We start from the raw sequence: 72089 nt of genomic DNA on the forward strand, positions 1-72089 counted from the left end.
TTTTCTTCTATGCTACGGGCGTAGTTTGAAGCGAACATATATCGATCATGATTAGCCTCAACTTCTTGAGCCAATGCCAAAGCAGAGGGTAGATCTTTTGGTCTTGCCGAGAATAGAACATCACTTAAAGTCTTCTTGGTTCCTGAGATGAACACTCGTAGAGCGTCCGCTCTGTATTTCTCATTCAATGAAGAAGCTACAGTGGTTTCGTTAGTCATAATTGTTTTGTTTATAAGGAGGGTCAGTTTCTTTTCTACTTCGTCATAGTACTGTAATAATGTCAAATTTCCCTGCCGGAGCGTTGACATCTCTTGTTCAATTAAGTATATTGGTCGTTTGTCTGCGTACGTAAAGTCTAGTCGATCTATAATGGCTTTAAAATTAAGGGGAGTGTCGAAAGAAGAGAGTACCATATCAGCTGAGTTCTTAACTTTGTTTCTCAGTATTCCTAAAGCTTGATAATGTTTTGAGCTACCGTCAAATTTCTCATAAACTTTGTATGCGGTATGCGCAGCCTTCCTCCATGAGACATAGGTTTCATTCTTTCCCTCAAAGTCGGGCAGGGATTTCATAATATCAAGAGTCTCATTACACACAACGTCTGTTCTTATCTCTGCATCCTTGTACGCCACCACTTGAGGAGCGTTAATTTGTACACTATTTAAGCTCTCCTGAATACCCTGTAGTTTTGAAGTGAAGCTCTGTTCCTGTACGGCTAGTGCGCTTGAAACCGCGGCCTCTATCATGAGTCTGAGCTGCTCGTTTGATATATTCATTTCTAAATTTATGTTCTCTATTACGTCTTCCTGATAATTTGTTCCTTTTAGTTTCTGAAATTCTTTTACCAAATCTTGTACTTCCTTATCACTCATAACCTAAACAAAAAATGCACCTGTTTTTATTTATTTCACTATCAATCAACTTGCAAGACTAAATTGTGTTTTATGTGGGGTTTTTTTTTTTTTTTTTTAATGAACACTCTACTCACATGTTCTTTGTCATAAACTATGTTAGTATAGCTGCTTCTTGATGTCTTCTTGTTGGTAGGTGTATGGTGGTGTATGGTGTACGGTTTATGGTGTATAGTGTACAATTTATGGTGTATGGTAGTATGGTGTCTTCTTTGTCTTCCAGATGCTGCTGGATTTATACTATGTTAGTATAGCTGCTTCTTGATGTCTTCTTGTTAGTAGGTGTATGGTGGTGTATGGTGTACGGTTTATGGTGTATGGTGTACAATTTATGGTGTATGGCAGTATGGTGTCTTCTTTGTCTTCCAGATGCTGCTGGATCTGTTTTTTTTTTTTATGTTCAATTGCGTGTATTGGTTTTTAATTTTTGCCGCTGGTTCAGGTTTTGCCGTGGGTTCGAATTAGTTGGGCGCCAATTTTAATTTTATTTCTTTCAATTTTTATTTTATTTTATTCGGTTTGAGATAGGCGTGGCGACGGCCGACGCGGTTGATTTCTCCCCCCGAACTCCTCTACTGCTTACAAGTAAGTTCCCAGCACTCCCGACGCTCACTGCTCGTTCTGCAACATTGTTGCGTACCCAAAACTCTGGTGTCGCTGGGCAACATCCCCTGTATAACGGCTGATCTTGTTTTTATATATTTTTTCGATCGATTGTGTTAACTTATATATATATTGTTCATGTAGTTATTGGGTATTCGCGCGGTATGTCGACAGGTTGAAGCGGGGGTGAAAACATAACTAACTAACTCTATGCCTTCTGATGCTTTTGCTGTCGTGAGCGCCGAGTGGATCGTGGATTGTGGATCCGAGCGCGCGAGAGCGAGTTGGGACCGGGGCGCACGGAGTTGGCACAGTGCGCGGAAATTGTTTACTGCTGGCCTGAACATCTATTAACATATCTATCTTCTGTGGCTTGAAGAAATATAAGTCTGCAAGTGGTAAGTTCTTCGGGATTTTCCAGTCACTCAAGTTAAGTGTTTGATTAGGGTGATACCCCGAAATGGACCTTAAAATCCAGAAATCGACCGAAAACTCACTACCAGTAATTCGCGACTTCACCACCGTATGTATCTTTTTCTTGACTTGTGAATTGGATTCACCAATACCAAGCAAGTTGATACACGACTCCTCCCTACGGATCTGTAAGCGCTGTGCTAAGTCCTCAGTTATAAAATTGGTTTGAGACCCCGAGTCAAGCAGAGCTCGGGCCAAAACATGTTCACCATTATTTGTTCGGACGCTTACGATCGACGTAGCCAGAATAACTCTATCCATAGCTGTCGCATGGAGAGCATGCGAAGTGGAAGGTTGATTCTGATTGGGAGGAGGAGAAGAATTCTCTGGCGGTGATGGTAACGCCAGACTTTTATTCGCCACTGTGTACCTATGCAATATGGTATGGTGTGAGCAGCCACACACTCGACACTTAGCTTTGCATTGTACTACAGAGTGGCCTTGTTGCAGACAATTGATGCACAGGGATGCAGTTTTTTCGAATTCGAACCTTTGCATTACTGCCAGCCGACCAAATGGACTGCAATCTGTCAACAAATGGCCTTTCGCATTGCAGTAGCTGCATTGTTGGTTTTTGGTATTCGCGGTGGAACACGCGAATGAGCTCCGATTATGCGGCTTGCTTGGCACAGCTTTCTGCTCATGCTTTGGTTTGTCCGAATTTTCGGCGGAAAGATGCTGATGTCTGCGATTAAGCAACTTTTCACAGTCAGCCCAAAGTGGCAGCTTCTCATAATCGAGCTGTTCTTCCCATTTCTCTTTTTGGACACCGGATCGACTCTGCTCTAGACGAGATGAATAATCATCGCATTCGAGATCTTTTTATCATCGCCTATCGACAACAATGAACCATATATGGATGAGGCGGTATCGATAAGGTTCCTTAAGGACGATGCTGATTGCTGGGTAATTTTGGGAAGATTAAAATGGGCATCAATGTGATTTTTAAAGATCAGACAATCATTATCGTAGACCCGTTTTAAACTAGCCATTGCTTTCTCATAGTTGGTCTCGGTTACTTGGAAAGCCCTAACTGTTCCCAACGCTTCACCAGAGAGACACGAAAGCAAATGGTTGAACTTTTCGATAATTGGAATGCTTTCGTCATTGTGAACCAGAGTCTCAAATAAACCTTTGTAGTTTGTAAAGTCCGAAAAGTTGCCGCTGAACTGCGGCAGTGCTAACTTCGGTAGGCGAGCACGAGTTGGGCCACCATAAGCTGGTACTGCAGGTTTTGTCTCATCAGCTGTCTTCAAGGCGCAAATGAGAGACATTAATTTTGCCTTTGTGACAATTGAGAGTTCCTCCAACTCGACTCCAAATTCATCGTCAGTGGCTATATCTTCAATCTTCTCTTGAAGTTCGCGTGCCGTGTCAATGCTACGCATCAGCGTTTCGAGTCTGCACTCGAGCTCCGTCAATACCAGCGGAATATCCCCGCTTCTAAACGGTCCGCTAATAAACGAATGCCTTTGACACGGCAACTGCGCTTTTTCTTCAGCTCTTCAAGGGCGATATTATTGGCTTTTGAGGTCATATTGATTCTCAATACAAGCAACTGAAGGCGAAAGATCGTTTCTAATAATCGTATTTAATGCCGAGGCACTCAATGAAATAATGGGTAATTGTACCCAAACGAGGTGAAAAACCAATATACCCGACAAATTTAGGGTAGAGCGTCGCTTGGCTGGCGCGTACACGAAAACCACACAAGAATAGCAACGAACAGCAATGGTGACAAGCGAAAACGAAAAATTTCACCGCTGTAGTTCTGAAGAATGGATGTTGTGTATACGTATGCACCGACGACGATCGACGCTAAATTGATTTGCGAAGCACGACTTTGTCTTAATTGATAGTTGGATCCTACTGACACCAAACGAATATACCCTACGAAAACAGGGTAGCGCGTCACTTGGTGTTTGGTTTGGATCAAGCGCGCCAAACAAAAGAACAGCAATCAGCAACGGTGATGAGCGAAAGCGAAACGAAAAACTCACCGCTGCAGTTGCGTATTGATATGCGTGCTTGGCCAACGACCCAACTATAAATATGTATATTTGACACAACGAAAACGAGAAAGGGGGAAGGCGTGACAGCGATTGCAGTTAAATGAGTTACATATGTATATGTGTTGCGTCCAAGATGGTTGGGGTATGTACATATATGTATTGATATATGTACATATATGTATGCTCAACTCTAACTACAGCATGCAAATCTAGCTCTACTATGTCATACGTATGTGCCAAGAATTGAAAGCGAGGTGCAATTGTTTCAGCACAAGACAATAATTGCGAGTTTTTTAATCTTTGCATCTTCACTCGAGCTTTCAATTTTTGGCACAAATACATCTTGATAAGATTGGAAATTCCAGGTGCTGTACTCTCCTCTTCTGATGCTGGATGCTCCACTTGGATCTCCTTTGGTAGATGGTATATAAGTTAACACAATCGATCGAAAAAATATATAAAAACAAGATCAGCCGTTATACAGGGGATGTTGCCCAGCGACACCAGAGTTTTGGGTACGCAACAATGTTGCAGAACGAGCAGTGAGCGTCGGGAGTGCTGGGAACTTACTTGTAAGCAGTAGAGGAGTTCGGGGGGAGAAATCAACCGCGTCGGCCGTCGCCACGCCTATCTCAAACCGAATAAAATAAAATAAAAATTGAAAGAAATAAAATTAAAATTGGCGCCCAACTAATTCGAACCCACGGCAAAACCTGAACCAGCGGCAAAAATTAAAAACCAATACACGCAATTGAACATAAAAAAAAAAAACAGATCCAGCAGCATCTGGAAGACAAAGAAGACACCATACTGCCATACACCATAAATTGAACATGTGAACATAAAATCATGATCGATATATGTTCGCTTCAAACTACGCCCATACACCATAAACCGTACACCATACACCACCATACACCTACCAACAAGAAGACATCAAGAAGCAGCTATACTAACATAGTATAAATCCAGCAGCATCTGGAAGACAAAGAAGACACCATACTACCATACACCATAAATTGTACACTATACACCATAAACCGTACACCATACACCACCATACACCTACCAACAAGAAGACATCAAGAAGCAGCTATACTAACATAGTTTATGACAAAGAACATGTGAGTAGAGTGTTCATTAAAAAAAAAAAAAAAAAACCCCACATAAAACACAATTTAGTCTTGCAAGTTGATTGATAGTGAAATAAATAAAAACAGGTGCATTTTTTGTTTAGGTTATGAGTGATAAGGAAGTACAAGATTTGGTAAAAGAATTTCAGAAACTAAAAGGAACAAATTATCAGGAAGACGTAATAGAGAACATAAATTTAGAAATGAATATATCAAACGAGCAGCTCAGACTCATGATAGAGGCCGCGGTTTCAAGCGCACTAGCCGTACAGGAACAGAGCTTCACTTCAAAACTACAGGGTATTCAGGAGAGCTTAAATAGTGTACAAATTAACGCTCCTCAAGTGGTGGCGTACAAGGATGCAGAGATAAGAACAGACGTTGTGTGTAATGAGACTCTTGATATTATGAAATCCCTGCCCGACTTTGAGGGAAAGAATGAAACCTATGTCTCATGGAGGAAGGCTGCGCATACCGCATACAAAGTTTATGAGAAATTTGACGGTAGCTCAAAACATTATCAAGCTTTAGGAATACTGAGAAACAAAGTTAAGAACTCAGCTGATATGGTACTCTCTTCTTTCGACACTCCCCTTAATTTTAAAGCCATTATAGATCGACTAGACTTTACGTACGCAGACAAACGACCAATATACTTAATTGAACAAGAGATGTCAACGAAGTAGAAAAGAAACTGACCCTCCTTATAAACAAAACAATTATGACTAACGAATCCACTGTAGCTTCTTCATTGAATGAGAAATACAGAGCGGACGCTCTACGAGTGTTCATCTCAGGAACCAAGAAGACTTTAAGTGATGTTCTATTCTCGGCAAGACCAAAAGATCTACCCTCTGCTTTGGCATTGGCTCAAGAAGTTGAGGCTAATCATGATCGATATATGTTCGCTTCAAACTACGCCCGTAGCATAGAAGAAAAAGCTCAGAGAACTGAACAAAGACAGCATGGCAGAGAGAATTTAATGACGGACACAAGGCAAAGACAACTAGGGAAACTCCCACAGTATAGGAAACAAGAATTTTTACCAAAATCAGAACAGGTCCAACCAATGGACGTGGACACATCCTCACGTTTTAGGCAGACTACTCAGTATAAACAAAATAGCGCGCCTCAGAGACAAAACCAGTGGCAAAGTCAGCAACAAAACAACCAATCGGACTACAACAACCAGGGACAAACAAACAAGCGACCGAACAATAGTAGCGCACGTTTTACGGGACCGAAACAACGTGGTTAATACGTAGAAGCAGAAGATACCCTACTCGATCAGGAAGAACAGGATTACCAAACTATAGCAAACGCCGAAGTTGATGGCATAGAAAACGACCTTTCAGATTATGACCAGATTAATTTTTTAGACATAACTCCTTGCTTCCGTTCATAGAAAGGACAGTAGCAGGGAGAACAATCAAATTACTCATAGATACAGGAGCTTCCAAAAACTACATAAAACCATTAAAAGAACTAAAACATATTACCCTAGTAAATAAACCCTTCCGAGTGAAGTCAATCCATGGCTATAGTGGCATAGACAAAAAATGTATAATGCACCTTTTCAATACCAACTCAACATTTTTTTTACTACCAAACCTCACGAAATTTGACGGTATAATTGGACTTGACCTATTAAAACAGAGTGACGTTCTACTGGACTTAAAGAATAAGAAATTAATAACAAACTTCGGTTCCGAAACAATCCAATTTTTAAAATGTGCAAACATAAATTTCACAAATGTCGAGGAAATACAGGTCCCTGAGACTATATCCCAAAAGTTTCAGCTGATGTTAGGAAACCGAACAGGGGTTTTCGCAGACCCAAATGAAGCACTCCCATATAATACAAATATCATTGGCACTATCCGAACAGAAAATGAAGATCCCATATATTCAAAATTGTACCCATATCCAATGGGCGTTTCAGAATTCGTAAATGCAGAAACTCAAGACTTGTTGAAAGGTGGTATAATACGACCGTCTCGGTCACCATACAACAACCCCGTTTGGGTTGTAGACAAAAAAGCTACCGATGAACAGGGAAATAAAAAAAAACGTTTGGTCATAGATTTCAGGAAACTAAATTTAAAAACAACAGATGACAAATATCCCATTCCCAATATAGTTTCTATATTATCCAACTTGGGTACAGCTAAATACTTTACAACCCTAGATCTTAAATCTGGATTCCATCAGATTTTACTTGCAGAAAAAGATAGAGAAAAAACAGCTTTCTCCGTAGCAAATGGGAAGTATGAGTTTTGTAGACTCCCCTTTGGCTTGAAAAATGCACCTAGTATTTTTCAGAGGGCCATTGACGACGTGCTCAGAGAGCAAATTGGGAAAACTTGCTATGTTTATGTCGATGATGTAATCATTTTTTCCGAAAACATGGAAAGCCATGTCAAGCATATCGCATGGGTCTTAGACAAACTGTACGATGCCAATATGAGAGTTTCGCGCGAAAAATCGCACTTTTTCAAGGAGAATGTCGAATACTTAGGATTTGTCGTCTCAAGTAATGGTATAAAAACATGCCCCAATAAAGTGGAAGCGATTCGTAACTACGAACAACCAACCACTTTGTTCAACGTCAGATCATTCCTTGGACTTGCAAGTTACTATAGATGTTTTATTAAAGACTTTGCATCCATAGCTAAACCCATAAGTGACATCCTTAAGGGCGAAAATGGCAAGGTAAGCGCCGGACAGTCAAAGAAAATACCAGTCAAATTAGACGAAAGTCAGTGCGCGGCATTCAATAAACTAAAAGAGATTCTGGCATCCGAAAGCGTAATGTTACTCTATCCTGAATATAAGAAAGCATTTGACCTAACAACAGATGCTTCGTCCTTCGGTCTGGGAGCCGTCTTATCACAAGACGGGAAGCCAATTACCATGATATCAAGGACACTAAATGATAGGGAACTTAACTTTGCAACAAACGAAAGAGAGCTGCTCGCTATAGTTTGGGCTTTGAAAAACCTCAGAAACTATCTATACGGAGTAAAAAATTTAAATATTTTTACAGACCATCAGCCTCTAACGTTTGCAGTTTCTGATCGCAACCCAAACGCAAAAATAAGACGTTGGAAAGCTCTCATAGACGAGTACAATGCAAATATCTTCTACAAGCCAGGAAAAGAAAACTTCGTCGCTGACGCACTATCACGACACAACATCCATACCTTAGAAGATGATGCACAGTCAGACAGGGCCACAATACTCAGCGAAATATCACTTACATACACTATAGAATCAACAGACAAACCAATCAACTGTTTTCGAAACCAAATTATAATAGAGGAACATGAAGTAGCTTCAAATCGCACAACCATTTTGTTCGGTGAAAAGATCCGACATACAATATATTTCTCAAGTAGGGACTCGTTAATTAAAAAAATAAGTGACGCTGTCAAAAAAGATGTCGTAAATGCAATCCACTGCGAATTACCCATATTAGCATTCATTCAACATAAATTAATAGAAACATTTCCAACAACAATATTCCGATACACAAAACATATAGTAAATGACATTTTGGACAAGAACGAACAAAAAGAAATAGTTATTACAGAACACAATAGAGCCCATAGGGCGGCACAGGAGAATGTAAAACAAATTTTACAAGACTATTTTTTCCCGAAAATGACCAAATTAGCAGTCGAGGTTGTTGCAAATTGCAAAATTTGTCAAACGGCCAAGTACAACCGACACCCACAAAAACAAATACTTGGGGAAACACCCATACCCTCGTATGTGGGCGAAATGCTACATATCGACGTATATTCAACCGATAAAAAATATTTCCTCACATGCATAGACAAGCTTTCAAAATTTGCAGTTGTCCAACCCATCGCTTCAAGAACAATAGTTGACATACAATCAGCAATTTTACAACTTATCAATTTTTACCGGAACACCAAGACGATCTATTGCGATAACGAACCTTCCATAAAGTCCGAGACAATAAAATCATTATTAAGTAACCAATATAACATTCAAATTATAAATGCTCCACCACTTCATAGTACTTCCAATGGACAAGTCGAAAGATTCCATAGCACCCTTAATGACATTGCGAGATGTTTAACAGCCCAAAGGAAGCTTACAAATACTGTGGAAACGATACTTCAAGCAACTATTGAATACAATAACACAGTTCACTCCGTAACGAAGAAACGTCCGGTCGATGTAATTCACTCGCCCTCCCCTGAACTTGAGGTGGAAATCAGGAATAGAGTTCATAAAGCACAACAACTCCAAATGAAAAAACTGAATGAAGTAAGACATGATAGACAGTTTCAAGTAGGTGACACAGTCCTTGTAAAAGCAAACAAACGATTAGGAAACAAACTGACACCTTTGTACACCGAAAATAAAATCGAGGCAGACTTGGGGACAACGGTCCTAATAAAAGGAAGGGTGGTCCACAAGGACAATTTAAGATAGACATCAGTTCATAATGAGTTCATATTCCTCTTCACTATTCAATATACAACAATAATAGAGGATACAGAAGAGTTAAGAAACCAATTCCTACAATCGCAAATGAGACATTACTTTCAAGAAACAGAATAATTATTTCAGAATTAAAAGCATTAATGTTATCAGTTACACTTGCAAAGATACGAATTGTTAACCCTTCCGTATTAGACTCTCACGATTTGAGAAGAATAATTAATGAACACTCTACGAATTTAACTATTACTGATTTAATAGAGGAAGCTAAAATCAAAGTTTTATTTAATAATGAATTTTTTCCTAAGCCTTACCTAGTTTGCAAAAAAAAAAAAAAAAAAAAAAAATATTCTGTAAGATTAATCTGTAATCACCCTGTTGAGCACAACGGCATCACAATTAACTTCGCCGAAGACGAAAAATTGCCGACGGTGGTAACCATGTTACAGCTATCGGAAACTGCGCTACCACTCTTACAACAACATTCTGTAAAAAACTTCCCTACACAACTTGTGCGCAGCAACTACACTCCGGTGTCATCGCGCACTGTCCAACTCGGCCCAGCCATCTCGAACCTGTAACACGCATCGATGATGGCATAATCATCATAAACGACATAGTGGATACAATCGATAAACAGAACTACGCGAGGAAGTCTCCAGGATCAACAGTATCCACATTCCTCGACATAACAAACCATGAAGACGTACCGAGCTTGCCGTACTTATAAAGGTTAAGTATGGAAACTTACGAAACATCGACCAACTGGAATCAGGACTCGTAAGAAGACCGATAATATCTGGATTGGCTCCGAGAAACAGACGCCAACGTGACCTCCAAGTGCTAATTGACGGCTTAAAGGAATCCGAGGACGTCTTCCACTTAAGTGAAGGAGGAGTTAACACAATCGATCGAAAAAATATATAAAAACAAGATCAGCCGTTATACAGGGGATGTTGCCCAGCGACACCAGAGTTTTGGGTACGCAACAATGTTGCAGAACGAGCAGTGAGCGTCGGGAGTGCTGGGAACTTACTTGTAAGCAGTAGAGGAGTTCGGGGGGAGAAATCAACCGCGTCGGCCGTCGCCACGCCTATCTCAAACCGAATAAAATAAAATAAAAATTGAAAGAAATAAAATTAAAATTTATATATCTCCTTTGGTATATAGCTGCAGACAGGGTATTGCACGACCGACGCGGTGATTTTCAGTTTGTTTGTTGTATTCTTTGCACACACGTCGCGGTCAATTTGGCAATTTAGCTGTAGCACATATGCATGTACATAGGTATGATAGATTTTGGCTATTGATCTATTCTCCACTGTGTCACTGTCACTTTTGCCTTCCACTTTTAATTAATACTTTTAATTTGCGAGTCCACCCGGGGGCGCCATGAACTTTTAGAATAGTTTTTCTAAATATGAAATACCGAAAACTTTGGGTGGCTGCAAATTAATGTATTTTAAGACGAAAAAATAATAAGTGGGTGCGTTCGTTTTCAATAGATTTTGTCGACTCCTCTTTATTCAAAAAATGTCTTTTAAGCCTATCGTACCTACGGTGGCAAAGCGGGGCGAATTCGCCAAGAGCGAGAGAGCGAGCTTTTATTGCGCTCCCGCTTTGCCCTAGCCTAACTTACACTAGACTTCATCAAATTCGATCCTAATATTATTCTAATACAAATTATAAGCCAAATGGTGGTGCAGTGGTAGAGGCGAGGGTCAGAAAATGTTGTTGCTGATGCCCTGTCTCGACAGAACCAACCTGCGATAGAAGAATTCGTGTCCAGTAGTCCCGTGATTGATTTACAGTCAATTCATTTTAAATCACCAGAATATCTTAACGTGAATCAACAAGTAGAAGAGAATAAGTCAAAATTGCTTGACTAAAAAGTTATTGATGGGTATGTTTGTAAAAGAACCGAGGTCAATAAGATAATGACGGACATGAGGAATCCTGGAAACTTTGGGTGCCCTCCGCGATGATTCCCGAGGTTTTGCAACAAGCGCATGATGCGCCAAGCTCTGCACATTGTGGTATGGCTGAAACCCCTTTCAATTCTTGTATATGAATCTATTAGGTCCGTACCACCGTACTATAAATGGAAACATTGGGTTGTTTATAGTAGTAGACTATAATACGAAACTACATTTTCTTGGCCCTCTAAAGAAGTTCACTGCACCAAAACTGCGTGAATACCTTTGTTCGGAGCAGAACAATGTTTGTTTATAATGCCTATGTAACTCAAACATTTGTCAAAGCTTTGCGCTTGCTTGCCCTGCGAAGCGTTCTCTGCAAGCCCGCTCTTTGTCATCTCCGCTTTGTGTCGGTCTGCCCACGTCTGCCGAGCGAAGCTGCGCTTAGTGATCGGAGCGGCAATGTAAAGGGCAGGCAAGCCACACTTGCAATTTGGATGTTACGCATTAAAGTACATATTGTAATTTTATTTCTGTGCCGAGTTTTATTTAACTCGAAATAATTAGTCGGCCGATCGGGGAAAAAAACATTATCTCCACATACAATTTGGTGACCCCGACGTGATATCTAAATGCAGTGTCAATTAATAATCGTTCGCGATCGACATTCGACATTAGCCTTAGCAAATTTTCGGCGTTTACGCACAATTCAGTGCTAAAATATTCGTACATACGCGCATTGCTGGCTATTCGTTTCCCTGTCGCGACAATTCGGTCAGTGCAGTGCAGTAGGCAGTGCAGTGAACTCACTATTACACACAAGCGGAATCGGACAGCTCGCACAGCTAAACGCATCAGCTGTAATCCCTTTGCTCTTTCCCACGTTTATACGTATGCAGGGTGTTTTTTTCGGTCGTGCTGAGTGACTATTTCGAAACCTCAACATGGCAGCACCTGAGCCTATCAATTTCGCGAACGCAGCAATGCCGAGTGATGTAGATTTCTACAAGCACAAGGCCGAGTCCATCGCGCGCCGAATAAAGGCCATGGATCGCTTTCTCACCAAGGAAGATCTTGCCGAGTTGGATGAGGCAGAGCTTCAAGCTCGTTTAGAACAGATCGAGCGAATGAATGCGGATTATGATGCCGCTCAAACGAGCCTCGAAAGGCTGGATTTTCTGCAGTTAGCCAATGATGCCAGCCTGGATTTTTCAAATTTTAACGCGAAGGTCAGGTCCACGCTGTCGCGGGAGTTGATGGCTGCTCGCACGAATAATGCCGCTCATTCAACGGCTCGCCATACTCTCGAGGAGAATTCGTCTTTGTTCGCATATGATATTAGAGGCCATTCTCGAATGGCCGAGTTGCAGCTTCCTCGATTTGGTGGGAGCTATATGGATTGGCCAGAATTCCACTTAATACCTTCGTGGATGTCTAGACGGTGCTGCGCTGGATACGATTCGTTCCTTGGAGCTTTCTGAGGAAAATAACGATGAGGCGCTGAGTTTATTGAAGTTGCGATTTGACAATAATCTTTTGCATTTTTAGGCACACGTCAAGGCTATTTTCGGGTTGCAAGGGTGGAGAAGGGCTCGGCTATCGGCTTGCGCGCGCTCAGCGACAAGATCAATGCGCACTTGCGTGCTCTGCAGACCTTGGCAACCCCTCAGGAGATTTCGGATGGGTTACTGATCTACATCATAGGCACGAAATTGGACCACAAGACCAAGGAGAAATGGGAGGAGAACCAGCCGACCTCAAGATTGCCTCAGTGGTCAAACATGGCCTCATTTTTGGAAGCGAGATGTCGGATGCTGGAGAATTTGGGATCAGCCCTGGCAACAGTTGAACAGGTGGGAGAAGACAAACGTGTTGCTACCTACTGCCCTCGTCCATGTAACAGATCGTTATGGAGCACTTATCCCATGTCGTGCCATTTTGGATTCTGCATCACAGGCAAACTTTGTAACATCTAGACTTGCTGATCAGTTGCAGTTGGATCATCGCTCGTCTTATGTTCACATCTCTGGAATCGGAGATTCCATTCTACCTTCGAGCAAGTCTGTACATATAGTTGTACAATCCCAGGACGCAAGCTATCGAGCTTCCTTCGCTGCAATTGTCACCAACTCAATTACGGAAATGCAGCCTAACTTCGGCGTAGACGCAAAGGATTGGCCAATGCCGAATAATCTAAAACTAGCTGATCCTAATTTCTCCAAGCCCCTACGGATCGATCTGTTAATAGGTTCTGGTTTGTTCTTCGATTTAATGTGCGTCGGACAGATTCGACTATCAGCCCAATTGCCAACATTGCAGGAGACAAAACTTGGTTGGATAGTATCAGGAAGCATTGATAGCTCGGAGAAAAAGCGTGCAGCTTTAGCCGCTTTTGAAAATTCCTCGTGCATCTCTATTGACGATTTTCGACCCACAACGCTGGAGTACCAAAACTTAGAGCAGCAATGCAGGAAGCAGCTGCTCGAGTGCCAGGTGCAAGTGGAAAAACTGCGATCGGAGAATCAGGAACTGCAGCGCGAACTTTTCCATATATTAAAAACCTACATATCCACGCTAAATGAAATTCAACTTTCAACAATTTCTACATTGCCAAATTTCCTGCCATTCTATGCAATTACAGAGGTTCCCGAAGATCAAGGCGTAATCACGACAAGCCGCCTTCGTAAAGAAGCGCCGATTGCTGCGTTCGACGATCATCCCAGCGTAGCCGCCAGCTGCGCCCAAGCAAGCATCTTCAAGAGGGCCGTTGGAAAAATAGCGGTTCTGCCCCTTCAGGATGGATCTGTTGAAAGCCTTTGCCTTCCAACGGGGGGTGAACGTTCGGAGCAGAACCCTGCTTGCCAGATAGCACCTAATTCTTGGCCCTCAGCCGCTTATTTTGTTAATCACTTATGTCTATGTCACTCGAATTTTGTAAAAGCTTTGCGCTTGCTTGCCCTGTTAAACGCTCTCTGCCAGCTCGCTCTTCGCTATCTCCGCTTTGCGTCTGCCTTCCGACGTCTGACGAGCGAAGCAGCGCTTAGCGATCGGAGCGGCAATGTAAATGGCAGGCAAGCCACACTTGCAATTTGGATGTCACGCATTAAAGTACATATCGTAATTTTATTTCTGCGCCGAGTTTTATTTATTTCGAAATAATTAGTCGGCCGATCGGGGATAAAAAACATTATCTCCACAACCTTGAAAGCTCCATACTCTACACCTTTGGAGTGCCGGAAGTTGTTCAAACGGATAATGGCTCGCAGTTTAAATCTAGTTTCTTAGAGGATTTTCTAACACGTTTTGGCATTAAGCATTTACGGTGTGTAATGTACCAGAGTTTAAATATATTTATATAAACAGATATATAGGCCCTCGATATTAGCAGATGACTATGACTGAACTTAAAGGACGGCGTACAAATAGGTTTGGTCGTGTGCACTCTTGCTAGGCTCGGGTCTAGCTCGCCGGATGGTCGGGGTTCTTCCACACCTAATTGTACTATCGTACTCCACTACAAATAGAGCACTTTACGAAAAACTATAAGTGATTATACAAAAACAAAGTAAACTGAAATGCTGATAGCGCCGACACGCCAAATAAAAGCCCTACTGAACCCGTTCTATTTGGAGGGAACCTAGATGTCGGTTGTCCCTCTGTTCTGTACCCACCATACCATGACAATGCGTTCGAGTTCTTGCATTGTCCCTTGATCAATCCTTTACTAGGTTAGGTAGGTTAGTTAGAGGCGGCTGCCAAGCTCGCTCGGTGCCCGGCACACTTAGGCCGGTTTCGGCCCGTTGTGATACCGCTTGGGATCATTCCCTCCCTAAAAGTGAGATTTCATGTCAACAGTTGTCCCATCCAGATGCTCTTATAAAGTTTGCGATCTTTCTGGGACATAACGTAGACATCTAAGAGATGTCGTTCAGAAAGGCAGAGCCTAAGTGTTGTAGCCTCCTTCTGCTGAGAGCTGGACAGGAGCAGAACGGGTGTTCCACTGTCTCCTCCTCGTCCTCGTTTCTGCAGCTGCGGCAGAAATCATTGTGTGGGGCTTCCAGCCTGTTTGCGTGGATGCCTACTAGCCAATGTCCTGTGAGGGAACGTATGACTGCGCTGCACCTTTCCCTGCCTAGTTTGCAAAACTCTGAGGTGCGCTTCTTATCTATGGTCGGCCATGTTTGCCGAGCTGTGCGACAACGTGGCCCTATTTGCCACTTTTCGTCTGTCAGTCGCTTGTAATGCTCTTTTATGATGAGCTTGCAGGCATACAAATATCCTCCTTATCTTGGAGGAGGGAGGTCGTAGTACCATATCTGGCCAGCTCGTCTGCTATGCAGTTGCCCTCGATGTCCCGGTGGCCCGGGATCCATATAAGGCTGATAGCAAATTGCTGAGCCATCTCGTGAAGAGATCTGCGGCAGTTCGCCACAGTAGCCGAGTTCGAGGAGATCGCATTGAGTGATCTGATCGCTGCTTGGCTATCGCTGTAGATGTTTAGATTGGTTGCCGTGGCGGTAACCGTGTGAAGGCAGAACACAGCCTCCCTGATTGCTGTAACTTGCGCTTGGAAGACGCTACAGTGATCCGGAAGCCTGAACGATTGCCTTATGTTTAGCTGTTCAGACTAGATTCCTCCTCCGACCCTGCCGTTCAGCTTTGAGCCATCCGTGAAGATGCTTATGGCCCCGTCTGGGCCTGGGAGTCCCTCGAGCCATTCGTCTCTGTGAGGGATGATGGTGCTGAATGGAGTATCCGTGTACTCCATTGGAACTTGATAGTCCGTTCTTACTGGGACAATGTTGTTTTTATTTAGTATGGATGAGTGACCTATGTGCTGAGGTACCCATTGTTCAGAGTCTCTAAGACGTATTGCTGCCATTTCTGCCCGCTCCTTTCCTGCGAGGTCAAGGCTCTGGAGGCATAACATGGCGTTTAGCGCATCATTTGGTGTGGTCCGAAGAGCTCCACTCATGCAGAGGGCGGCCGTTCGCTGAACTTTGCCCAGCTGATTGGTGATCGTCCTTTTTGTGAGGGCAGGCCACCACACAGTAACTCCGTAGAGTAATATAGGTCTGACTATTGCCAGATATATCCATATGACTATGCTTGGGTTCATGCCCCACTCTAGGCCAATAGCTTTTTGCATGTGTAGAGTGCTGTCGTTGCCTTCTTCACTCTATCCTTGACATTCAGGTTCCAGTTAATCTTTTTGTCAATTACCAACCCTAAGTAGCTGGCACTTTCGCTGAAGGAGAGTCTGTAACCATTTAGTATTGGGGTGTTGAATGGCGGGACCTTGTATTTATTTGCGAATAACACGAGTTCCATTTTCGAGGGATTTAGTCCCAATCCGCGCGATTCTGTCCATCCAGACAATCGAGCAAGCTTTGCGGTCATTAGGTCGCATAGTGTTTGGGGGTATTTCCCCGCAAAGATAATTGCAACGTCGTCCGCGTAATCCACTACTTTACAGCACCCCTTTTCCAGGTCGCATAGAATCTTATTGACTGCCATGTTCCACAGAAGGGGAGACAGAACTCCCCCTTGCGGGGTTCCTCTGTTGACATACCTTGACTGGGTGGACGATCCCATCGATGATGTCACCGTCCTGCGTATGAGCAATTGATCAATGAGCATCACCAAGTGACGGTCCACCCCCAGGTCAGTCAGGGCTTCTGTAATGGCGCCCGGTATGACGTTGTTGAAGGTTCCCTCGATATCGAGAAAAGCTATTAATGAGTATTCTTTGAGATGCAGAGATTTTTCTACACTCGAGATTACTTGATGAAGTGCCGTTTCCGTGGATTTTCATTTCCGGTAGGCATGCTGCGCACTGGAGTACAGCTGAGGACTTATGGTTGTCCGTAGTTATAAGCCGATAAGTCTCTCAAAGGTTTTGAGTAGGAAAGACGATAAACTGATTGGTCTAAAGTCTTTCGGGGTTGCGAGTGAGGCTTTACCTGCTTTAGGGATGAAAACTATGCTTGCCATGCTTGCGGTATTGTACATACCGCCTGTATCTTCTTGAAGATACTATTTAGCCAGTTGATGGCCGTATCCCCGGCCTTCTGAAGTTGGGCCGGGATTACCTGGTCCGGGCCTGGCGATTTAAACGGGTTGAAGCTGTTTATTGCCCAACTTATGTTCCGGTATGTAAGGATATGGTCCATCGATTCTACCGATCCCTCTCCTGGGAGGTGTGACGGCTCGGTGGATGTGCATCCGGGGAAATGCGTGTCAAGCAGAATGTGTAGGGACTCCTCACTGGAGTTGGTCCACGTACCATCATTCTTTTTGAGGTAACCTACCGAAGGGGTAGTTTTTGAGAGAACTTTCCGGAGTCTTGCGGCCTCCGACGTTTCCTCGATTTCGAAGCAAAATTTTTGCCAGGAGGCTCTTTTAGCCTTCCTCGTTCCCTTATTGTATAGTGCTAGACTGGTTTTATAGTCTGCCTAGTGAGTATCCTCATTAGCTTTTGTAGCTCTATTGAAAAGAGTCCTACAAGTTCTACGAAGGGTGTCTAGTTGCTTAGACCACCAGGGGGGTTTCTTTTTCCCCCTTGGTCTGTTAGAATAGCATGCTGCCTTAGAGGCTTTATTGCACGCCTCCGTGAACCTGTTCACAAGACGGTTTAGGTCGTCTTCCGTGTTCGGGCATTTAGGGGTGTTAGGAGGGAGTGGTTTCTCCAGGGTTGTGTTATATTTTTCCCAGTTGGCTTTTCTGGGGTTGATATAGTCGGTGGGTTCAGGGATCTCGAGGATAATATCGTCTCGATATACCTGTGGTCCGAGAAGGAATGGTCTTCTAGGACTTTCCAGCTCTTGATTGTGTCTAACAGTTTGTTTAAATAAATTTGAGTCCAGGATGAAGCTGAACAGTGTCTCACCCCTTAATTTCGTGTCCGTGCTCCCCCATTGGGTGTGGTGGGCGTTGGCATCGCAACCTATTAGAACGTCTTTGTCCGTCCTTTCGCTATCGCTGGCTATTTTGCGAACAAGGTCGTTGGGAGGATCATCTTCCTCGTGGGCCGTATAGGACTCCACTAGCGTGAGATGAGTCCCGTTTATCTCTAAGCTTGCCGCCGTGTTATCGCCATCGCTATAATTATGGAGCAGAAACATACTTAGGTGCTTTCTCGCAAGTATGCAGGTACTGGTTTTACCTTCATTTTGGGATACAATGATCTTGTATTCCATCGTCCCTAGTCCACAGACCTTGTTTCCTACCACCCAAGGCTCCTGGATCAAGACTACGTCGGTTCCGCTCGCGTCTAAGCGGAGTATGAGGGCAGCCGATGCTGCTTTACAGTGGTGGAGATTTATTTGAAGGATCCTTAGGACCATCTTCAAAGTTCTCCACCACTGTAATGTCTGCGTCCGAGTCGTCCGAGACCCTCTCTCGGCACATTAATTCGAAGTCAAGCAATAGCTCCGTCTCCGAAGAGAAGCCTTCTTGGTCTGGCTCCAGCTCGTCGTCAGGCGCTTCGATCTCCGCAGCGACATCCTGCACGTCTGGGTTGACGACAGGAAGCGCCGCGGCCGCCGCGTCCGCTTTATACACCTTGATGGTGACCGAGCTGAAGCCGAAGTTTAGCTCGCCTTTTGCTGCGTCTATCGGGGCCAGCGACTCTTTGTTAAGGACGAGCACTGCCTGGTTAGTCGGCCCTTGTGTCGTCTCAACCTTGGCTACCTTCCAGTCCGAGGTCGGTAGGCCTGGGTTGCACCTCTGCAACATCTTGAGGATGCGCTCTGGCTCTTTGAAAGTGGCCGGAACCCAGATTCTCGCCTTCGGTCTGCTGTGCACCTCGCTCCAGTCGACATCGACGAGTTTCGCACCAGCATAGACCTCGCCGACCTGCGTCACCGCCCCTTTATAAAGCGCTCGTCTTCGCAGGCAATTGTTTAAACATTGCCCTGGAACCACCCCATATCCTTGCAAGCTGGCGAAGGTCCTGGGTCTTTGTCGAGGAGGTCGAAGCAGCGGTCGGCCAGTGCCGCTTCCACCCACTTCCACTGACTCCTTGGAATTTTTCTCTCTGCTCTGCGTTTGTCGAGGACGCCAATTAGCGTCCTCTCCTTGGCAATCTGCGCAAAAGAGACATTTGGCAGCACTCTGGATCGCTTTGCTACCGGTCCCGGTGTCTCCTGCGAGCGCTGCCTCTTGGCTTGGGGAGCCACCTTTTTCTGTTCTAAGGTGAACTCCGGGAGTTCACAGCCGAAGCCCATTCCACCTTCTTCAGCCAGTCGGCTGATGGGCTGGCTTTGTTGCTGGCATGTTGCCGATGGAGTATGTGCACTCCTCTTTTCGGCATAGGTGTAGCGTTTGGCTTGGGCGCTTGTCGACGGCAAGCTCCCTTCGCTTTACCAGAAGGTCGGGCAGCCGCAGAATTGCTTAGCTTTCCTTCAAAGGTGTCAGCTTCGGGAGTTTCCTTGCCACCCACTCCGGATTCGGGTTCGCACAGGCACCATCCACCTTAAAGGTATTCCCTGCTGTAGAGCCGGTTGGGCCAGGCCTTTAGGCCACTGCCTTTCCGTGCTTGGGATTGCTCCCAGCTGGCATTTGGGGAGTACCGCACTCATTTGTCTTTTTCGTGATTTTTTGTTTTAAATTTTTGTTTTTATACATCTTGTTCCCACGAAATGCAGAGAAAGGGAAAGGTCAGCCCGGGCAGAGATCCACGTTGCCCGGGTAAGGCATCATTAGAACAGGGGGCTGCCAAGTCCGTGAGCGCTCCGTTAGTGACTGGGCTAGTTTTTATACCGGGCCCCCAGCCAGGCTGACTCTCGGCACGGGCCGAGTAACACACTTAGTCCGGCCCGGTGTGAGGTTGGTGTGGGGGTTGGGATGTGGGTAGGTATCGTGTAGGGATAGCAGTGTGTGAGCTACTTATTGCTGCTACCTAGCTAACTGCTTATTTCGGTACTCTCCCGTGAGGGATACCCGCTTATTCGCAGCTGACCTACCGAGGTAGGCCGTTCGCTATCCACAACCCGCGACCCGTCTGGTGGTCTCAGCTAGGCGTTCTTTGAGCCAACTCAGGAGCTCATCAGACCAGATCCCAGAGCCCATGAAAATGGTCTGTTAATTTAATAAATAAATAAATAAAAATCTTAGTAATGGACCCAAAAGACTCAAAGTAAAATAAGTAGTAAAAAGACCCAAAACAAGAACCAAACTTAAATTTCAGTTCTAGCGGCCAGCAATACTAGAACACACACACGCAAAGTACGTGAGAATGCGTGTGCACCCATACATTTAAATATTCTGGAGGCACAACAGAAAACAGAAATTAGCATCAGCATCAGATCTCTAAAAACGAAAAGAGGCATACAAACATATTTTTTTCGAAACATATTGTGTGTGTACTAACACATGCAAAGAAGTTCTCTCAGCGCTCTCTCTGCGCTCTCTCATGATGACGCGTCAGCACCCGAACGCCAGAGCCGAAGTGTGTAACTGGTAACTCAGCGTGTGACACTTCCTAGTATGAACTGGCACATCTATATAATGTATGGTTAGTGGTCAAGGTTAGGAAGATATATCGATAGAAGAGGAAGAGTAAGAGTTTGACTGCGGAAGCAAGTACACGTGCGTAGAGAACGGAGAAAAAGAAATCTATCTGTAACCACTCGATATTGAAATTAACACAATAAAACGACGTACGGCGTATATTTTATGGAGTTTCTGGAGCGGATTCTTACTCACTTGGAGGGATAACTACAATTTGGGGGCTCGTCCGGGATAGGACCACAAGTGAATTCGTGTACAAGTTGCCAATACCATCAAGTTTTGCGCAGCATTGTGAAATTACGACAAACGAAGCATCGAAGATCAGACGAAAGCAGATGCCGAGAAGCGGCAGAGAGACACGAAAATTCAGTCGAATGTCCCCTGCTGGCTCTGCGACAGCGTAGTGCACGCAAAATGCGCTGGATTTTCTGGCCTCGTGAGTGATGCTATAGCTAAACGTAATGGGTTGCATTACAGTTGCGAGGCATGCCGTGCGGTGGAGAGTGACATGGTGGCTTTTATGAGGCAGACGCGGAAGGGCTTTAAGGAGCTGACCGTTGGCTTTAAAAAGCAATACGATCGGCTCCTAGCCATGGAGTCTCAATTTGGCAGTCTGCAACTGCTGAATGAGTCTCCGAGGCGCAAAAAGGTCACTCTGCAGGTGCCAACCGTCACTCAGCCGTGCGCCGCCGAAAAACTGACTCCGAACACTCCAAGTGTGCAGCAGTTGATCTCGTTTGCCATTCCAAGGGCAACGACAGCTGCTGGCGATGCAGATTCGGTAGCCGAATTCATCGCTTCGGAGAATGTGCAGCCAAGTACGTCTGCAGCGTCCGTGTCCGTGGTGTCCGCAAGTTTGCTAGTTGTCCCGTCTATCCCGATCCCCTGACCTCACATCTAATGATGTAATTGCTTTTATTCAAAGCAAAATAAAAGCCGTGGGTTTAAAGGTGGAGAAATTCAACTTCTCTTATGCCAGAGAGATAGCCTCGTTTAAGATAAGCATCTCCCCAACTCAATTTGACACCATTTGCTATGCCAAATTTTGGCCGGAGCATTTGGTGGTGAAGGAGTTTAAGGCTAAGAAGAAGAATAGGCCCCCCATATCCCTTACAAATCTTTCCAGTGTGCCACCCTCAACCTCAACTTCCTCTTCCTCAACTTCCCGTCTTGCTTCCACCTTTCCAAAAAACTAACTTCTTTCCAAAAAACTAACTTCTCTGTTAGTAACCTATCAGAATGTAAGAGGCTTGCGTAGTAAGGTTAGGTTAGGTTCAGGCGGTAGCCTGGGGGAGTGATGAAAGCCTCCCAAGCTCACTCGGAGCTGTAGAAGGTCCGTTGTGATGCCGCATGGGCGTGTGCCCATGAAGCAATGACTGATGTTCAGCTCGCTGCAGTAGACTCCGCCTCCCAAGCGGCCGTCTAACTTTGAGCCATCAGTGTAGAAGTGAACCGCATTAGCGGGTCCTGGTTCGCCCATCTCCCAGTCCTCCCTAGGTGGGATTGATACCTGGAAAGGCGTCGAGAGGTGATCACTAGGGATACAATAATCTGTCCTCTCTGGTAATTGCGGGAGTCTCGTCAGGATTCCCGAGTGCCCAACCGCGGACGCTTTCCACAGTCTGGCTTCTCTCATTCTGAGTGCGGAAAGTGTTGCCACCTTATTTCCCATGAGATCTATGGGGAGGAGATCCAGCACAGTATCCAGGGCTTCCCCTGAAGTAGTGCGTAGCCCGCCAGTTATGCATAGCTCTGCCATTCGTTGAACTCTGCTGAGTTTATTGAGGCATATCCATTTGTCTAGGGCTGGCCACCATACCACCACTCCATAGAGCATGATCGGTGTAAAACCACCGAACAATATAGGGGGTCATTCCCCATTTTAGTCCGATGGCTTTCCTGCAAGTATAGAGGGCCACTGTGGCCTTCTTTACTCTATCCTCTATGCTCAATTTCCAGTCTATCGAGGATTAGGCCAAGATACTTGGCGTTGTTGCTGAAGACTATCGCTTCCCCACATAGTCTTGGGGGAATCAGTGCCGGAACTTTGTACTTCCTTGTGAAGAGCACCAGTTCCGTTTTAGACGGGTTGACGCCTAGACCGCATTTGTCTGCCCATTTTGACATCTTCATAAGTGTGCTTGTCAGGCACTCACACAGCGTCTGCGGGAATTTACCCGAGAATGCTATAGCAACATCGTCCACATACGCCACCACGCGGCAGCCACCCCCCTCTATCTCCCGCAGCAGTTCGTTCACTGCCACGTTCCATAGGATGGGCGAGAGGACCCCGTCCTGCGGGGTGCCTCAACTGACAAATCTGGTGGACGTTGACGTCCCCAGTGATGCCTCAACCGTCCTGCATTGTAGCATCTGATCGATCAGGCTCACCGTCTGGGAGTCAACCCCCAGTCAACCACCCGTGATGGCGGTCGGGAGGATGTTATTAAAGGCGCCTTGTATGTCGAGGAAGGCTACCAAGGTGTACTCCTTACATTTGAGGGACGCTTCTATGATCGATAAGATCGAGTGTAGGGCCGTTTCGGTGGATCTTCCTTTCCGATAGGCATGCTGGGAGTCTGAGATTAGACTAGGCGGAATATTTACTGTGAGATGCATCCCCAAAAGCCGTTCCATCGTCTTCAGAAGGAAGGACGATAGACTTATAGGTCTGAAATCTTTGGGGGCAGTGTGCGAGGGCTTGCTTGCCTTGGGGATGAAGACGACTTTGGTATGAAGCCAGGTTTCCGGGATATATCCATGGGAGAAGATTCCCTCGTATATCCTTTTGAGCAAATTAGTGGCTTTTTGTCCAGCGTGAATCAGTTGGGCAGGGATGATGCCATCTGGTCCCGCAGACTTGAATGGTTTGAAGCTTTTGATTGCTCAGGAAATTTTCTCCTGGCTTAGCAGGTTCATGATATCACTTGAGGCAACGGAAGGAGCTGCGATGTAGTGTGGTCTGTTTTCAACGCAACCGGGAGAGTATAGTCGCACTTCCGATGGTGTGTACAGTTACGGCGGGTGCCGGTTCGCTCGTGCCCACCTGTATCCTATGACGCGGAGCACAGTCACCTTGGATCCAGGGCAAGTCGAGAACCCGAGGCGCCCGTGCCCCGTTCCGAGTCTAAAGTTGTGACGAGCCGACCCGACATCCGTTTATCCCACTGTAGCACCCGAAGGCTGACGGCCCAATTACTTATTGGGCCCTTATTACTTGCGTAGTAAGCTCAGCATTCTTTTCCGGGATAGTGTTGCATTTGCTTCCCACGTTATTGTGTTTACTAAAACCTGGTTAGGGCCGGACATTCTTAGTTCCGAGGTTTTGTCAGGTCGGTACACAACTTTTAGAAAGGACCGTTCGTCTCGACGTGCAGGGGGGGCTCTAATTGCAGTGGACTCTTACTTCACGTCGGAACACTTCACAGTCCAAGTTCAACAGGAACTGAAATTCCTGTGTGTAAAACTGATTCTTCCCGCTTTCGCTATATTCATTACTTGCTCGTATATTCCACCTTTTTCTGATATCTCTATTTATGAGCAGCATTTGTCCGCCTTAACTGCTGTTTCTTCCTCGCTATCAGATAAAGATCATATGATAGTTCTTGGTGACTTCAACTTGCCAGGAACTGTTTGGTCTTCGGTAAACGAATCTAGTATCCTAGTGCCCATGTCACGACATGACTTTGTTGACGGCTTGCTTGACCTGTCCCTGTCTCAAGTCAATCACGTGAAAAATTCCTTGGGTCGATTGCTTGATCTGTGCTTTGTATCGGATCCGACCATAGAGTTGTTAGCCCGAGCCCTTCCGCTCACTATACCTGAAGACGCCTACCACCCTATTTTCGAGGTGTCACTAGATATAGGACCAACTGTATTGGATCGGTCGAGTAGACTACCTGAACGTGTCCACTGCTTTCGTAAAGCCGAGTTTGCGAAGCTTAATAACCTCATTAGGGATTTTGATTGGTCCGCTTTGTACTTGTGCACTGATGTCATAAAAGGCACAAACATTTTTTACAATGCTCTTGGCACATTTTTTGATTCTTGTGTCCCGCTTTCTTGTCCGATTAGATTTGAAAAACCCCCTTGGTTTACCAAAGAGTTATGCAGTCTAAGAAACTTAAAATCAAGACATAAAAATTTCAAGAAGTGGGTTCTCCTACTTCTCACTCTTGCTATGTAATAGCTCGGTCAAACTTTTCAGTTCTTAATGGTCAATGCTATAAGAACTACCTATCGCGATGCAGGATACGTTTTTCTCAGGACCCTAAACAGTTTTACTGCTTCGTAAACAGTAAGCGTAGAACGTCCGCACACCCATCCTCTCTATCATTTTGTAATACGTCGGCAAATAATGATCAGGCAATTGCCGATCTTTTTGCCCAATTTTTCCAAACCACCTATTTTGAGGAAAGCTACTCTGGTCATCCGTACCCATATCCTGAGGTCGAACGGCATTTTCAGTCCCTTGTTAAATGAATGTTCCCTACTTCATGATCTTCGACTAGTTAAGCCGGTGTTTTCACCGGGTCCAGACGGGGTTTCAGGTTGTGTACTCAGGTACTGCGCCGAGGCTCTGTGTGGACCTTTGCATAAACTATTCACCCTGTCCATTGATTCTTCTTGCTTCCCCCCGATCTGGAAGGAATTGTTTATAGTTCCTCTCCATAAAAAAGGTAGCAAGTCTGATGCAAAAAATTATAGAGGCATAGCAAAGTTATCCGCTATTCTTAAAATGTTTGAGAAGGTTTTAACTCCGCACTTGCAACATCTCTGCAAGTCACTTATATCTCCAACTCAGCATGGATTTATAGGGCGGCGATCAACCACCACGAACTTGTTAGAGTTTACCTCTTTCATTATTAAAGACTTTCAAGGCAACTTACAGACGGATGTTATTTACACCGACTTTAGTAAAGCATTCGACTCTGTAAACCATTCCCTTTTAGCGCATAAACTTGAGCTTTTAGGGTTTCCGCCCAACCTCCTGAGATGGATTTCTAGCTATCTTTGTTCTAGGTCTCAAAGAGTCCTTTTCAAAAACTCCCTCTCTTTACCAGTAAAGGTTTCTTCGGGAGTACCACAGGGCAGCCATCTAGGCCCCTTACTCTTCACACTCTTTATTAATGACTTGCCTTCAGTATTAACATACTCTCGAGTACTTATGTATGCGGATGATGTTAAACTCTGTTTCCAGTACAAGGAAATTTCATTTTATTCTCGCTTGCAATCCGATCTCAATAACTTTCAGTCATGGTGCCGTGAAAACTTGTTACACCTTAATGCCTCGAAATGCAAAGTTATGACATTTCATCGTTCTAGCCCTTTGTTGGCTCCCTATACCCTATTTGGTGGTTCTCTTGAGAGAATTACCCTGGTGGATGATCTGGGTGTTATGTTAGACCCCAAGTTAAAGTTTTCCGAACACATTTCTACCATGGTAAATAAGGCCATGGGCGTGCTTGGGTTTATAAAGAAGTGGTCAAAGGAATTTGACGACCCCTATATAATAAAGACTCTCTATACCTCGCTTGTTCGTCCGATCTTAGAATACGGCTCCTGTGTATGGTGCCCTCAGTACAAGGTACACCAGGACCGTATAGAATCAGTACAGAAAAACTTTTTACTCTTTGCTCTGCGGGGCCTTAACTGGGATGCGGGTGTAAGACTCCCATCTTACTCTAGTGGACTACTATTAGTCAACCTCCCATCCTTAGTTAACCGTAGAAAAATGCTTTGTGTGATATTTATGCACAACTTGATCAGGGGTGACATAGACAGACCTGATCTGTTGAGCCGCATAAACTTCACGATTCCTATTAGACCTACTAGAAATTTTATACCGTTGTTCCTTCCACTTTGTAGATCGAATTATTCCTTGCATAAACCGTTTAGGGGCTTATGCTCGGATTATAATTCCCTCTACCATATTATATCCACCACTAATTCTCTTCCTCTTATTAAATTACTAATCCTTACACATCTTTCTAGTAATTAGTAATTGTAGTGGTATTTGTATTTTGATTGCATGCTTAGTTTCTTAGTAAGTTTAGCGCTAATTTTCCTCGAATGTTAGTCTAATAGCTATCTTTCTTGCATGTTCTCGAGTCGGCTATTGATGCTGATCAAGAATATATATACTTTATGGGGTCGGAAAGGATTCCTTCTGGACGTTGCACACATCCACTTTTACCACAAATCTAATATACCCCAATACTCATTTTGAGTATCGGGTATAAAAAAGGCCCATAGTATAGTGAGTGTAAGTGAGACGGCATAAGTTGATGTCGATTAACCCTTAACAGTCCCCTGGGGCTTAAAACTTTAACATAAAATGATTTTACTGATATATGTATTAATATTGAAATGTTGCCATTAATAATTTTGCTTCAACATTTTTAGTTATATTAAAATGTTCTTTTACATAATATATGTATAAATATGACCTACTTCTAATTCTTTAATATTTGTTTTATATGCTTTTTCGGGCGAAGCCCGAGTGTAAATTTAGTACCATCTTTCTATTGCCTATCAATTCACTTTCTGTACCATTTTGGTCATTGCACTAAGCTAACGTAACGTAAGCACATCTTTGCCTTTGCTCGCTCAGCACCATGCTCTCATCTCATCATCTATTCTTTATGTATGCTCGCTCTTGTTATCTTTTCTATCCTATGCTGTCGCTAAGCCGTCAGCAGCTGCGCCTGCTCTTTTTTAGTTACCGCTTGATGTAGTTGGAGAACAGACCTTTTTTGTTGGCTCGAGATCGGCTCGCTTGCCAAGTTTATAACACTTCAATAATATTTGTAAAAGGCTCTGGCATCTTCGGCTACCTACAGTAAAATTTATAACGTTTTCCGAAATAATTATTTTGTGAAATTATTTAACAATTATAGTCTGCGAAAAAGCTCGTTGTCTCAACAACGCTATTTAATAATATATTACGCAATATGTCATTTTTTTGGTTAAGGGCTAAGAATATATAAAAAAATTCGTCAGTGAACAACTTTCCGCATCCACAAGCAAGTATCCACTGACAATAGCGGACAACACGAACGAACTTCGGCTCCCGGCGAGAACACCTTGTATTATTCCATCATGGGCAGAATCAGATTGCAGGTGCGTAACTTTTCGGCTGATCTAATTGCTGAAAGCTCTTGCCACCCTTTATCTCTCTCCTTAAGTGGCATCAAATCTTATCATTATAATTATTATTATTATTATATTAATAATTAATTATTACATCACAACAAGTACAGTAGCCAGGCGGAAGTTTTTTTTATTTTTATTTCCGTGTATTTCAACCACATTTTTGTTGTGTATTTTATTCGTATTACTTATATTTTACGAAATATTATTATATTTTTTAATTATTAATTTTTTTCTAATAAAAAACATTGTGTTGTCTTTCGAGCGTTTACTGTACTTGGGGACATGGAATATTATTATATATTTATTATTGACATATAAAAAAGGTCAATAATAAAACTTTTTTGCCCAATTTTTCTAATATTGCCTTCCAGAAAATAAATTATATATTAAAATCAGCAAACAGCTTACTGAAAAAACAAACATGCTTGATCGATCAAACTAAGCTAAGCTAATTTCAGCGAGCTTTTTCAGCTTCCAGCTCAGCTCGGTCTGCAATGTGCGCACTTGCATTGGTGCAGTGTTTGTTTTTTCAGAGCATCTGCTCCGATTTCTGCTACAGTGTCCCCGAGCCCTTATTCTTAGAAAAAATGTTTTCGGCTCTGAGGAACAAATTCCATTTCAATTTTCGTTCGACGCCTCATGGTACAGGCGCGCGTAATGGTACGTCAGTTCTCTTTTAGGCGAAGGATAGTCTCTAACCTGCTACTAACTGCCAATTCGTCAATGCCTGGGCAGCTAATTCATCCCAGAATCCTGCAACAAATACACAGTCTTTGGTGATGCACATTTTATCCCAACCTTAAAGCAAATATGTCTCGTCATGCCCAAGACTTACTATTTGTAATTGTGTGATTGGACTTTCCGTTTTGAACTATTCGCTTGTGCGAGGGGACCGTCTTTTGCTCGTCGCCAAAGACTGTATGTTTGTTATTACAAGCAACGATAAGCATATCGTTTCTACGATTTTGTATTTGTTGTATGATTTTAGGACCAGACGAATCTGAGTAGTTAGCGCGCCGCGGTCAGAGACGTAGCATAGGTAAGAAGAGAATTGAAAACCCTCGCGCGCCCTCTGTCTACGGGGCGTAACTAAAAACACCGCCATAGAACAGCTTTTTGGTCCCTCATGCAACATCTCGGTATTGTATATTCATTGGAACTAGGCTTAATTAAGAATTCGAAAATTTAATTATAATAAGCTAGACTGGTTTCAAACTAGTTTACGCAGTGGACATTGGTACCACTAGATGATGAATTAGATATCGCTCCCTCAGACAGGGCTTGCGTATAGAAATGAAGGAGTGAGAAAAGGCGAGCACGAGGCAGGTGAAGTCTACCACAGTACATTGTTTTTTCATTCTGAATTCTGCATTCTAGTATACATGTATAATCAGTCTGGTAACTAGTTTTCTCACCACCCACCTGCTCAACTCATATCGTAAACTAGTAAATCTCAAACAGAAAATCTCTTCACAGCAGATGCAAGGTTTATTACTCTGGCTATTATTCATTAGTATCTTAAGTAATCCTTTGAATGAATCAATATGACAAATGGATTTTCTGCAGAAGCAACGATACATTTTCTAGGGTATCTTAAGGTACGTGTCTCTGACCGTTATAGGCTATTCACATTCACGACCATCCACCATCCATTTCGGGGATGGTCCGTAAGGTTTTGCCGCTCCGACAATTTCCCAGTTTGTCCACCATCCATTTTGGATGTTCCTAAACCACACGGTTCTATGCGATAGTTAACCGATGGTTTTCAAATGCAATCGCGAATAAATGCCAGACGACTGACAACATAGAACAAATATTTTTTATGCTCTGTAAATGCTTAATGTTATGCATAATTTATTCTTCAACAATGAGTTTTTTTTCGGACATTATGGAGTTGGATCAGGATGGATCATGTAGCTCCAGCAATTTTTCTGGCAACACGGGCCCCCGCCAAAGCGAATCAAAAAAGACGACACTTCTTGGATGGCAGAGATTGCCAGAGAGCGACTCGAAGAGCTGAAGGACCTTTACAGGATGACGGAAGAACATGAAATGAGGCAGGAAAAGATGGTCGAGGACCTCATCAACACGCAAATTTGTTTGCATATTTTGCCGTTGAACCACGGCCGAAATAATTGCTACATCTTCATCATCCATTATAAGAACAAAAATTAATAAATCTTCCGCGAAATTTAATGCACTTGTTATTGGCATCAGCTGTTTTTGACGGATGGTCGATGGTGCCAGTGTGAATCGAAGTTTCACATCTGTCAAAAAATCCCATCACTCCCCCGGGATGGGCTCAGTGTGCAGAGCCTATTAGCTAATACCAGATTAAATTATTTAATTAAGAACATGTCAAATTAAAATCGTTTATCGCGGGATTTAACAGGGAGCCTTATTTTAGGAAGACCATTTTATGTATCGCAAAGTAAAGATTGCACTACGTCACTTATCAGTTGACATCAAGGTCAGTGATGATCGACAAGTATATACATACATACAGTGGGGAGCAAAAGTGAATATGTACTCATAATCACTAACTTTCGCCGCCCATAACAGCCAAACGAACAAAACCAAGCAAACCAATTTTTTTCCCCATATATGTAAATACTTGTATTCTTAACAAATAAACAATAATTACAAGAACGAATAAGAATGTTTCAAAGAATGAAAAATAAAAAAACAAAAAAAACTCGCATGTACTTTGCACTTTTTATACAAATTTAAGTATATCTTAATATTAACATTTTGTGCATAGACCCATATTAGATATTACTTTTTGAATACGGTTTGGAATTCTCTATCAAATTCCCAAAAATATCTTTTGGAATACGATTGCATTTCGCATCTACACGTCTTCAGAGATCGCCGAGGTTAGATGGCGCTGATTACTACTGCCCAAGCCGTCGTTTCACGATTGACCATAGGTTTTCAATCGGATTAAGTTCGGTTCTTTGAGATGGCCACTCCATCAACTTCGGATCCCTGTCTTGTTAAAAACTTATTTAAATTCGGAATAAATGCACAAAATGTTAATATTATGATTTTCTTGAATTTTTTCTATAAAGTGCAAAAGTGAGTATTTATATGGGGAACAAATTTGGTTTGCTTGGCTTTAGTCAGTGGCGAAAGTCAGTGATTATGAGTATGTACTCACTTTTGCTCCCCACTGTTCATACCTACATACATATGTATGTTGTATATATACGATTGTGTGTTTAGAAAGACGTGAACACCGGGAGTGATCGACGTAGCAACATTAAAAATTGTGCGCTAGACTCGCGAGGTGGTTTTTTAAAGAAGCACAAAAAATTACTATTGAATGAAACTTTACATTCGAGTGATCGGGAAAAAATGTCGGAGTTTGATTTAAACAATCTTAATGAATGCTTGGAGAAGTACTTGCCAATTGATAAACTAACAGAGGTCAAACGAATTTTGTATGGTCTTGAAGAAGAGTGAGTACATCTTATAAACAAACCTTATAAGCAGGACGAAAATAAATTAGAAGAGTGAGTACATCTTGAAAAAAAAACAGGATGAAAATAAATACAGTGAAAAATAGTGCATAAACTGTTTCCTCCAAAAATATTTAGGTGTTAAAGTAATTTACATACATATGAAAATATTTTGTGTAAAGACTTTCTTGACAGTGTCAAAAATGAGTAATCATTGTTTTTGTTGTTTTGTAATTTACTTATTTATAGTTTTGTTATTTTTTTTTTCACTAACTACTTTATAATTAATCCCTGAATGGTTATGAATTAAAAAAATTTGATAAATTTGAACCAAAGGCCATTATTTTCTTATCCAAAGTCAAAAAATTTAATTTATTTTCAGTGTGTAAAGAGTTTCTTGACATACTGTATGTACATTTTATGTCCAGTTTTTTTTGAGTGGAAACTTACAGTGACGAACTAAATTTTTGGCACAGTAAGCTTTTTAAACTTTCTGGCCACCGTGTGACCCTTGGAATGAAAATAAATCGTAAAAAGTATATTGAACAAAGAGATTAAAGTATTTATTATACATAAACAAAAAACTTATTTCAAAAACTTAAACATAGTAATAGTAAAAATTAAAAAACTAAAAAAAAAGGTATATTTCGATGAACAAAATTATTGGCACACCCCAAGAAAAACTTAAAAATAAGATACATATGTAAAAAATTTTTAATATTTGGTGTTCAATCCCTTAGCCTTAATGACGGCCGATAAGCGAGCTGGCATCGAGTCTACTAATTATTTATTAGTTTCCTCCCCTATATTTTGCCATTCTTCCATTAAGGCTTGTTTTAGGTCGGCTTTTGTCCTTATAGCCCGCTTTCTAATGCGCCTATCCAATTCCTCCCACAAATGTTCAATTGGATTGAGGTCCGGGGACTGTGGTGGGTGTGGCAGAACATGGGCGGTATTGTAAGTAAGCCACATTTTGACTATATGGGCCGAATGCTTTGGGTCGTTGTCTTGCTAAAATGTGAATGTGAACATCTATACATGTACCTACATACATACATACATACATACATATACATATGCCACAGATAAACATTCCAACTCAGAGCTCGATTGTAGTTCGTTCTGTGCAACCCCCGTATATGTATCTTTATAAATAAAGATGCGTACAACATAATTTTAATTATAGAACTAGCATAAACGTATGTATGTACATATGTAGATAGTTGGATTTGTTCGTAAGTATACACATACATACATATCATACATAAATACAGTAACGAACTTAAGTATTAGCACAGCAATACAATTTTTTTTTACTGCTGTTTTAATAGCTTTCTCCATCGTACTTTTTGTACCAGGTACTCGCAGATATGTACATATGTACATATACAGGCAGACTCCGGTTTTCACTTACTCTTGAGTTCGGCGTTTTCCGCCACAACCAATCGATATTTTTTTAATATATCATCATATCTTGCAAAGAAAAACATCCGACCTCGTTGTTTCGTAAAAATCCAGAAAAAGACCAAAAAGAGCTTTAATTTTTTGAACTGCTTGTTTTGAAGCAAAACGACGGCAGAAAATGCGCAATCTAAGAATATCAAGACATCTCATATGCAACATCTGTGTGTTTAGCATGTCTGGCCAACGTGTGAAACAATTGAAAATTAAGTTGCAGATGGTCTAAAAATTGAAATAAATGTGGCGGGAAACAGCTGTCTTTACCCAGTTATTCTGTTTCACGCATGTAACGAGAAAAATCTGAGCTCTTACGAGCACACTTGTGCTGTTATGAACAAAATTCAGAGCCAAATTTAAGAGGGAGCCTGATGTAGCGGAATAAAAACAGTAGCGAAATAAAAAGTAGCTTAAAAAATGGAAATGGAAATAAATATTCTAAAATTAAAATAAAATTGGTCTTTAGGTAGAGAGGGTATAAAAAAAAGAACATAGCGTTCGTGGTTCCTCTCTTTCTCTTCAGCTTACAAGCTGAAAATTAAGGTTACGGTCTGCGTTGGCTGTGGTACGAAAAATCTCTCCTCCCCAAATTAAACAAACTAAAAGTTTACCAGAGCTTACTCAGAGATCGTCAGACCTGTTTTGGCTGAAAACGTAATTCGTAAAAGTAAGTGAAAACCGGAGCCTGCCAATTTTTATACGTTACATCAATTCATATACCGAACAACCGTTTGACCAAACCTCTTAATGCCCCATTATGCCGTTAAATTCCATTTCGTTCTTTGCCAAATGCCATTTTACCGTTATGGTTAAATTTATAGTTATTTTTGTATAAAATGAAGAGGCTGAATTTCGAGTAGCGGAATTTTATCCATAAATTTTTACAAAAAATACTTTAAAGGCTATTGAATGTACCTACATATACACCAAAAACACGGAGTGAATAAATAAAAAAAAAAAAAATAAATAAACCAGATTTTAAAATTTTTTTTCAAATAAACCAAACCTTGAAAAAAACAAGGTAATACAAAATTTTTAAAGACCAAATCTATAAAAATAAGTCTCTTTGCTTCACAGCGTCAAAAATAAGTTCAATTTTGTTGCCTAATTGTAATTTGTGTAATTGGTCAGGGCAATAACATATTGCGTTTTCGTGGTAACAGCTGACCCAGCCCTATTGTTCTTATAACATGCGCGTAACAGAACTTATGGGTAAAGGCAAATGTTACCCTCCAGCTTCAAAATGCAACAAATTTTTTTTTAACCATTAGCAATTTACGATGGTATTGATAAAATGAAACATATTGATGACAAAACTTTGTGAAAACAGAAGCACCTAAATACGAAAACGAAACGTTTTGACTGTAAACGCAAAATGCAAAAGTAGGTAAAAACCGGAGCCTGCCTGATTATGTCATTAATATGGAATTCATCTAATTTTATTATCTAGTGTGGTGGGCCATTGTGATAGTCAGCAATTACACCAGTTTTTTTGAGGAACAATCGCATTTTCAGAAGAATTCGGTTATTATTGACTCAGCTTTAGTGCTGTGTGTGTATAGTGTGTTCTGTTAAATGGGAAACCTTTCTTATTTTCGTAATATAACTTACATATGTATAATTCTGTCACTGAAAATTCACTGCATAGGCATCAATCTGATGGTGCCGCACTGTGATGAGATGGTATGGCAACTCTTGATGATTGATTGAAGATAGTCTGATGTCTGGTTCTTCTGTTGCAACATTGGTGGCTCCGGTGATGTCATCGAATCGAATGGATTTAACTCACTGATTGTGATGCTGGTAGTTGACGAAACTCACGCAAAATTCGCTGGGTTTTCGGTACTCGGGAAACGTATTGCATTACAGTTGTGTAGCATGCCGAGAGGTTGAGAAGGACATGGTCATATTTATGGGGCAGACGCGAAGGGGCTTTAAGGAGCTGACCGTTGGCTTCAAAAACCAATACGATTAACTGCTGATCTGCCAATGCCAACAGTCACTCAACCGCTCGTTGCTGAAAAACTGACTTCGACCAATCAAAGTGTGCAGCAGCTGATTTCGTTTGCAACTCCAAGGGCAACGACAGGTGATACAAATACGGTAGCCGACTTCATCACCTCGGCAGCATGCACCCAGAAACGTCATTAGCGTCCGTGTCCGTCAAGTCCGCCAACTCCATAACTCTCCCATATTAAAATAAGACAAATGTGCCATCCTCATCTTCCCGTGCTACTTCCACCCGTTCAAAAAACTAACTTCCTCTCTTGTACCTTTTCAGAATGGTAGAGGATTACGCAGTAAGCTCAGCACTCTTTTTCGAGAAAGTGTCGCATTTTCATCCCACGTTATTGTCCGAAGTTTTGGCAGGTCGGGACACAACTTTTAGAAATGAACGTTCGACTCGACGTGCTGGGGGGGTTCTCATTAAAGTGAACTTAAGCTTCACGTCGGAACATTTCACAGTCCAGGCTCAAAACAAACTGGAGTTCCTGTGTGTACAATTGATTCTTCCTGCCTTTGCTATCTTCATTATTTGCTCGTATACCACCTTCTTTGGATATCTCAATTTACGATCAGCATCTGTTTGTTTTAATAACTGTTTCTTCCTCGCTATCAGATAAAGGTGATATGATAGTTCTTGGTGACTTCAAGTACTGTTTGGTCTAAACGAGTCTTATAACCTAGTGCCCTTTTCACGATATGACTTTGTTGACGGCTTGTTTGACCTGTCTCAAGTCAACCAATTAACAAATTCTTTGGGTCGATTGCTTGGTCTGTGCTTTGTATCGGATACTTCCATAGTGTCGCTTACCGGAGCCCTTCCGCTCAATATATCGAAGACGCCTACCATCCTACTTTTAAAGTGTCGCTCGATAAAGGACCAACTGTATTGGATCGGTCGAGAAGGCTATCTGAACGTGTCCGCCGCTTTCGTAAGCTCGAAGCTTAATAAGCTTAATGTGAAACTTAATAACATTATTAGGGATTTTTATTGGTCCGATCTGTACTCGTGTACTGATGTTATGAGAGGCACATACAATTTTTACAGTGTACTTAACACATTTTTGTAGTCTTTTGTCCCGCTTTACCGCTCGACTAGATTTGGAAACCCTCTACACCAAAGAGTAATCCAGTCTAAAAAACTTAAAATCGAGACTCTCTCGCTATATAATAGCTCGGTCAGACTTTTCAGTGCTCAATGCTATAAGAACTACCTATATCGATGCAGGGTAAGTTTTTCACAGTACCCAAAACAGCTATTGCCGGGCAACGCCTCCGAATCCGGGGCCGTACGTTTGATAAGCCTCCCGCGTTTATTCTTCAAGTTTTGCTTTATTCAGGTGTTTCATTTACAAGGATCGGGGTAGGGGTATTAAAGTGTGGGGAGAGCGAGCTAAAAAACTCGTACCGCTTCGGTTTAACTTTTCGCCGCTTCCTTTCTTTTCGTTCTTGATCTTCCTTGCCTTGCTTATGTCTGCCATTCGCCCACATTAACTTTGCTTAGGGCTGTTAATGTATGTGCTGTTAGGCGCAGTGATATTTAGAGCTGCCACTGCGGTTTCTTCCGTAACATTCTCCCCTTCGGAAACTTCGTCGCTTGTCGTGATGTTTGCCAAACTTCTGGTTACGCCTTGGTCCATGGGTGGATTCGTTGTCTTCACGTCTAACTTGGCCAGCTTAACTATTGGCCGAGCTAGCAGTCCAGATGCAGTGCGGATAGCCGCGCTGCGGGCGATCCCGTCTTTGGCTACTCGAAGGTCCATGATGACGCCTTTCGTCAACGGCACGTACATATGTCAGGGGTCGGGAATTTAGCATATTTTCTATCCTTGCTTGTGCTGTTCTCAGCACTGGTTCTTGTACGTGTGTCTCCTCTAATATTTGGGCTAGTATGGACTTCACCGATCTGATCATCCTTTCCTACGCACCTCCCATATGGGGTGCTCCTGGGGGTATAAAGGACCATTCAATTTGTGGGTACTTGTTTCCCACTTCGTTCGGTAGGATCGTTTTTCGGGTCGTCTTCCTACGTTTACCTGCAGTGGTACAAAGTAGTCGATACCTGTGTTCGTGAATGGCAGATCGTTGATTGCTAGCTTCTCTGATGGTAAGCTTCCCACCTCCGGTGCTTCTGGAAGCGCTCTTTTATTGCGACATCTTTGGCAGGTTTTCGCTATGTGGTACAATTGTTGCATCTCGTTGACGACGATCTCAGTAAGCTGATGCTGAAACTTCCAATGGAAATAATCAATGAAAAGATTAGTGACGTTATGTCCTCCAGGTAGGATTACTGGCCGTTTCAGGTTCCTCGTTATGCCGATCGACTTATCTATGCGGCCGCGTATTCTCAGTACATCTGTTTCATCGAGATACGGCGAATATTTGTAGATCGAACTTTTCTTACTCACGATTCTTTCATATCGTAGAAGAGCCATTTCTTCAGAGTAAGCCTCTTGGACCATCCGGATATAACGATGTTGACATCTTCTATGTTGCGAAAGCTTGTGGCTAAATTTGCCTCCTCTGATGCCAAATCTCCTTTGCATATTTTGGTCAGAAATCTCATCGCGCAACTCATGGCTCCGTGAACTTTTCCCATTTGCTAAAGCGACATATATTTTGGATAATGCTACTTAGTTTCGATGGCAATTTTGGCGTATCTATCAACTCGTGTACGTGTATCCGTTCCAGATTACTCGAGTTGAGCTGTGTAGTTGGCCAGTATTCTTCTTCGTCAAATAGGAACGGCGGACCGGAGAACCATCTCGCTTCTGGTTGGAAACTCGATTCTTTGGTCCACTTTGTCTGGAACCCATTTCCATATGTCCGAGTTTTCCGAGATCTATCCAATTCGGAGCGCAACGAATTGATGGTACTTTCGACCGTCTGAATATATCCAATACAACACGTTCTTGGAGTCGGTCCAGAAAACACGTCGCTTGACTTCGACGGAGAGCTCCTGTATTATGAGTTTAGACAGTCGAAGGCCGAGGATCGCTGCCATAAGTTCCATCCTGGGAATCGAAATTGGTTTCAATGGCTGCAAAGGCGTATATGCTCGCGTCTGAAAGGATGTGTAATTGGATATTAGATGTTTCTTTCGTTAGACCCAGACATCGTGGAACCCTTAATTCTTCGATGTTTTGAGATTGCCGTGCCCATATCGTCCAGCGTTGACATTCGCTTTCTCCGACCTTTTCGACCTTGTCGAGTCCGTCATCTCGATGGGGCGTTCTTGATGATCTCCATCTCCTGATGAGTTTTGATCGTCCGAACGTATCCTGACCTGGTGAAACATTTCTCTAATATCTCCGCAGATGCCAATAGACATCTCTCGAAAGCGCGATATTATTCCTACCAGCGATGGCAATTGGTCGGGGCCTTTTAGTAGCATTGAATTAAGAGCGATGCCTTCCACTTTGGCTGCTGCGTCCCATACGATTCTCAATTTGCCTTTGTTCGGGTTCTTAGTCACGAATACGGGCAGTTATCAGGAGCGTTTGCCTTCGACCATTTCATCTTTTTTGAGTTTTCGGACTTAGCCGATGTCTTCGTACCTCTTAATCTGTTCATTTACAAACTCTCATACCACCTTGTCGCATGCCATGCGAGATTCTAGGCACCGAAGTCGTCACATTGCCATCTCTCTAGAAGAAGGAAGTTCCACGTTGTCGTATCGCCAGAGAAGTCCTGTCTCTCATCTCTTCATTTCGCTGCGAAACCTCATGGAATTGTCCAGTATTGTATTTGCTCTTTCATCCTCTTTGGACCTGAGTGTGCTCTTCGCCATACTTATGCCTACTGCGTCTGATGAGAAACTCTCTTTTACAAGAGCAAGAGGACGCTCTCGCGTCCTTGTAGCTGAGTATCGGTAGCTTTTCCAGGTGCGAATGAGAGCTTAGGATTGAGTCGTCCAGCGTCTGCTTCGGCAGATCCAGGTTTTTTACTGCTCTCACGTTTTGAAGCGTGAATCTGCGTGCCACATTTTCCCTTTGCTGGTTACCGTTGTGAAAGAGAAAATAATGCTTTCTCGAGCATCCATCGACGAGCATACTCTTGTTGACTAACAGTGCCATTTAAAGTGTTTGCCAAGGCACCTCCAGCATAGCTTTTTTTATCTGACGAAGTTCCATCTACCTGACCCTTCTAACTCCAGGAATTGTTTACAGTCCTCCAATTTGTGGGCCCTATTTCATCTACGGCAGGGCGGTTGTGCGCTATCATTGTGCACCATAAGCCGGACTCTTGGATTCATCTCCTTCGTGCAGACTTCTTTCTCGGATGCTACTGGCATCACGGTGCTTGCGCACGATGCTACTCGGAATAGACAGTCGTCGAAAACTGCAATATTCACCTTCGGAAGTCCAGCGCTTTGTCTGGCCCAATCCAATTCAAGTTGAAAGGGAGTTTCTCCACAAGGTCGCGAAGTAACATTGGGGTTCAGATAGGCGGAGAGTCCTATCGCGTCGACGGTAGCACGATAGTTTTGCACCGACAGCGCCAGGCGCACTAGACTGTCGATGCTGCTCGATTTCAAAGACGGCTCCATTCCTAGCTTCGTTTGTAGGGTGTGATATATAGCCTCTGGTTGGCCATATAGCATTCGAAGAGTCTCGATGGTTATTCGAACTGTTTCTGGCATCATTAATTTTCCTAGTACTGCTTCCAAGGCGGCACTTTTGCAGCCTCATGAGATTCTCTTGATCGCTGAGTCCGCAGCGTTCTGTAGATTGCTCGAAGTTAACTATGAACATGGGCCATTCCTCGGGGTTTCCAGTAAAGCAGGGTCCGAAATATTTCGACTCGTACTTGGGTAATACTGTGCAGTCGGGGCGCGAATGAAGGGGGTTTGCCCATGCAGGTTGGTAGCCGGCGCCGGTGCGGCCATTGGATACCACACAGCGCCGACTGGCATTGTCTCGTTCGGATTCAGCCCAGTAGACATTCCAATCCGCGTTGCTTCCGTGGGTCCTGACATGTGGACTCCGGTCCAGTTGGGAACTGCTCTGTCGCAGCCTCCGTTGGTTACCGTGGAGCTCATGAGGCCTCCTGCTTGAGGCAGTCTGGAATGCGTTGAGAGGGGCGCATACGTCGGCCTTCCTGAGGTATCCGCTATCTGCTGAGCGAACCTTTCCCAGTTATCTAAAAGGCTCGTTCTTGGTGAAAAGGCTTGTTTCATCCATCCTCCTTGGTTGGAATGCTTGATGACTGGTCGGGGCTGCAGTGGACACTTTAGGTGCGGCCGTTGTTGCCGCCGAGATCAAATCTATATATGTATCCCTAACGCGATGAATTTCCCTTGCGCCTCCCTTAGCCTCAGAACTTGCACCAGGCATATTTTCCGGCTCATATATGTCTCCTAATCCACACGGCATCTCACCGCCAGATTCCGCTGCTGACCATTAACGCCGTCCATTTTACTCCGGTGTCTTTTTTCGCACAGTTGTGGTTTGTGGTTATACACGAACTCCGTACGTTTGATAAGCCTCCCGCGTTCAATAAGCCTCCCGCGTTTGTTCTTCAAGTTAAGCTTTATTCAGGTGTTTCATTTACAATGATCGGGGCAGGGGTATTAAAGTGTGGGGAGAGCGAGCAAAAAACTTGTACCGCTTCGGCTTAACTTTTGTTTAACTTTGTTCTTCCTTGCCTTGCTTACGTATGCCATTCGCCCACATTAACTTTGCTTAGTGCTGTTAATGTCTGTGCTGTTGGGCGCAGTGATATTTAGAGCTGCCTATGCGGTTTCTGCCGTAACAGCTTTACAGCTTCGTAAAAGTAAGCGTAAATGGCGTTACATCGATTTCTCTACGTCGGCAAATAATGATCTTTTGCTTTAATCTCCAGCTCAGCATGGATTTATAGCACATAAACTTGACCTTTTAGGGGTTTGGCCTAGCTACCTTTGTTCCAGGTCTCAAGGAGTCCTCTTCAAAACCTCCCTCTCTTCCCCAGTGAAGGTTACTTCTGGAGTGCCACAGGGCAGTCATCCAGGCCTCTTACTCTTTACACTCTCTATTAATGACCTGCCTTTGTCATTAATATACTCTCTCTATAGCTCTGTGTTCAGTATAAGGACATTTCACTTCAAAATCGCTTGCAGTACGATTTCAATAACTTTCATGGTGCTGTGCAAATTTTTTACATCTTTATGTCTCAAAATGTACGAAATAAGATTTCATCGTTCCAGCCCCTTGTTGGCTCCTGACATCCTATGCGGTGGTTTTCTTGAGAGAACTAGCCTGGTTGATGATGATGATCTTAGACGCTAAGTTAAAGATTTCTGAACACATTTCTACCATGTTAGATAAGGCCATGGGCGTGCTTGGGTTTATAAAGACGTGGTTAAGTCCGTTTGATGATCCCTATATAACGACAACTCTTTATATCTCGCTAGTGCGTTAGTTTTTAGAATCTGGCTGTTGTTTATGGTGCCCTCAGTAAAAAGTACAGCAGTAAAATGCAATTGGCATGCAAGTGTGAGATTGCTATCTTACCCTAATAGATTGCTTTTAATAAACCTTCCATCCTAGATAATCGTAGAAAAATGCTTGGTTTTTTTTTGTGCCTACTTGATCTATAGTGACGTAGTTAGCCCTGGTTTTTTCAGCCGCATAAACTTCACGATTCCTACATGGTGCGCTATGAAAACATCGAATAACTTTGACAATTGTGAGCCGATTGAATTGAGTATACCAGTTGTGGAAACGTCAATTCAGTAAAATTTTAACCATGCATCGCTTTACACCAAAACAACGACCTTAGGTAGATACACTGTAAATTGAAAATAGTCTTTTAGTTGTGTTAACGCAACGAAATGCGTGAAAAATGTCTAAACGGTTATTGGTTTAAACAAGACGCTGCGAAATAAACGACTGTAAAACAAACAATTCAGATTTTACAACGAAAATTCCCTGGACGTCTGGCAACAAAAAATTGAAGATGTTGATTGGCAACCCAGATCTCCAGATTTGACTCCTCCGGACTTCTTTTTGTGGGGTTATTTGAAAAGCAAAGTTTACGCCAGCAAGCTTCATACCATTGAAGAGCAACACAAAAATTAGTGCCGAAATCATTTCTATACCCCCCGTGGATCTCGAAAAGTATTGGAAAAATCTGCAAAAAGGACATGTTTTATTGTGTTTAATAAAGGTGGCTACTTGATTGATATTGTGTTTACAAATTATTCTGAATAAATTCTAGAGGACCAAATAATATAAAAATACCTCGTATTTTAAAATCGGGTTTTTCTATCAGTTATTCGATGTTTACATAGCTCACTAAAATATGTCACAGTTTCACTATGAACTATAGTTCCAAGGAGATGTAAGCATGCATTCAAAATACAAATACCACTACAATTACTTATTACTAGAAAGGTGTGTGAAGATTTGTAATTTAATAAGAGGAAGAGTATTAGTGGTGAATATAATATGGTAGAAGGAATTATAATCCGTAAGACCCTAAACGGTTCATGCAAGGAATAATTCCATCTAAAAAGTGGAAGGAACAACGGTATAACATTTCTAGTGAGTCTAATAGGAATCGTGAAGTTTATGCGGCTCAAGAGATCAGGTCTGTCTATGTCACCCCTGATCAAGTTGTGCATAAATATCACACAAAGCATTTTTCTACGGTTAACTAAGGATGGGAGGTTGACTAATAGTAGTCTACTAGAGTAAGATGGGAGTCTTACACCCGCATCCCAGTTAAGGCCCCGCAGAGCAAAGAGTAAAAAGTTTTTCTGTACTGATTCTATACGGTCCTGGTGTACCTTGTACTGAGGGCACCATACACAGGAGCCGTATTCTACGATCGGAAGAACTAGCGAGGTGAAATCCATCCTAGAAATCCATCTCAGGAGGTTGGGCGGAAACACTAAAAGGTCAAGTTTATGCGCTAGAAGGGAATGGTCTACACAGTCGAATGCTTTACTAAATTCGGTGTAAATGACATCCGTCTGTAAGTTACCTTGAAAGCTTTAATAATGAAAGAGGTAAACTCTAACAAATTCGTAACATGCTGAGTTGGAGATATAAGTGACTTTCAGGAGTTAAAACCTTCTCAAACATTTTAGGAATAGCGGATAACTTTGCTATACCAATATAATTTTTTGCGTCAGACTTGCTACAAGTGCATTTCACAATTTCGCCCCACCCCTTTCCTTCTGTAGCATCCACAACTTTGAAGATACGAGAAAATTAAAAAAAAAAAAAGTAGAGAATGACCAAATCTAACAGATTGCCGAATCTGGATCAGATCGGATCATTTTTATAGGCAAAAGGAACAATTCAATTTGCAGTGGCTACGCCGCGCCACTCCCGCACACAACGTTCCCCCTCGTTTTTAAATTGAATTAGGTACTCGTCGCGAACGTACGATTTTTCAAAGTTTTTTTTTATTTTGATCTAACATTCTAACATAAATCCCAACAAATTTTCTTGAAAACAAGTTAGTTGGCTTTTAAGAGAGACTTGTAGGAAAAACTTTTATCAAGAATCATCTTCCTTATTGGAGAAAGTAGTTAAGGAAAACATGACTATAAAAATACCGATAAAGCGATCTTTTCCTTTTTTGAATAGGTTTTCAGATCAAAGTTAATTAAATTATATGCCAATTGTATAAATTAGCTGAGTTTAAATCATTTTAGAAAATAATATAATAGATGTTATATATATAATATAGTATAAAATTATGTGTTTTTATTGACTTTTAATTTTATGTCCTCGGTTGACATTTCCATGGAATATTTCCTGTATATAGAAATATGCATGTACCTCAGAAAAAAATAATCACCGCAACTCTACAGTTATACCCGATAACTCTCCTCCGGCAGACGCCGCTAATATTAAACGACACGACAAAGAGTGCGTGCGAGAGAGACAGAAAATCAGTCTGAGCGTGACGTCGGGCGCTGCGTAGCCAGTGCAAATTGATTTGTTCCTTTTGGCTATTATCTGATCTGGTCCAGATTCAGCAATCTGATAGATATGGTCGTTATCTATGATTCTGCGTTTTTAGTTTTCTCGAATGTGCAATATTGTGGATGCAACAGGTTTTCGTCCTTTGTGTGGGCGGAAGGGGGTGGGGCGAAATTTTGAGATACACGTTTTATAGTAAGATCTAACAGAAGTGCGGATACCAAATTTGGTTACTCTAGCCTTAATAGTTTCTGAGATTTTTGAATATCCCCATATTTTCGTCCTTTGCGGGGGCGGAAGGGGTTGTGGCGAAATTTTGAAACAAACTCGTCTCGGTCCGATATATTAGGAGTGTGGATACCGAATTTGGTTGCTCTAGCTTTTATAGTCTCTGAGATCTAGGCGCTAATGTTTTACTCTAAGCAAAGCCGCCTATGCTACGTGTGTGTTAGAGAGAGACAGGGCGAGAAAAAATTAAATTGTTTTCTTGATGCTGGCTATAATAATAATACGATCCAATTCAGATTCCGCAGTCTTAAAGATATGGTCATTCTCTACAATTCTACGTTTTTGGTTTTCTCATATCTTTAAAATTGTGGATGCCACAGATTTTCGTCCTTTGTGGGGGCGGAAGTGGGCGGGGCGAAGTTTTGAAATATTTTTGTAGAAGTGACATATCACAGAAGTCTGGATCCAAAACATCGTTGCTCTAGCTCTTATAGTCTTTGAGCACTAGGCGCTGAAGGGGACGGACAGACGGACGGACGGACAGACGGACAGACGGACAGACAGACAGACAGACAGGGCCCAATTGACTCGGCTATTGATGCTGATCAAGAATATATATACTTTATGGGGTCGGAAACGATTCCTTCTGGACGTTACACACATCCACTTTTACCACAAATCTAATATACCCCAATACTCATTTTGAGTATCGGGTATAAAAATCTAGCTGTTAGAGAAACGATAATAGACAAATTTTTTTAATTTGAATTAAACTCAACAGTATCATGTCTTTTCCACAGATTACACTAATTTTATAAATAATTGTTTGGCCCAGGAACCATTGATCCGCAAGGGTATCAGAGGCCGGGTCTGAAGCTGGTTTTCCTTTTTTTTTATCATTTTAAATTCACTGTTGCCTCTACGTCATATGCATCCTATTTTTTTCTCATAGCCAAATACTTGATCTGTCCGATAGTGCAACAGAAATAGCACAGAAGTATGGATTTGAAATTAAGGGCTATCGGTTTACGGCACGAGAGGAGCAAATACGTAAGCCACGGGTGGTGCGAGTCGGCGCCATTCAGAATTCAATAGTGTTGCCCACTACAGCACCGATTGAAGATCAACGCACTGCGATCTGGAACAAGGTGACAACAATGATAAAAGCGGCAGCAGCGGCTGGATGTAATATTGTGTGTACCCAAGAAGCTTGGAGTAAGTATCTAATCGAATCTTTAGCTAATTCAAGGACTGTCACTATTTTAGTTTTGTGCAGCAATGCCGTTTGCCTTCTGCACACGTGAAAAATTTCCCTGGTGTGAATTCGCCGAAGAGGCTGAGCATGGCCCCACGACAAAGATGCTCGCTGAGCTGGCTAAATCCCACAATATGGTTATTATTCACTCAATCCTGGAACGAGACATAGAACATGGTGAGACCATTTGGAATACGGCCGTAGTTATCTCAAACAACGGACGATACTTGGGGAAGCATCGTAAGAACCACATTCCCCGAGTGGGAGACTTCAATGAGTCGACCTACTATATGGAAGGTAATACCTTTCATCCGGTGTTCGAAACCGAGTTCGGAAAGCTGGCTGTCAACATCTGTTATGGACGACATCATCCACAGAACTGGATGATGTTTGGTTTAAATGGCGCAGAGATTGTGTTCAATCCCTCTGCTACAATAGGTAGACTCTCTGAGCCACTATGGAGCATTGAGGCACGGAATGCAGCAATTGCCAATAGTTACTTCACAGTTCCTATCAACCGAGTCGGCACAGAGAAGTTTCCCAACGAGTACACGTCGGGAGACGGTACCACAGCTCACAAAGAGTTTGGTCCCTTTTACGGTTCATCGTATGTTGCTGCGCCGGACGGCTCCAGAACACCGGTAGGTCATATCAAAAAAAAAAAAACTTCGCCATTATCATAACAAAATTTTGACAGAGTTTATCGCGAGACAAAGATGGCTTGCTGGTGACTGAGCTTGATCTCAACCTCTGCCGTCAGATTAAGGACTTCTGGGGATTCCGAATGACACAACGCCTTTCCCTTTACGCAGAATCTTTTCAAAGAGCAACAAAGTCGGACTTCAAGCCGCAAATTATCAAAGAGTCTTCAAAACTAAAAGATTAAAGAGACTAAAAAGATATTCTTTGGGATGTGAAAGGTGACTAAGGTGACTAGCGCAATAAACATAAGTGTTAACTTGTAACGCTAGGATAAAGCATGAAAAAAAAAAAAAAAAAAAAAAAAATGTAGCAACTATTCTTTAATACATAGAAAAAACGAGGGGGAACGTTGTGAGTTGCTGCGGAGACCGCAACTCTACATTTATACCCGATACTTGGTCAGTATGGCTCTCCTCCGGCAGACGCCGCTAATATTAAACGACACGACAAAGAGTGCGTGCGAGAGAGACAGAAAATCAGTCTGAGCGTGACGTCGGGCGCTGCGTAGCCACTGCAAATTGATTTATTCCTTTTGGCTATAAAAATGAACTGATCTGATCCAGATTCAGCAATCTGATAGATATGGTCATTATCTATGATTCTGCGTTTTTAGTTTTCTCGTATCCTTAATATTTTGGATGCAATAGATTTTCGTTCTTTGTGGGGGCGGAAGGGAGGTGGGGCGAAATATATGAATTTGAGATATATGTTTTATATCGAGATCTAACAGAAGTGCGGATACCAAATTAGGTTACTCTAGCCTTAATAGTCTCTGAGATTTGTGGATGCCCCAGATTTTCGTCCTTTGCGGGGCGAAAGGAGGTGTGGCGAAATTTTGAGACCAAACGGTCAAGGTCCGATATCACAGGAGTGTGGATACCAAGAGAGAGACAGAGCGAGAAAGAATGAAATTGTTTTCTTGATTCTGGCTATAATAATTATACGATCTATTTCAGATTCTGCACTCTAGAAGATATAGTCATCCTCTACGATTCTGCGTTTTCTGTTTTCTCGTATCTTTGAAATTGTGGATGCCACAGATTTTCGCCCTTTGTGGAGGCGGAAGTGGGCGGGGCAAAGCTTTGAAATATTTTCGTAACAGTGACATATCACAGAAGTCTGGATCCAAAACATCGTTGCTCTAGCTCTTATAGTCTTTGAGCACTGGGCGCTGATAGGGACGGACAGACGGACGGACGGATGAACAGACAGACAGACAGGGCTCAATCGACTCGGCTATTGATGCTGATCAAGAATATATATACTTTATGGGGTCGGAAACGATTCCTTTTGGACGTTACTTTTACCACAAATCTAATATACCCCAATACTCATTTTGAGTATCGGGTATAATTATAGATAGCTAAAACACCCTTAAGAAGGAATCAAAAGCTGATTTCATGGGTTTTCCTATGCATCCAATTTATTTTTGGCAGTGTGAAATTTAAGCACATTGGATAGTCTACGTCTTACTTCTTTTAGTCGGTGCTTTGTACAAAAAATACGCGGTTTCTTTACTCTTAAACAATTTTTCTATTTGGGTTTTGAAATTTTTTTGCTGCGGCAAGTTCAGATGCGACGATATCTGCTGGAGCAATATATTAACTATAAACTATAATTTTATACTGTTCATTTAATTAAATTATTTTTATATTGTTGATTAAATTAAATTTTTTGTAATTGTGCTTGTTTACAGCTTCAAGATTCCCTTATATAATTTAACAGAGCACATCTACGGGGAACAGTTTTTATAGATGTGTTTTACAATCAAATGTAAGCGTTTCCGTCGAAACGTATACACAGTTACTGATGACAGCTCTTATACTGTTTAGAAGCAAAGCTATAATCGTAGTGGACGCTCAGGAGGAGGGCGACTGTTGGAAGCTGCCGAGCTTTTTCGGCAACTCTGACTCAACAAATTATAAAATTTCTCCGCTGTTAAGGTTAAAATTCGGCGTTTATTGTTCGATGTTGTCTGTCTGATTTTGCTAGAAGCCGTGGCCGTGAACTTAGATTTAGGTGTTAGGCAATTCGGCGATGAAGAGGCCTATCCGACTGACTGACGGAAGGCTGAAAGCAGTGGACTATAAGTAGTAGGAACGTTAAATATGTGTATGCGCTTATACACTGAGAGCGTACATGGAATGAGCGCGATAATAGAAAACTTAAGAGAGAAGTTCTTGACGTGACTTAAAAGCTATTAACGACTGCTGTTCCGAGCAGCGATGCAGCATAATAAAGTCACTTATAATTGAAAGTCAAAGTTGCGCACAAGTGTTTTCCGTCGGTCTATCTGGTTTTCTTGAGTCCCGCTTTCTTGTCCGATTAGATTTAGAAAACCCCCTTGGTTTACCAAAGAGTTATGCAGTCTAAGAAACTTAAAATCAAGACATCAAAATTTCAAGAAGTTGGTTCTCCTACTTCTCAATCTCGCTATATAACAGCTCGGACAAACTTTTCAGTTCTTAATGCCCAATGCTATGAGAACTACTTATCTCGATGCAGGATACGTTTGTCTCAGCTTCGTAAACAGTAAGCGTAGAACGTCCGCACACCCATCCTCGCTATCATTTCGTAATACGTCGGCAAATAATGATCAGGCAATTGCCGATCTTTTTGCCCAATTTTTCCAAACCACCTATTCTGAGGAAAGCTACTCTGGTCATCCCTACCCATACGGTATACCGAAGTCGAACGGCATTTTCAGTCCCTTGTTAAATGAATGTTCTCTACTTCATAATCTTCGACTAGTTAAACCGGTGTTTTTACCGTTGTTCCAGGTTGTGTACTCAGGTACTGCGCCGAGGTTCTGTGTGGACCCTTGCTTAAACTATTTACCCTGTCCATTGATTCTTCTTGCTTCCCCGCGATCTGGAAGGATACGTTTATAATTATAGAGGTATAGAAAAGTCATCCGCTATTCCTAAAATTTTTGAGAAGGTGGTAATTCCGCACTTGCCAAGTCTCTGCGTGTCACTTATATCTCCAGCTCAGTATCGATTTGGAAAGCGGCGATCCACCCCCACGAACCAACATCCTGAGATGGATTTCTAGTTATCTTTGTTCCAGGTCTCAAAGTGTCCTCTTCAAAATCTGCCTCTCTTCACCACTAAAGGTTTCTTCGGGAGTACCACAGGGTAGCCATCAAGGCCACTTACTCTTCACACTCTTTAACATACTCTCGAGTACTTATGTATGCGGATGATGCTAAACTTTGTGGCCAATATAAGGACGTTTCATTTCATTCTCGCTTGCAATCCGATATCAATAACTTTCAGTCATGGTGTTGTGCAAACTTGTTACACCTTAATGCCTCGAAATACAAAGTAATGACATTTCACCGTTCTAGCCCCTTGTTTGCCCCGTATACCCTATGTGGTGGTTTTCTTGAGAGAATTACCCTGGTGGATGATCTTGGTGTTATATTAAACGCCAAGCTAAAGGTTTCTGAACACATTGCTACCATGGTAAATAAGGACATGGGCGTGCTTGGGCTTATAAAGAGGTGGTCAAAGGAATTTGACGACCCTTATATAACAAAAACTCTATACCTCGCTAGTTTATCCGATCTTAGAATACGGCGAATGTGTATTGTGCCCTCAGTACAAAGTACACCAGGTACACACCACCACCGTAAAAATCAGTACAGAAAAACTGTTTACTCTTTGCTCTGCGGGGCCTTAACTGAAATGCGGGTGTGAGACGCCCATCTTACATTAGTAGACTGCTATTAGTAAACCTCCCTTAGTTAACCGTAGAAAAATGCTTGGGGTGATTTGTTGTGCACAACTTGATCAGGGGTGACATAGACAGCCCTGATCTGTTGAGCCTGTAACGAACCTAAAAGGGTTCGATGCAATCCTTCCCTCAAAGTATAATAAGCATAAACCTACTACTAAGTTACAACGCCTCTCCCAACATAGATTAATGCGTATATTACTTACACACGAACACCCCCCCTCCACACATAACTACTCGAGACGCGCCGACTCCAACAACGCTGACCAAATCAGGTCACGCGGACTTCCCCCACTCCGGACCAAGCGACCGATCCGGTGCTATCGACCAAGAAAAGATGATATTGCGGAAGCTCGCGACGAACGCCAACGGCAAATACGCCAAGTAGCCAAACCACAAGAAGTAAAGCCAGCTCAAACCACGATCGCCAAATCGGCGAAAAGCGAGCCCTACGCGGAAGTGCATTTTGGATCCCGCTAACACAGCAACAACAGGCGTATAAATAGACGCCGGCCAGAACGAGGAGACAGTTTACGCAGAAACTTGGCTCCGAGTACGGACGTTGGATTGACCCCTGGACGTGACTGAGCTTACCTGAGCCTGAAGAATTTGTCGCCAACCCTGGGGTGAGAACCGGCTGGATACATAAACGGCGGAGAAGCCGGAGAGCCTGCCCGCGACTGCACCAACCCATCGATCCTCTTCTGTTGGGAATGCGGTGAGCGCGGAAAACGCCCGTCGGGAAACGACTCGCGTCCCCAGCTGACACGGGAACAGCCGGGTACGACGCTACAAGTACACGACGGGCGGATAGTGGCGAGAGTGACCATCGGAGGACGACGCGCGGAAGCCACGGTCGACACCGGGGCATCGCGAAGCTTCATCAATGCTGACCTCGCCTGCCAACTCAACCACAACATCGACTTGCGAGAGACGTGCGTCCAGATCCGCCTAGCCAAGTACAGGCCCCAGGACCCACGAACTCGAGACCCCGCCGCCAACGAATCCTCCGACACGACACGAGACACGAGCACAAGGAACAAAGGACACAGAACCCACGGCCACGACGAGGACCAGCCTCCGGCCCACGTCCAGAAACCCAAAACCAAGCAACGCAACGAAGAAAGCGAGCTGGTCCTCCGAGGGCACCGACGCGGTTCCACCAACGAAGGGAAAGGAACCCAGGACGCCCCTCTAGAAGACGGCACGGCCCCACCGGCAACAACCGCCACGCAGCAGCCAGACGCTCGAGGTACCAAATCCGACCGCCACCCTGGCCCAGGACTGCAACGACAACACCATTGACACAAGTACGACCTCTACGACGGAGGCCGACCAGCTGCTCCCGCGTACTCTCAGGCAGGAACCGGGAAAGCCGATCACCTCCACACGAGGCGCCGATCGGAACCCCGATGCACCTGGAGCCAACACGCCATCGATCGTCACCGACATCATGGAACGTCTCCCAGGCAACCCCTCGCTCAGCGCAGGAATGCGGACCAGCCTGTAGCCCAAACTAGCCGTCGCTTCAACACTAGGAACACCACCGAGACCCACACGGGCACCCCACCCATGGTCGACAACCCCGCGGTAGCCACCCACATAAGCGAATACACTCGCGAAGTCGAGCGCATTCGACACAACGATTCTCCCCGAGAACCCCGACAACACTTGCAACCCAGGACGCGACAAACAGCACGAATATGATCCGGAACGAGTCCCCGACCCGTGGCCTCGCGACATCGCGCCAGGAATGGAGGAATGTCTGGACGAGGCGAGCCACTCGCAGACCATCGAGAGAGGCTCAGCTTACCATTCTTACGAGAATTGAGCTTGAAGAATCTGAACCACATCAATGACCTGAGGGAATTCCGCGATCACGAGCCCGAAGAACCCAGTGACCTACCAAACAGTGCTGACGCCAGCAAGAGAAGTAACGCAGACCACAGAAGAAACATGACACCGAGCCACAACCGGCGACACCGCCTAAGGGGAGTCTCCCAAATCAAAACAAGAAAAGGGCACGCGGATTACCCAACGTCGCACCCATGATGCGACGTGGAAGAAAAGCTTGCTTTGCAAGTATAGACTCCGAAAGGCGATTTCATTGATCACGTTACGTTCGCCCTCACTAGAAGAAACCACCAGAGCCCGACCAACAGCCACTCTCGCCGGGAAAAAGTACCAGTACCTCTATAAAAAGTACCAGAAGTCGGGCTCCACGTTGGCCTTAGCTCTATACTCCTCCGCTCGCTCTCTGTTCCCTTCCGTCAATAGTCAGTGTTATAATCATTACCTTTCACAATGTAGTAGTAACTTTCGTAGTGATCCTAAAAAATTCTATTCGTTCGTTAACTCTAAGCGCAAGTCAAACGTTTTTCCCCCTTCCCTTCATTACCAGAACAAAACAGAAGCTTCTGCTGTTGGTATTGCAAATTTATTCGCTAACTTTTTCCAAACAACGTACTCGTCTCATATTTACAACGCATCCACTCCGTATCCGTACCAGCTACCTCAAGCTAACAGCATTTTTCTGCCCTTTTTCGAGGAAAGCGTTGTTCTGGAAGGTTTGTCATCTATGGACATATCGTTTTCTGCGGGTCCAGATAAGGTACCAAGTTGCATCTTAAAACACTGTGCCCAGTCCCTTTGCAAACCCTTGACCTTTCTCTTCAACCTCTCCTTGGAACAGTCTTGTCTCCCAGTAATTTGGAATGAGTCCTACATCATTCCGCTTCACAAAAAAGGTTCAAGATCAAACATTGAAAACTATCGTGGTATCGCAAAGCTTTCCGCCATCCCGAAGCTTCTTGAGTTCCTGGTCACCCGGCAACTGCAACATCTTTGTTGTAGCTTGATATCTCCGTCGCAACACGGTTTTTTCAGACATCGTTCAACATCGACTAACCTTCTTGAGTTTTCTAACCTAATCCACCGTGGTTTTCAAATTGGTTTGCAGACGGATGTAGTTTTTACGGACTTCAGCAAGGCAGTCGATTCTGTGAACCATGCTCTGCTTATTCAAAAGCTCTCTTTATTAGGGTTCCCAACGAATCTTCTAGATTGGATTTTGTCCTATCTCTCTAACCGTACTCAACGTGTTTTGTTTTCTAACGTGTTGTCAAATACTGCTGATGTTACTTCAGGTGTGCCACAGGGAAGTCATCTGGGCCCGCTGCTGTTTATTTTATTTGTGAATGACCTTCCTCAAGTTATAACATACTGTTCTACACTAATGTATGCTGATGATGTCAAAATCTGTCTTTCTTACTCTGATTGGTATTTGCACACACGACTTCAACTTGATCTAAGTGAACTACTATTGTGGTGTTCAACTAATCTTCTTTTTCTGAACCTTTCCAAATGCAAACTTATGACATTTTACCGTCGCGCTCCTCATTTTGTCCCATATGTTCTAGGAAATCATGTCCTTGAGCGAATTTCGAGTTCAAATGACCTCGGAGTCCTTTTTGATCATAAGATGTGTTTTAACACCCATATAGCTGCAACTGTAAATAAAGCTAAGGGTGTTTTAGCGTTCATCAAGCATTGGTCCAAGGAGTTTGACGACCCGTACGTTACGAAACAACTGTACATCTCGTTAGTACGTCCTATATTGGAGTATTGTTCTTGTGTGTGGAGCCCGCAGTATAAAGAGCAGCAGGCTGTTATTGAATCCGTGCAAAAGCAATTTTTAATTTTTGCCCTTCGGAACTTTAACTGGGACTCGGGTAGAATCTTGCCACCCTACCGGTCTAGGCTAAATCTTATTGACCTGCCGTCGTTGCACCATCGCAGAATATGCAATGGCGTAATGTTCGTGCACAAGCTCCTTCTTGGGACTGTTGACTCCCAAACTCTCTTGGGTCAGATTGACTTGGCCGTTCCATCTAGACCTACCCGTACTTTTAGGCCTATCCGTCTTATGCTGATCATGAACCTTTTAGGGTTTTATGCCATAATTATAACTCCCTCTGTCAAACCCTATCCCCTGAACTGTCTCTTAAACTAATTGCATGCAATATTTATAATCATTTAAATTTAGCTAACTTTTAACTTATCTTTTTCCGCCTTTTGTAACTAAGTACCATTATTAACAGATAATTTGTTAATTTAATAAATAAATAAATAAATAAAAAAGAAAGGGGAGGGTGTAACGACCCTTAAAGGGTTCGATACAATCCTTCCCCCAACGTATAACAAGCATAAACCTACTACTAAGTTACAACGCCTCTCCCAACATAGATTAACGCGTATATTACTTACACATGAACATGAAATTTTATACCGTTGTTCCTTTCTTTCGAATTATTCCTTGCATGAACCATTTAGGGTCTTATTGTTACATAAGTACGCATCGGCGACCATCTATTGTTAACAAGTTTAAAGACCTCGATCTGCAGTAGGTACAATCGTATCTTCCTGTCCCAATTTGTCTTCGCTTGTGTGAGCAAGTATGTGGTTGTGGTAGCTATTGTTTCTCTATCTAAATGTATTTGGGGAATGGATACACTTGCAAGTCTGCACCCCTGTGCGAGAACGCATGTGTACCTGGAGACTCGACTTTCCTTTGAATGATTTCGAGCAGTGAGCGCAGGTGTAAGGTCGTTCACCTGTGTGACTACGGGTGTGTATAAAGATATCTAAATATCTTTATTTAGATTTATCGCTGCGAGATTGTATGCAAAAAGAACACTTATTCGGTCTTTCCTTCGGAGTACGGATGTGTTCCTGGAGATGAGATATTTCTTGATATGACTGCGAGCAGTAGGTACACTTATATGGTGTCTATGGTCGTATTGGTATTTATTTATTTATTTACAGAAAGTGGCGGTGCCGTCCTGTTAGCGGCCACGGAAGATGGGTCCAGAGGAGGGTCAGCCACATCCAGCTGAGTCAGAGGAGCGAGGCCCATACTTAGAACCTGCCTAAGCGTCGAAGTCCGAATCAGTAGCACATCATACTCGTCCAGAAAAAAGGGCAGGGAAGCAGCCGTGAGAGCCAATCTAGGTGACGATGCTGAAGAGAGTGTTCCACATAAGAGCGCACGACGCCCTGCTTACTCTTCCCAAATCTCGAGAGCAGCGACGCGTCGCTGGAGGCTGTGGACGTAGTGCTTCGACCAGGCTTGTCAGAACCGCCGTTTGAGCTCTGAGAGCAGTTGCCACCTCTTGGTATAGGTGGTTTCGCTGCTCCGTGCGTCTGCCTCGAACCCTTGCGGCAGCGAGCGAAGGGCCTGGCCGATCAGCAAGTGGCCTGGCGTGAGCACCTCTCCGTCGTTGGGATCTGTGCTGGCCAGAGTGAGTGGCCTGGAGTTCAGTATGGCCTCTGCTTCGGCTAGCACCGTCCGAACCTCGCTCTCCATGAGCGCGGCGCACAGTGGCGATTTCGACGAAAAGAGGTGGCAAAAGTCGGAGATTTTTTTTGGCGCTTTGGATACAATGAATACACGCATCTAATGGAGAATTTTCGAGATCTTTTAAAAATCAAACCTCGCGCGAAAAATGGTCAAAAACGGCTATCACAGCTCTTAAATTCCATACAAAATCATATTTTGACCGTTTTTCGTGCGAGGTTGTGACAGGTAAATCGATATAGAAGCCAAACGGCTCCGAAGCGCAGAAAGGGCTTTTAGACTAGGTAATAAATAGTTCAAGGAACATATACAAAAAAAATCTCGGGAAAATTTAGGGATATATTTTTTTAAAGTGCAGTCAAAGTTGAAAAACTGCTCAAAAGTTAGCTACTAATGAATCCATATGCTCAGGTACACTCAATATTAGAATAATTTTTAATCTCGCGCTACCTCAATTATGTTGTTGGTTATGTATGAATATGCAGGCTAGTATTTCTACCTTTACCTGTCGTTATGACCAGGTTCTGCATTCAAGAATTAACATAGATGTATGGAGTTCATTTTAAAACTTGCATATACCATTCTGCGAGAGGGAGAATCTTTCGAAAACAGCCCGCTAGCCAAGGAAATACAAAAGACTAGGAACAAAACTATTCAAGAAAAATTCTTAGACAAACTATCACTGAAAATGGACTGCCCCAAACAAGAATTTGGAAACACAAGCGATAAAAGCTCATCACCGACATTCTTTGAGAACAGCAAAACTACTGTATAAATAAGTGGAGATATTGACATTATCAATAGATTGGGTGTCATTTTAAATATTTTAAACTGCAAAGAAAAAATAAATACCCGCAAGTTTCACCAAACTGCCTCGAAGGCTGCAGAGCTGTTACTGGAAAAATATCCTGATAAGAAGCTAACTCCCACGCTTCATAAAACTCTGGCATATGGTCAAATTTTAATTGAACATCAGAGCCTACCAATTGGAGAGATGTCAGAGGAAGCCCAGGAAACGAGAAACAAAGATTACAAAAAATACAGGAATATGAATACGTGCAAGACATAACGAATTAAGCAAAACCAAGACCTTTTCAACATGTTTTCAACATTAGATATGTGAGATCACAAATTAAATCGGAAAGTAGTTATTCTTCAGAAATGATAAGTTTATTAGATATTCCTCCCACCAAACAGGAAGTGGAGGATTATTTTACAGAAACAAAAAGAAAATTGTTTTTATTTAAATTTTTTAATATTAGGTTAAGTTAAAAATTAAATAAAAAAATAATATTTTATAGTAAAAACCAGCATTAAAAGTACTTTATCGATAAAAAATAAATAAAAATAAAGCATTTTACATAGGAAAATATGCACCGGCAACAAAGATCAACTTTAACCCATTATTGTGAAGCTTTTAGACACTGTAGAATTCTGACTGTAGTCAATTGACTTAAGCACATTAAATTTTGAAAGATTTTTCTTTCAAACGCAGTTTGTTTCATGAAGATATCTTTATTTGATCAGAAGTTATTAATTTAGCAAGCTAAAACGGCGGAATTCGCCACTGTGCGGCGTCGGCGAGCTGCCGGACGACGATTTGTTTCGCCGACTTGACCGACGCCTCCCACAAACCGCCGAAGTACGGTGCTCGCAGGGGGATGAATTTCCACTGATGCTCCTCGAACGCTTCCTGCAGCTTCCTCAGCTCGTTCCGGGCTCCGACGAAGTTGGTCGATTTTGACGGGCGGACACGTCCTCGAATCCGAGGCAAGACGTTAATAGGACCACAAAAATCCACCCCACAAATCAGGAATGGACGACCTTCTCTAAACCTGTCTGCCGGCAGATTTCCCATGATCTGACTCATCAATTTTGGTTTGTAGCGAAAACAATGGATGCATCTCCTAACTATCCGAGTACATTCCCGACGTGCATTTACAAGCCAAATCTCCTGTAAATTCCTCAAAAACAGTTCGACTAAGTGACTTTTGGCGAGCAGTAGAATTGGAAACTTGGCCTCAAGTGGCACGGGCGCATGCAACAACCTGCCTCCCACCCTGATAAGCGAACAGATGTCTCTTTTTCGGACATCTTTTGGACATCTTTGGCCATCATTTGCAGGCTTGGCGGCAGAGCCTGTCTCTTTTTCAACGGTTTAAACTCCTGCGGAAAGACACTTCGTTGAACCAGCTCCATCAATTTGAGTGACGATTGCTGCAACTACTTTACAGTCAACTCCGTCGATGTTTAAAAATCGGTACACATAGGCAAATACGCGCAAACGAGCAAATATCTGAATGAAATAAGTCCTCAATTAAAAACTGGGCGGACTTTTTTACCTAAAAATCCCTTACATCGGCTGGGATGTTAAAATGGGAGTTCTTTGGCCAACAGTGCTCAGGCTCACATACAAATTTAGAAACTTCTAGCCAAATTGACTCAAGGAGTTCAGGAATGTCGTATCCACGAGAAGCCAAGTCCGCTGGATTTGACAGCGAAGGCACATGACCGGATTATATCCCTTCTGATAGCTCCTGAATTGTGGCTACACTATTTGACACGAAAACAGAAAGCGACGATGGCGGAGTCTTTATCCAACGTAGCGTTATTTTGAAGTCCGTCCAGAAATAAACTCTCTCGATTCTGCATTTGTCAAGAACTTGTTTGACGTAGGACCAAAATAGAGCCCAGAGAGTGACGGTGCATAATTCAAGCCTTGGTATGGTTTTGGTCTTTAGTGAAGCAACTCTAGCTTTTACTGCCAACAATCGACAACAGACTTGATCACTTTCGATTGCTCGAGTATAAAGGCAACAGCCGTATGCTTTACTATAAGCGTCTTCTAAACCGTGAACTTTAACAGCTGAGCATCCACTGGCAAAAGTGTACCTTGGAATGGTCACTGCGTGAAAATTCCGCAAATTCTTCCTCAAGACTTCCCAACCTAAATGCAATTCCATCGGAATCGCTTCATCCCATTCCAACTGCAGTTGCCAAAGTCTTTGGAGGAGAATTTTATGCTAAGGCTTTGGTCGAATCGGCATCATTGAAATTAAGGGATTTTTCCATGTTGATTTCTTTAGCTAGTTGTGGATGGTTTAAAAACCATTTAGACAGCCGGAATCCACCGTGATTTAGAATTTCGGGCACTTGATTGCACATCACATTCAACGTGTCAATCTCAACGGCTCCAGTAAGTATGTTCCACTTAATAATCGTTGCAAATTATGTTGGAATCGATCTTATGTGCGTCTCTATGACGAACTCCAAGTTCTTGCAAGCAACGGATGGCAAGAAATGGATCTGAAGCCGTTCCGTAGGTGACAGTACTTAAACGAAAAATCTGTACCTCATCAGATGGATCCTCTCGCCATACTATGAGCTGAAAGTTGCGATCGTCTTCAGTCATAGTCACTTGCCTGTACATTTTCGATATATCTGCTGTTAAGGCAAAGCGATTCAAACTAAATCTGACGAGAGATAATACCAATTCCCTCTGAATAGTGGGTCCCACCATTAAAATGTCGTTTAATGATTGCGCCGAAGTAGTCTTCGCTGACGCGTCGAACACGACTCGAAGTTTGGTTAAGGTATTATCAGGCCTCAGGACGCATTGATGTGGTATGAAATAGTGCGGTCCTGGACGAGTAATATTGGCTGTTGGAGACATATGACCGAGCTCGATTTACTCCTTCATTAAAGCAACGTATATTTCGTGAAGCGAACTGTCTTTCAGACTTCTACGCTCTAACGATAAGAGTCGACACTTAGCCACATCGAACGAAGATCCAAGCATATGGGGATCAGATTTAAAGGGCAGGTGAACTTCGAACCGCCATAAATTCAAGTTAGAAACGCTTTTCACAAAGTGTTCCTCACAAGCAATTTGTTCTGCTGAATATTTTGTTAATTCTTTATTCTCTGAAACAGTATCTAGCTCCCAAAGCCTTTCAACAAGGCCTCCCAGCTCCATGTCTTCCTTTGACGAAGCTGCGACACAACACGCAGCTTCTTATTGTTGTTGCTTACATCGCCCAGAAACTACCCATCGCCCGGAGCACAACAACTTGAAGAATGAGTCTGATCCAAGAAACATATCTATCTCTTGGGGTCGATGGAACGCTGGATCTGCTAACTCCACGCTCGCCGGAATTTTCCACTGCTTGATGGGAAGCGTATATTGTAGTCGACACTTCACTCCTTGAGACCGAGCTTGATTTTTCTACCGATGTTACTGTCAGCCAACGACACCCTTGACAATCTTAGAGACTGCGCCAGGCTTTCTGTCATGAAATTGACCTGCGAGCCTGAACTCTGATTTACACTCGAAGCGCCAAACTGAACAAACTCTGCACCTAGAGGATGTGCACGGGGAAACCCTATTCACAGATTTAAATCAATTAATACACAGCTGCTTGCCGTTTGCGAAGACGAACCGCTCTAACACGGGTACCGCCCCAAATCCATGACAATTTACAATCGAATGGTTGCAGCCACAATATACACACTTGGGCTCGATCGATTTTTCAGCCCTTGCGAAAGAAAAAAACGACCTTTGCAGTATTCCTCTGCTGAAAGGTGTTGGTGTCGCCTATGTAACGTTTTGGCACAATCAGATCAGATGAGCTTCCCCTCATCATAATCCAGCTGCTCCTTATATTTCGATTTTGTATATGCATCCTTCTTCGAAAACACCAGTTTTATTATCATGGCGATAGCCACCTCATGATCGTCTCCTAATGATAAAAGTGACTCAAAAATTGCTGTCGCGGAATCTATAACTAGTCGCAGAGAAGAGGCGGATGGCTTTGTCATGGCCGGGATTTCAAACAACTTTGCAAGTGTAGTATGCACACATAAAGAGTACATACTGTACCTAGTTTGTGTGGAAGAACATACATTGTAATACGACGAAATACGATCACACGAATATGCCTCGAGCTATCATAAGTGCAGCCGTTAAGTTTACATAACTCGACGGCGCAAGGAATATGACCTACTGCATGTGCATACGACATTCTTTCTTACGCTCATCAAGCATATAGTACATAATGCGGCCGCTCCGCTGCCGGCGGCTCTGGCAGCGGAGCTACGCGGCCTTAGCAAAGTAAGCTCCAAATTATAGGATTTCAGATCAGCCAATAAAGAACGGTAACAATAATTACATGGCGACCTTGACTCGCGAGTAAAGTGAACCAAGAAAACAACAACAATACCCCTCCCTCTGCATTTGGTTCTCGACCCTACAGCGGGTCAATGAGCTTAATCATTTTCATGTGAACCAAATACAGCACCTGTCTCGTCGCGTAACAGAACACGAGAGTTGCAGCGTTGACAAAGACACTTGCCCAGAAAGCCCAACAACAACTATGGGGCCGTGGAACGTGGAAACTGCCGCTGCTCAACATAACACCTGCGCGTGTCATATATACCCGATGACATATCACAGAAGTCTGGATCCAAAACATCGTTGCTCTAGCTCTTATAGTCTTTGAGCACTAGGCGCTGAAGGGGACGGACGGACGGACGGACGGACGGACGGACAGACGGACAGACAGACAGGGCTCAATCGACTCGGCTATTGATGCTGATCAAGAATATATATACTTTATGGGGTCGGAAACGATTCCTTCTGGACGTTACACACATCAATTTTCACCACAAATCTAATATACCCCAATACTCATTTTGAGTATCGGGTATAAAAACGACCTTTGCAGTATTCCTCTGCTGAAAGGTGTTGGTGTCGCCTATGTAACGTTTTGGCACAATTAGATCAGATGAGCTTCCCCTCATCATAATCCAGCTGCTCCTTATATTTCGATTTTGTATATGAATCCTTCTTCGAAAACACCAGTTTTATTATCATGGCGTTAGCCACCTCATGCTCGTCTCCTAATGATAAAAGTGACTCAAAAATTGCTGTCACGGAATCTATAACTAATCGCAGAGAAGAGGCGGACGGCTTTGTCACGGCCGGGATTTCAAACAACTTTGCAAGTGTAGTATGCACACATAAAGAGTACATACTGTACCTAGTTTGTGTGGAAGAGCATACATTGTAATACGACGAAATACGATCACACGAATATGCCTCGAGCTATCATAAGTGCAGCCGTTAAGTTTACATAACTCGACGGCGCAAGGAATATGACCTACTGCATGTGCATACGACATTCTTTCTTACGCTCATCAAGCATATAGTACATAATGCGGCCGCTCCGCTGCCGGCGGCTCTGGCAGCGGAGCTACGCGGCCTTAGCAAAGTAAGCTCCAAATTATAGGATTTCAGATCAGCCAATAAAGAACGGTAACAATAATTACATGGCGACCTTGACTCGCGAGTAAAGTGAACCAAGAAAACAACAACAATACCCCTCCCTCTGCATTTGGTTCTCGACCCTACAGCGGGTCAATGAGCTTAATCATTTTCATGTGAACCAAATACAGCACCTGTCTCGTCGCGTAACAGAACACGAGAGTTGCAGCGTTGACAAAGACACTTGCCCAGAAAGCCCAACAACAACTATGGGGCCGTGCAACGTGGAAACTGCCGCTGCTCAACATAACACCTGCGCGTGTGCCATGTCAGCAGATTAATGCACCGGCGACTGCGCAGCCGGCGGTCGGGGACTTAACATTAAAACTTTAATTTTTGTGTAAATTCAGATTCTCTAAGACCTCCAACGAGGAACAATAAATTTCGCTTCGACGGAATAAATAATAAATATTACAATAAACGTCGATTCTACTTTCCTGGCGCCCAACGAAATTTTACCCAACACGAGTGAATATTTTAAAAAAATTCGTAATCTAACGCTTCGAGTTCAACAAAAATAAAAGTAACATAAAGAGTGTTTACCCAACGAGAGCTTCCACTGTTATTTCCCGGCATCAACATCCACAAATGGAAAAACAGGCTGAAGGGCAATCCCTCGCCTCAAAAAGTAAAAACAACAAGCTGAAGGGCAAACCCCTTGCTGACGGTTAAAAAAAACCACACCCGGAAGAAGCTGAAAGGCAATCCCTCGCTTCCCGCATCAACATCTACAAAAGGAAAAACAGGCTGAAGGGTAATCCATCGCCTCAAGAAGTAAAAACGAGGGGGAACGTTGTGAGTTGCTGCGGACACCGCAACTCTACATTTATACCCGATACTTAGTCAGTATGGCTCTCCTCCGGCAGACGCCGCTAATATTGAACGACACGACAAAGAATGCGTGCGAGAGAGACAGAAAATCAGTTTGAGCGTGACGTCGGGCGCTGCGTAGCCACTGCAAATTATTTGTTCCTTTTGGCTATACAAATTATCTGATCTGATCCAGATTCAGCAATCTGATAGATATGGTCGTTATCTATGATTCTGCGTTTTTAGTTTTCTCGAATCTGCAATATTGTGGATGCAACAGATTTTCGTCCTTTGTGTGGGCGGAAGGGTGTGGGGCGAAATTTTGAGATATATGTTTTATAGTGAGATCTAACAGAAGTGCGGATACTAAATTTGGTTACTCTAGCGTTAATAGTCTCTGAGATTTGTGGATGCCCCAGATTTTCGTCCTTTGCGGAGGCGGAAGGGGGTGTGGCGAAATTTTTACACAAAACGGTCAAGGTCCGATATCACAGGAGTGTGGATACCAAATTTGGTTGCTCTAGCTCTTATGGGTTCTGAGATCCTTGAACTCATATTTTGCAATTGGCAAAACCGACCATGAAACATGTGTGTTAGAGAGAGACAGAGCGAGAAAGAATGAAATTGTTTTCTTGATTCTGGCTATAATAATTATACGATCTGGTTGAGATTTTTACACTCTAGAACATATAGTCATCCTCTACGATTCTGCGTTTTTGGTTTTTTCGTATCTTTAAAATTGTGGATGCCACAGATTTTCGTCCTTTGTGGGGGCGGAAGTGGGCGGGGAAAAGTTTTGAAATATTCTTGTAGCAGTGACATATCACAGAAGTCTGGATCCAAAACATCGTTGCTCTAGCTCTTATAGTCTTTGAGCACTAGGCGCTGCTCAACATAACACCTGCGCGTGTGCCATGTCAGCAGATTAATGCACCGGCGACTGCGCAGACGGCGGCCGGGGACTTAACATTAAAACTTTAATTTTTGTGTAAATTCAGATTCTCTAAGACCTCCAACGAGGAACAATAAATTTCGCTTCGACGGAATAAATAATAAATATTACAATAAACGTCGATTCTACTTTCCTGGCGCCCAACGAAATTTTACCCAACACGAGTGAATATTTTTAAAAAATTCGTAATCTAACGCTTCGAGTTCAACAAAAAATAAAGTAACATAAAGAGTGTTTACCCAACGCGAGTTTCCACTGTTATTTCCCGGCATCAACATCCACAAATGGAACGAGGGGGAACGTTGTGAGTTGCTGCGTACACCGCAACTCTACATTTATACCCGATACTTAGTCAGTATGGCTCTCCTCCGGCAGACGCAGCTAATATTAAACGACACGACAAAGAGTGCGTGCGAGAGAGACAGAAAATCAGTCTGAGCGTGACGTCGGGCGCTGCGTAGCCAGTGCAAATTGATTTGTTCCTTTTGGCTATAAAAATTATCTGATCTGATACACGTTCAGCAATCTGATAGATATGGTCGTTATCTATGATTCTGCGTTTTTAGTTTTCTCGAATCTGCAATATTGTGGATGCAACAGATTTTCGTCCTTTGTGTGGGCGGAAGGGGGTGGGGCGAAATTTTGAGATATACGTTTTATAGTGAGATCTAACAGGAGTGCGGATACTAAATTTGGTTACTCTAGCGTTAATAGTCTCTGAGATTTGTGAATATCCCCAGATTTTCGTCCTTTGCGTGGGCGGAAGGGGGTGTGGCGAAATTTTGAAACAAACTCGTCTCGATCCGATATATTAGGAGTGTGGATACCAAATTTGGTTGCTCTACCTTTTATAGTCTCTGAGATCTAGGCGCTAATGTTTTACTCTAAGCAAAGCCACCTATGCTACGTGTGTGTTAGAGAGGGACAGAGCGAGAAAGAATGAAATTGTTTTCTTGATTCTGGCTATAATAATTATACGATCTGGTTCAGTTTTTGCACGCTAGAAGATATAGTCATCTTCTACGATTCTGCGTTTTTAGTTTTATCGTATCGTCGAAATTGTGGATGCCACAGATTTTCGCCCTTTGTGTGGGCGGAAGTGGGCGGGGCAAAGTTTTGAAATATTCTTGTAGCAGTGACATATCACAGAAGTCTGGATCCAAAACATAGTTGCTCTAGCTCTTATAGTCTTTGAGCACTAGGCGCTGAAGGGGACGGACAGACGGACAGACGGACGGACGGACGGACGGACAGACGGACAGACAGACAGACAGACATGGCTCAATCGACTCGGCTATTGATGCTGATCAAGAATAAATATACTTTATGGGGTCGGAAACGATTTCTTCTGGACGTTACACACATCCGCTTTTACCACAAATCTAATATACCCCAATACTCATTTTGAGTATCGGGTATAAAAAAACAGGCTGAAGGGCAATCCCTCGCTTCAAAAAGTAAAAACAACAAGCTGAAGGGCAAACCGCTTGCTGACGGTTAAAAAAAACCACACCCGGAAGAAGCTGAAAGGCAATCCCTCGCTTCCCGCATCAACATCTACAAAAGGAAAAACAGGCTGAAGGGTAATCCATCGCCTCAAGAAGTAACGAGGGGAACGTTGTGAGTTGCTGCGGACACCGCAACTCTACGGTTATACCCGATACTAAGTCAGTATGGCTCTCCTCCGGCAGACGCCGCTAATATTAAACGACACGACAAGGAGTGCGTGCGAGAGAGACAGAAAATCAGTCTGAGCGTGACGTCGGGGGCTGCGTAGCCAGTGCAAATTGATTTGTTCCTTTTGGCTATAAAAATGATCTGATCTGATCCAGATTCAGCAATCTGATAGATATGGTCATTATCTATGATAATGGCTATAATAATTATACGATCTGGTTGAGATTTTTACACTCTAGAACATATAGTCATCCTCTACGATTCTGCGTTTTTGGTTTTTTCGTATCTTTAAAATTGTGGATGCCACAGATTTTCGTCCTTTGTGGGAGCGGAAGTGGGCGGGGAAAAGTTTTGAAATATTCTTGTAGCAGTGACATATCACAGAAGTCTGGATCCAAAACATCGTTGCTCTAGCTCTTATAGTCTTTGAGCACTAGGCGCTGAAGGGGACGGACAGACGGACGGACGGACAGACAGACAGGGCTCAATCGACTCGGCTATTGATGCTGATCAAGAATATATATACTTTATGGGGTCGGAAACGATTCCTTCTGGACGTTACACACATCCATTTTCACCACAAATCTAATATACCCCAATACTCATTTTGAGTATCGGGTATAAAAACGACCTTTGCAGTATTCCTCTGCTGAAAGGTGTTGGTGTCGCCTATGTAACGTTTTGGCACAATTAGATCAGATGAGCTTCCCCTCATCATAATCCAGCTGCTCCTTATATTTCGATTTTGTATATGAATCCTTCTTCGAAAACACCAGTTTTATTATCATGGCGTTAGCCACCTCATGCTCGTCTCCTAATGATAAAAGTGACTCAAAAATTGCTGTCACGGAATCTATAACTAATCGCAGAGAAGAGGCGGACGGCTTTGTCACGGCCGGGATTTCAAACAACTTTGCAAGTGTAGTATGCACACATAAAGAGTACATACTGTACCTAGTTTGTGTGGAAGAACATACATTGTAATACGACGAAATACGATCACACGAATATGCCTCGAGCTATCATAAGTGCAGCCGTTAAGTTTACATAACTCGACGGCGCAAGGAATATGACCTACTGCATGTGCATACGACATTCTTTCTTACGCTCATCAAGCATATAGTACATAATGCGGCCGCTCCGCTGCCGGCGGCTCTGGCAGCGGAGCTACGCGGCCTTAGCAAAGTAAGCTCCAAATTATAGGATTTCAGATCAGCCAATAAAGAACGGTAACAATAATTACATGGCGACCTTGACTCGCGAGTAAAGTGAACCAAGAAAACAACAACAATACCCCTCCCTCTGCATTTGGTTCTCGACCCTACAGCGGGTCAATGAGCTTAATCATTTTCATGTGAACCAAATACAGCACCTGTCTCGTCGCGTAACAGAACACGAGAGTTGCAGCGTTGACAAAGACACTTGCCCAGAAAGCCCAACAACAACTATGGGGCCGTGCAACGTGGAAACTGCCGCTGCTCAACATAACACCTGCGCGTGTGCCATGTCAGCAGATTAATGCACCGGCGACTGCGCAGCCGGCGGTCGGGGACTTAACATTAAAACTTTAATTTTTGTGTAAATTCAGATTCTCTAAGACCTCCAACGAGGAACAATAAATTTCGCTTCGACGGAATAAATAATAAATATTACAATAAACGTCGATTCTACTTTCCTGGCGCCCAACGAAATTTTACCCAACACGAGTGAATATTTTTAAAAAATTCGTAATCTAACGCTTCGAGTTCAACAAAAATAAAAGTAACATAAAGAGTGTTTACCCAACGAGAGCTTCCACTGTTATTTCCCGGCATCAACATCCACAAATGGAAAAACAGGCTGAAGGGCAATCCCTCGCCTCAAAAAGTAAAAACAACAAGCTGAAGGGCAAACCCCTTGCTGACGGTTAAAAAAAACCACACCCGGAAGAAGCTGAAAGGCAATCCCTCGCTTCCCGCATCAACATCTACAAAAGGAAAAACAGGCTGAAGGGTAATCCATCGCCTCAAGAAGTAAAAACGAGGGGAACGTTGTGAGTTGCTGCGGACACCGCAACTCTACATTTATACCCGATACTTAGTCAGTATGGCTCTCCTCCGGCAGACGCCGCTAATATTGAACGACACGACAAAGAATGCGTGCGAGAGAGACAGAAAATCAGTCTGAGCGTGACGTCGGGCGCTGCGTAGCCAGTGCAAATTGATTTGTTCCTTTTGGCTATAAAAATTATCTGATCTGATACACGTTCAGCAATCTGATAGATATGGTCGTTATCTATGATTCTGCGTTTTTAGTTTTCTCGAATCTGCAATATTGTGGATGCAACAGATTTTCGTCCTTTGTGTGGGCGGAAGGGGGTGGGGCGAAATTTTGAGATATACGTTTTATAGTGAGATCTAACAGGAGTGCGGATACTAAATTTGGTTACTCTAGCGTTAATAGTCTCTGAGATTTGTGAATATCCCCAGATTTTCGTCCTTTGCGTGGGCGGAAGGGGGTGTGGCGAAATTTTGAAACAAACTCGTCTCGATCCGATATATTAGGAGTGTGGATACCAAATTTGGTTGCTCTACCTTTTATAGTCTCTGAGATCTAGGCGCTAATGTTTTACTCTAAGCAAAGCCACCTATGCTACGTGTGTGTTAGAGAGGGACAGAGCGAGAAAGAATGAAATTGTTTTCTTGATTCTGGCTATAATAATTATACGATCTGGTTCAGTTTTTGCACGCTAGAAGATATAGTCATCTTCTACGATTCTGCGTTTTTAGTTTTATCGTATCGTCGAAATTGTGGATGCCACAGATTTTCGCCCTTTGTGTGGGCGGAAGTGGGCGGGGCAAAGTTTTGAAATATTCTTGTAGCAGTGACATATCACAGAAGTCTGGATCCAAAACATAGTTGCTCTAGCTCTTATAGTCTTTGAGCACTAGGCGCTGAAGGGGACGGACAGACGGACGGACGGACAGACAGACAGGGCTCAATCGACTCGGCTATTGATGCTGATCAAGAATATATATACTTTATGGGGTCGGAAACGATTCCTTCTGGACGTTACACACATCCATTTTCACCACAAATCTAATATACCCCAATACTCATTTTGAGTATCGGGTATAAAAACGACCTTTGCAGTATTCCTCTGCTGAAAGGTGTTGGTGTCGCCTATGTAACGTTTTGGCACAATTAGATCAGATGAGCTTCCCCTCATCATAATCCAGCTGCTCCTTATATTTCGATTTTGTATATGAATCCTTCTTCGAAAACACCAGTTTTATTATCATGGCGTTAGCCACCTCATGCTCGTCTCCTAATGATAAAAGTGACTCAAAAATTGCTGTCACGGAATCTATAACTAATCGCAGAGAAGAGGCGGACGGCTTTGTCACGGCCGGGATTTCAAACAACTTTGCAAGTGTAGTATGCACACATAAAGAGTACATACTGTACCTAGTTTGTGTGGAAGAACATACATTGTAATACGACGAAATACGATCACACGAATATGCCTCGAGCTATCATAAGTGCAGCCGTTAAGTTTACATAACTCGACGGCGCAAGGAATATGACCTACTGCATGTGCATACGACATTCTTTCTTACGCTCATCAAGCATATAGTACATAATGCGGCCGCTCCGCTGCCGGCGGCTCTGGCAGCGGAGCTACGCGGCCTTAGCAAAGTAAGCTCCAAATTATAGGATTTCAGATCAGCCAATAAAGAACGGTAACAATAATTACATGGCGACCTTGACTTGCGAGTAAAGTGAACCAAGAACACAACAACAATACCCCTCCCTCTGCATTTGGTTCTCGACCCTACAGCGGGTCAATGAGCTTAATCATTTTCATGTGAACCAAATACAGCACCTGTCTCGTCGCGTAACAGAACACGAGAGTTGCAGCGTTGACAAAGACACTTGCCCAGAAAGCCCAACAACAACTATGGGGCCGTGGAACGTGGAAACTGCCGCTGCTCAACATAACACCTGCGCGTGTCATATATACCCGATGACATATCACAGAAGTCTGGATCCAAAACATCGTTGCTCTAGCTCTTATAGTCTTTGAGCACTAGGCGCTGAAGGGGACGGACGGACGGACGGACAGACGGACAGACAGACAGGGCTCAATCGACTCGGCTATTGATGCTGATCAAGAATATATATACTTTATGGGGTCGGAAACGATTCCTTCTGGACGTTACACACATCCACTTTTACCACAAATCTAATATACCCCAATACTCATTTTGAGTATCGGGTATAAAAACGAGGGGGAACGTTGTGAGTTGCTGCGGACACCGCAACTCTACATTTATACCCGATACTTAGTCAGTATGGCTCTCCTCCGGCAGACGCCGCTAATATTAAACGACACGACAAAGAGTGCGTGCGAGAGAGACAGAAAATCAGTCTGAGCGTGACGTCGGGCGCTGCGTAGCCACTGCAAATTGATTTCTTGCTTTTGGCTACAAAAATGATCCGAACTGATCCAGATCCAGCAACCGGATAGATATTGTGATTGTGCATTTTTAGTTTTCTCGAATCTGCAATATTGTGGATGCAACAGATTTTCGTCCTTTGTTGGGGCGGAAGGGGGTGGGGTGAAATTTTGAGATATACGTTTTATAGTGAGATCTAAAAGGAGTGCGTATACCAAATTTGGTTAATCTAGCCTTAATAGTCTCTGAGATTTGTGGATGCCCCAGATTTTCGTCCTTTGCGGAGGTGGAAGGGGGTGTGGCGAAATTTTGACACAAAACGGTCAAGGTCCGATATCACAGGAGTGTGGATACCAAATTTGGTTGCTCTGGCTCTTATAGGTTCTGAGATCCTCGAGAGCAGCGACGCGTCGCTGGAGGCTGTGGACGTAGTGGACCAGGTTGGAGCAGGTTTGTCAGAACCGCCATTTGAGCTCTGAGAGCAGTTGCCACCTCTTGGTATAGGTGGTACCGTTGCTCCGTGCGTCTTCCTCGAACCCTTGCGGCAGCGAGCGAAGGGCCTGTCCGATCAGCAAGTGATCAGCAAGTGGCCTGGCGTGAGCACCTCTCCGTCGTTGGGATCTGTGCTGGCCAGAGTGAGTGGCCTCGCGCGAAAAAACGGTCAAAAACGGCTATCACAGCTCTTAAATTCCATACAAAATCATATTTTGACCGTTTTTCGTGCGAGGTTGTGACAGGTAAGTTGGTATAGAAGCCAAACGGCTCCGAAGCGCAGATACGGCTTTTAGACTTAGGTAAAAAATAGTTCAAGGAACATATACAAAAAAAATCTCGGGAAAATTTAGGGATATATTTTTTTAAAGTGCAGTCAAAGTTGAAAAACTGCTCAAAAGTTAGCTACTAATGAATCCATATGCTCAGGTACACTCAATATTAGAATAATTTTTAATCTCGCGCTACCTCAATTATGTTGTTGGTTATGTATGAATATGCAGGCTAGTATTTCTACCTTTACCTGTCGTTATGACCAGGTTCTGCATTCAAGAATTAACATAGATGTATGGAGTTCATTTTAAAACTTGCATATACCATTCTGCGAGAGGGAGAATCTTTCGAAAACAGCCCGCTAGCCAAGGAAATACAAAAGACTAGGAACAAAACTATTCAAGAAAAATTCTTAGACAAACTATCACTGAAAATGGACTGCCCCAAACAAGAATTTGGAAACACAAGCGATAAAAGCTCATCACCGACATTCTTTGAGAACAGCAAAACTACTGTATAAATAAGTGGAGATATTGACATTATTAATAGATTGGGTGTCATTTTAAATATTTTAAACGGCAAAGAAAAAATAAAACGAGGGGGAACGTTGTGAGTTGCTGCGGACACCGCAACTCTACAGTTATACCCGATACTTAGTCAGTATGGCTCTCCTCCGGCAGACGCCGCTAATATTGAACGACACGACAAAGAGTGCGTGCAAGAGAGACAGAAAATCAGTCTGAGCGTGACGTCGGGCGCTGCGTAGCCAGTGCAAATTGATTTGTTCCTTTTGGCTATACAAATTATCTGATCTGGTCCAGATTCAGCAATCTGATAGATATGGTCGTTATCTATGATTCTGCGTTTTTAGTTTTCTCGAATCTGCAATATTGTGGATGCAACAGATTTTCGTCCTTTGTGTAGGCGGAAGGGGGTGGGGCGAAATTTTGAGATATACGTTTTATAGTGAGATCTAACAGGAGTGCGGATACTAAATTTGGTTACTCTAGCGTTAATAGTCTCTGAGATTTGTGAATATCCCCAGATTTTCGTCCTTTGCGGGGGCGGAAGGGGGTGTGGCGAAATTTTGACACAAACTCGTCTCGATCCGATATATTAGGAGTGTGGATACCAAATTTGGTTGCTCTACCTTTTATAGTCTCTGAGATCTAGGCGCTAATGTTTTACTCTAAGCAAAGCCACCTATGCTACGTGTGTGTTAGAGAGAGACAGAGCGAGAAAGAATGAAATTGTTTTCTTGATTCTGGCTATAATAATTATACGATCTGGTTCAGTTTTTGCACGCTAGAAGATATAGTCATCTTCTACGATTCTGCGTTTTTAGTTTTATCGTATCGTCGAAATTGTGGATGCCACAGATTTTCGCCCTTTGTGTGGGCGGAAGTGGGCTTCCTCTGCTGAAAGGTGTTGGTGTCGCCTATGTAACGTTTTGGCACAATTAGATCAGATGAGCTTCCCCTCATCATAATCCAGCTGCTCCTTATATTTCGATTTTGTATATGAATCCTTCTTCGAAAACACCAGTTTTATTATCATGGCGTTAGCCACCTCATGCTCGTCTCCTAATGATAAAAGTGACTCAAAAATTGCTGTCACGGAATCTATAACTAATCGCAGAGAAGAGGCGGACGGCTTTGTCACGGCCGGGATTTCAAACAACTTTGCAAGTGTAGTATGCACACATAAAGAGTACATACTGTACCTAGTTTGTGTGGAAGAACATACATTGTAATACGACGAAATACGATCACACGAATATGCCTCGAGCTATCATAAGTGCAGCCGTTAAG

At 43.1% G+C, this 72089-nt stretch overlaps 1 protein-coding gene across 3 annotated transcripts; it reads left to right on the forward strand.

The window, feature by feature from the left end:
* Positions 1–30534: 30534 nt before the first annotated feature.
* On the forward strand, positions 30535–46450 carry LOC117186307 (beta-ureidopropionase). Of its 3 annotated transcripts, XM_033386898.1 has the most exons (5): positions 30535–30663; positions 31419–31654; positions 45215–45477; positions 45539–46158; positions 46215–46450. In XM_033386898.1, exons 1-5 carry the CDS (start codon positions 30613–30615, stop codon positions 46401–46403), a joined length of 1359 nt encoding a protein of 452 aa, XP_033242789.1. In that variant the 5' UTR covers positions 30535–30612; the 3' UTR covers positions 46404–46450. The 3 variants fall into 3 exon arrangements, with proteins under 3 accessions (XP_033242789.1, XP_033242790.1, XP_033242791.1); XM_033386899.1 differs by lacking the exons at positions 30535–30663; positions 31419–31654 and adding an exon at positions 31222–31271; XM_033386900.1 differs by lacking the exons at positions 30535–30663; positions 31419–31654 and adding an exon at positions 32156–32190.
* Positions 46451–72089: the final 25639 nt, after the last annotated feature.

Source organism: Drosophila miranda, chromosome XR (assembly GCF_003369915.1).
Source record: "Drosophila miranda strain MSH22 chromosome XR, D.miranda_PacBio2.1, whole genome shotgun sequence".
Classification (NCBI taxonomy): domain Eukaryota; kingdom Metazoa; phylum Arthropoda; class Insecta; order Diptera; family Drosophilidae; genus Drosophila; species Drosophila miranda.

Excerpts from the sequence above, each read along its gene's own strand:
- LOC117186307 (XM_033386898.1), top strand. The coding sequence starts at position 30,613 with ATGTATCGCAAAGTAAAGATTGCACTACGTCACTTATCAGTTGACATC. Across the intron at positions 45,478-45,538 it reads GTGTACCCAAGAAGCTTGGA|CAATGCCGTTTGCCTTCTGC; the intron begins GTAAGTATCTAA and ends AGTTTTGTGCAG. Across the intron at positions 46,159-46,214 it reads CGGACGGCTCCAGAACACCG|AGTTTATCGCGAGACAAAGA; the intron begins GTAGGTCATATC and ends AAATTTTGACAG.